The sequence below is a fragment of the Podarcis vaucheri genome (assembly GCF_965113315.1).
Source record: "Podarcis vaucheri genome assembly, chromosome: 7".
In the NCBI taxonomy this organism is placed as follows: Eukaryota; Metazoa; Chordata; class Lepidosauria; order Squamata; family Lacertidae; genus Podarcis; species Podarcis vaucheri.
The window spans coordinates 9,156,778-9,216,307 of NC_138765.1; the positions used below are offsets into that span (position 1 = coordinate 9,156,778).

The window sequence follows — 59,530 nt, forward strand, 5'->3', positions numbered from 1 at the left end:
GTGTTAAAGGAGGACTGGACAAAGCTATGGAGGTGCTGTTCTTACTACATTTTTATCACACTGTGTTGCTTTACTGTTATTATAGTGATATACTTAATATTAATATATATTAATTGTTGTTGTTTAGTTGTTTCCGACTCTTCGTGACCCCCTGGACCAGAGCACGCCAGGCACTCCTGTCTTGCACTGCCTCCCGCAGTTTGGTCAAACTCATGTTCGTAGCTTTGAGAACCCTGTCCCACCATCTCATCCTCTGTCATCCCCTTCTCCTTGTGCCCTCCATCTTTCCCAACATCAGGGTCTTTTCCAGGGAGTCTTCTCTTCTCATGAAGTGGCCAAAGTCTTGGAGCCTCAGCTTCAGGATCTGTCCTTCCAGTGAGCACTCAGGGCTGATTTCCCTAAGAATGGAGAGGTTTGATCTTCTTGCAGTCCATGGGATTCTCAAGAGTCTCCTCCAGCACCAGAATTAAAAAGCATCAATTTTTCGGCGATCAGCCTTTTTTTACGGTCCAGCTCTCACTTCCATACATCACTACTGAGAAAAATATCTATATATTATATAGATGTCTATATAATATATAGATATCGATATCGAATATATTAATTGATATATGCCTAATAAATATTAATATATAGTATTAAAAATGATCTGAATATATTGATATAACAATAAAGCAACACAATACATATTTTGTACGCTGCTCTGGATTCCTTTAGGACGAAGGTTTTCTTCAATAAAAAAAGCGTCCGATTCATGATTTAGATTCCCTCGCATGCATCAGCATCGCTGCGCAGGATCTCCCTCTGTGCACTGATCCTCCCCCTCCGCCGTTTTCCAACGCAAGTGACGCGCTCAGAGGACGACAGGCCGTCCCCTGCCAGCTGCAAATAGGCACGGGCCAATGACATTCCACCTCGCTCTCGAAGCCGGCCTATCCTAACAAAGCAACCAATCGTGGCTCTCCGGGCACCGCCGCGGCTAATCGCGTAACGCCTCCTTCTAAGGCTGACGGCCTATCATGGCGCTGGCTCCGCCTCCATTCGCCCTGGAGGACGCTCTAGGCCGGTGTCTGAGGCAGGAATCCCCTCCGCTCCCCTCTCTGTGGTCGGGCCCCGCCTCCTCGGCGCGAGAGAAGGGAAACCACCAGGATTCCTCCCAGCTTCGGTTCTGCGCATGGGCGCCAAGCGGCCCCTCCTTTTCCCTCCGCACGTCAGTCAAGTGACGTCGCCGCCGGCTCCGCCCCCCGCTCCGCGCTCTTTTCCCGCTAGGTGCCTGTTTGCGACCGCCGCGCTTGACGGCTGGTGGGCTCTCTCTCCCCCTCCTCCTTTGCTCGCTGGTTGTCAGGGCAGCCCGCTTTACGGCCCGGCGGCGATGGCGGAGGGAGAGCGGGCGGAGAACGGCGGCGGCGGCGGGAGCTCCGGGCGGCCGCCTCAGGAGGGCGAGCCGGGGACGCTGGAGCGGGCCGAGGCCCTCAAGACGCAGGCCAACGACTTCTTCAAAGGTAGCGGCCGGCAGAGAGGAGGAGCCGGGAGGGGAAGGGGGCGGGGCACCTTGAGGGAGGAGGGGAGGAGCCGGGAGTTAAAGGGGCGGAGTCAGGATGGGAGGAGCCATGAGAAAGGGGCGGGGCTTCTCAGAGGGGAGGAGCTAATAAGGGCCATCTGAGTGAAGAGGTGGCCAGTGGGAGGGCTGGGCTGCTTGTGGGGAGGGGGCTTTTTGATTAGAGTTAGGGGGTCCCATTGTGGGGAAAGAGATGGGGGGTGGAGGGAGGGAGGGGCCTCCTGTGCCACCCATGGGGGGTTGTTGTGTGAGAGAGGGCTAATGAGGGGGAGCATTAATAATAATTTATTTATTTATTTATTTATTGCATTAATTTCCTGCCTTCTCCAAAGAGCTCAAAGTAATCTGCATGGCTCCTCCCCTTCACCCTCCCACACTTTCCGTTGAACCCCCACAACAACAACAACTCTGTGGTGTAGGTTAGGCTGAGAGGCTGCGGCTGGCCCCCAAGGTCATACCCGGTGAGCTTCCGGACCGAATGGGGATTTGAACCCTGGTCCTAGTCCAGAGCTCATAATCTGAGTGCCTCCGCTCTGAAGGAGCGTCTCCACCCCCATCGTTCTACCCGGACACTGAGGTCCAGCGCCGAGGGCCTTCTGGTGGTTCCCTCACTGCGAGAAACCAAGTTACAGGGAACCAGGCAAAGGGCCTTCTCGGTGGTGGCACCCGCCCTGTGGAATGCCCTCCCTTCAGATGTCAGAGAGAATAGCAGACTTTTAGAAGACATCTGAAGGCAGCCCTGTTTCGGGAAGCTTTTAATGTTTGATGTATTGCAGTATTTTAATACATTGTTGGAAGCCGCCCAGAGTGGCTGGGGAAGCCCAGCCAGATGGGTGGGGTATAAATAATAAATTATTTGGCTGCAACAGCATCCCCTGATAGGAGGCCAGATGGCTCCTGCCTTAGAAACTTGCAGTAAAAGGGAGTCTATCACCTTCTGAAGCAGTGGCGTAGCGTGGGTTGTCAGCACCCGGGACAAGGCAAGTAATTTGCACCCCCTAACCCGTGGATTTGCGCCCCCTAACCCTAACCCCCAGATGTTGCGCCCGGTGCAGCCGGCCCCCCCTGCACCCCCCACGCTACGCCACTGCTCTGAAGTACATTATTCTGCTGTGGAATAAGCTCCTGCTGCCAAAAGTCTCTTTCCAGCCTTCAATTGGAGTCAACCATGTTTGTAAATGGAACCCATTGGACTTTGCAGCAAAGCGAAGGACTTAATTTTGGCTTGGAAGGAAGAAGAGTCCTCTTGGGGCAGAGCGACTTATGGGAACACAGGTCTGCCTACAGTGGCTTCCTTGGAAGGTTTTTTTAAGGGATGTTGGTGGCTTATCTGGTTCCTTGGGGGAGAAGAAGGGTAGTTAAAGGGACCATGTCATCTTGGAGAAACACGTGCAGAGGTATGTGCTTCACATGGGGAGTTAAAGGTGAGATGTGTTGGGCAGCCAGGCAGCCACCACTTCCCTTCCTTCCTGTAAGGGAACAAATAACTTTCTGTGACTTGAACGTGTGAAATTAGCCATACTTGGGTTCTTGATTTCTCCTAGGTAGGAAAAACGCCGGGCAAATTACAGGTTAATGGTCTTCCTTCCTCCCTGTTACATTAAACCTGTTAATTGCAAGCAAGTAGACTTTCTACTTTCCATCCCATGACACACGGTCTGTCCACTAGAATGATCTATTCATGGGTGGGAAGCATTGTGGTCAATTTGCAGGATTAGCATTCAAAGGGATCCTAATCTCTGGAGGTGGCAGCAGATTTGCAGAGTTTTGCAGGCATTGCTGAGCGGCAGGCCAGTGAGGAAGTAGATGGCCTTGTTGAAGAGGTTTTCTCCCCAATAACTTTCTTAGGAGGGTTGAATCTAAGATGAATGGGGAAATTCTGGCTGAGTAAGTGGTGGAGGTGTGTTGTTTAGGAGAGTGTAAAGGAGTGAACCAGATTATTAGAGCAAGTGTGACAGCTCAGGTGTAGAACATTTGCTTGGCATGCAGAAAGTGACTTGGTCCATCTTCCTATTTTGGGATATGGCAGAATGGGGTTTCCTTCAAGTAGGTCTCTATGAGCTCTTGTTCTTAAGCCTCCCACACCTTCCTTGACACCAGGCTCTTAAAGATGGATTTGGGAGGCTTTTCTGCCTTCCCGCAGCCATGATGCTTAACCTCTCGTTGTGCCCTCGGGTCACATGATGACCAACTCTGTAATTAAACAATCCAGGCCTCTTGGACTCTGTTGCATTTGGTAGAACCTCTGCCAACTTTCAGAATATGGTTCACTTTTAATCCCCTGTGATGTTGGCTCATGCCCTGAAACAAGATGTTTTTAGAGCCTCATAATTCTGGCGTCTACGGATCCATGGAAACAAGTGAGGGCAGCTTCACATATATGGAAATGTGCACATTTCTCTTTATTTTCTGGAGTAACTCTGTCTCTTTATATTTTGTCAAATAAGCTGCGGGAACTTGCCCCACATTCACATGTTTGGCTATTTCAGTTCAGCAAAGCCGTAATGTACTCTTGGTTTCTGTCCTCAATGGTACTGCATACATAAAACGCATAACTTGTAATTTGTTGGGGGAAATTTGATTGTGTCGTCCGTCTAGCGTTATTTCCACCCTAGTTCTAACTTTAAATCCTTAAGGCAAATCAGAATCTTTGCTTCTTGCCGAAATATCTTTTAAAGATTCAGCCCTTCCATTTTGTCACTCTTTATCACCCTGACTCTGGGTACAGAAAGTTGTTTAATGGCACAGTCCTGTCTACTCAGAAGTAAGCCCCATTAGCAGTGCTAGAAATTAGCTGGGCTCTAGGTGCTCCAGTGTGGTGTAGTGGTTAAGAGCAGTAGACTCATAATCTGGGGAACCGGGTTCGCTTCCCCGCTCCTCCACATATAGCTGCTGGGTGACCTTAGGCTAGTCACACTTCTTTGAAGTCTCTCAGCCTCACCTCACAGAGTGTTTAAGGGACGCGGGTGGCGCTGTGGGTTAAACCACAGAGTCTAGGGCTTGCTGATCAGAAGGTCGGCGGTTCGAATCCCCGCGACGGGCTGAGCTCCCATTGCCAACCTAGTAGTTCTAAAGCATGTCAAAGTGCAAGTAGATAAATAGGTACCGCTCTGGTGGGAAGGTAAACGGCTTTTCAGTGCGCTGCTCTGGATTGCCAGAAGTGGCTTAGTCATGCTAGCCACATGACCTGGAAGCTGTACGCCGGCTCCCTTGGCCAGTAAAGCGAGATGAGCGCCACAACTCCACAGTCGGCCACGACTGGACCTAACGGTCAGGGGTCCCTTTACCTTTACCTAGGTGCATTTTGTGGCTTGCCTGGGTCTATTTGTGACCACATGGACATTTCTGGACGGCATCTTGGCTACTGATATCTCCATCTGGCTGGTCTCTCCAGCGTCCTTAAGCAAGTTAGCAGAAGAGCTTATTTAAAGAAGGATGTTTGTCATTGAGAATGTCCCCTCCTAGCTGCCCCAAGAGATAGGAGTCATTTCCTTCCATAATTTCATTGGGCCTCCAAGGTCTGTTTAACAGCTCGTTCGTATGCATGCACCCAGTGGGACTTGCTCCTAGGTATGCATGTGTGTGGTTAAAAATGATTTTAAAGGAAAAACAAGCTCTGGGGACAGGAGTGGGTCTTGGTTGCCTTTGCTGTGGAGAGAGCAATAGCAAATGCTGTCCCAACCTACGTTTGAGGAAGGGGAACCTTTCCAGGCTGTAGGTGGAAAAGCAAAGCAAGGAGCTGCTTTTAACTAGTGCATTTTGGGCGCAGGAAGTTGGTACGCTGCTTGTTATGTTGTCCAAAGCACTGCATCCGTTGGCGTTTTACAGCTCACCAGGTTTGTAGCTTAGAGGTGGTGGATCAGTCTCATCCACCTTTCTGTCTGGAGGGGGCCTGAGGACGGTTGTTCAGCCTTAGAGGGCGCTGATGACCTGGATCCATTGCAGTCTGGCTTCAGGCCCAGTTATGAGACAGAAGAAGGCTTACTTTGCCAGCGGATGACTTTACACCTGCGAGTGGGCCAGGAGGATGGAGTGAGGAGTGCTGCTCTGTTAGTTTTCCTGAACCTCAACTCCTTTTGATACCACTGCCGTTGGTATCGCCTGGATTGGGGCTAGACTTCGGAGGCTCTTTGGTGCTTTTGCTTCTTCCTGGACGGGCATGCCCAGATGATGGTGAGGGAGAGCTCTTGCTTTTTGCCCTTTAGCTTACGGGGTTCCAGGGGTCTTTATTGTCCCCCGCACTCTAACATCTACATAGAACCACAGAGGGGAGTCATCCAAAGGTTTGGGCTTCCATTTCACCAGCATGCTGGTAACATGCAGCTGTGCCTTTCTTGTCCATCTCTGATCGGGTTGTGGGAACCCTAAAATCATGTCTGGGGGCTGCTTTGAGATGGGCGAGGGCAAAGAAACTGAGGTTATATTCCTGCAAGGGGGGGGGCCTGCAGCTGTGGAGGTTTATAGTGAAGCTGGACGGGGGAATGCTCCCCCAAAAGACCCACCCACCTCTGCAGTTTGGGAGTAGCCAACAGTCCCAACTTACCAGCATTGCAGTGTGGGGAGGGAAAGTCTGCGGGGTGGACATAATAGGAACAGCGGAAACACATGATGACTGGAGCACCTGTGGATTTGCATTTGTGTTTCTGATTCTTAGGCAATAAGGAACAGGGTGGTTGTTGTTGTTCACAGATGCCTCGGGGCTTGGGTAGCAAAGGAAGCGGCTGCACAGACATGTGTCTGCTTACCATACAGCAATCGTCTTGGTCTAAACCAGCTTCCACCAACCTGATACTCCCATCTGGAGGCCAGCAGCTTGGGGGAAGCTGGTCTAAGCTATTAATGTATCATCTAGAGGTGACCTTGGGTCATGTTCAGGCCAAGGTCAGTGTCTTTCACTGGCCAAGAAGGCAACACCAGAAGGGAGCTGAAATGCGGATTCTTTTTAAAAAAAGAATCATGGAATTGCAGAGTTGGAAGGGACCGTGAGGATCATCTAGTCCAACCCCCTGCAATGCAAAAATCTTTTGCCCAATGTGGGGCTTCAACCCACGGCCCTGAGATTAAGAGTCTCTGGCTCTACCAACTGGGCTATATGCACTGTGTGCCTTTCTGCTTGAACATTTAGGTGACTTGCGCCAGAGTTAGGTCCCCCTTCCCAGGGAGCCTCTTCCTGTCACGGAGGAATGTTGCTTCCTCTTGACAGAAGAGAGGAGAACTCTGGGATATCCCGACCTGCTTTTCCCCAGACTCTTTGTCCTCTTCATGCCAACTCTGATGACTTTCAAAGCAGTTTAGACATACAGTGGTGCCCCGCAAGACGAATGCCTCGCAAGACGGAAAACTCGCTAGACGAAAGAGTTTTCCGTTTTGGAGGTGCTTCGCAAAACGAATCTCCTATGGGCTTGCTTCGCAAGACGACAATGTCTTACGAGTTCCTGCTGGTTTCCCCCCCTTTTTCTAAGCCGCTAAGCCGCTTATCAGCTGATCCGATCAGCAGATAAGCCGCTAATAGCGCTAAGCCGCTTATCAGCTGATCCGATCAGCAGATAAGCTGCTAAAAGCCTCTAAAAGCCGCTAATAGCGCTAAGCCGCTTATCAGCTGATTCGATCAGCAGATAAGCCGCTAAAAGCCTCTAAAAGCCGCTAATAGCGCTAAGCCGCTTATCAGCTGATTCGATCAGCAGATAAGCCGCTAAAAGCCGCTAATAGCGCTAATCCGCTAATCCTTCAATGGGCTTGCTTCGCAAGACGAAAAAAACCGCTAGACGAAGAGAATCACAGAACGGATTCTTTTCGTCTTGCGAGGCACCACTGTACTCATGCGAAGCTAAGCAGTTTGAGATCCCTGCATTGCAGGGGACTGGACTAGTTGACCCTCGAGGTCCCTTTCAGCTCTCTGATTCTGTGCATAGCCCACTCCTGTGTGTAAACGGCACAGGTGAGCTTTCCACGGATTAGCTTCTCGCACCTCGCCTTTCTTCTCTTCCTTGTGTGAATAACAGTTTTGTTGGTTGCTTTGTTGTGCATTTTTGTGCTTTTATATTTTAAGCCGCCCTGTCACCCTCGGATGAAGGGCAGTATTGGAAATTTAACGAAATAATAAAAGCTTGGCATCTGTTTAGTTGCACCTCTGGGCTCCGTTGCCAAAGGGGTGCTTCTGGCAACATGTATTGGCTCCCTGATAACAGCCGTTTCCTGCCTGTCCTCCCCTCTTCTCCCAGCAAAGGACTATGAGAACGCCGTGAAGTATTACACCCAGGCCATTGAACTGAACCCCACCAACGCCATCTACTATGGCAACCGGAGCCTGGCCTACTTGCGGACGGAATGCTACGGCTACGCCCTGGCCGACGCCACCAAGTCCATCGAGCTGGACAAGAAGTACATCAAAGGCTATTACAGGCGGGCCACCAGCAACATGGCCCTGGGCAAGTTCAAGGCAGCCTTGCGGGACTATGAGACGGTAAGCAGGGAGGCAGCTTTCTCCTCTTGAGCATCTAGGGTTGGCGCAATGGCGGGGGGGGGTGTTGCTTCACATGGGGCTAAGCTTGCGAAACCAGTGTCAGCTTTGAATAATTCCTCAGGAGTCCACAAATCTTGGCTTGGCTTTCTAGCCAGCCGTTATTTGTGGACAATGCCAGACCACCACCACCACGACCCTCTTCCTGTCCCCAATCCCGCTACTCAGACAGAAGACTTGTGGGAGGAGTGTGGCCTTCTCTCGTTCGCGCCAGAGTGTGGCAAAGGTAGGAGGCAGCAAAGGAACCTCTTTTGAGCAGTGTAGCAGATTCCTGATGTTCCATGTTCTCCAAGCTCCAGGACAGAGTGAGAGAAGACACATGTCCACACACACACACACACACATCTTCATTTCACTAAGAATTGTGCAGATGGCATTATTGTTCTGGGCAAGATGGGGAAGGATCCTTGTGACTGGCCACCCAGCAATTGGCTTTATGGAGCCCTGACAATAAAAGGTAAAAGACCCCTGGACAGGTAAGTCCATTCAAAGGCGACTATGGTGTTGTGGCGCTCATCTCACTTTAGGCCGAGGGAGCCAGCGTTTGTCCACAAATAGCTTTCTAGGTCATGTGGCCAGCAGGACTAAACCGCTTCTGGTGCAACGGAACACTGTGATGGAAACTAGAGCGCATGGAAACACCGTTTACCTTCCCGCTGCAGCAGTACCTATTTATCTACTTGCATTGGCATGCTTTCGAACTGCTAGGTTGGCAGGAGCTGGGACAGAGCAATGGGAGCTCATCCCATCATGGGGATTCAAACCACGACCTTCTGATCAGCAAGTCCAAGAGGTTCCGTGGTTTAGACCACAGTGCCACCCGCGTCCCCAGCCTTGACAATGGTCAGAGATGAAAAGAGTATCAAGTTCAGGACAGAATATGCAGGGTTTTTGGGGTGGGGAATGCTCTGTCAATTTATTCCCTCAGAGGTGCTAAGAGTGGGGAGAGGCAAAACCCTGAGGTAAATGTAGATGGCCTCCAGTTTCAGCAGAGTGATATAAGCCCACCCTATCCAGTAGCTCGGGGGACGTGGGTGGCTCTGTGCCTAGGACTTGCCGATCAGAGGGTTGGCGGTTCAAATCCCCGCGACGGGGTGAGCTCCCGTTGCTCGGTCCCTGCTCCTGCCAACCTAGCAGTTCGAAAGCACGTCAAAGTGCAAGTAGATAAATAGGTACTGCTCCGGCGGGAAGGTAAACGGCGTTTCCGTGTGCTGCTATGGTTCTCCAGAAGCGGCTTAGTCATGCTGGCCGCATGACCCGGAAGCTGTACGCCGGCTCCCTCGGCCAATAAAGCGAGATGAGCACTGCAACCCTAGAGTCGTCCACGACTGGACCTAATGGTCAGGGGTCCCTTTACCTTTATCTTTATCCAGTAGCTCAGCGGCTCAGGAATGTTCATAAGCATTCTATTTGCTCAGACGTTTTTAAGAGTGTGTGGCAGACAAGGCCTGTGGACAAGGGGAGCTGCGTGTTGTTGGTTGGAAAGGTTTCGGCAAGAAATGGAGCAGATGCGGCAAAAAATGGATACAGCTCCATGTGCCAACATCGTGCGTGTGAGGACATTGTAGGTTTTTTGTGATGGAGAGCAAAAGGAGGAGGGAAACATGCCAAAGTAGCTTGTTTATAACCTGACTTCATAGGCCACATTTCAGGACGGTTTACAATATCTTGTAAATACACAGTAATAATTGTAATACAGTGTAATAAAATTGTTATCCGCTTAAACCCGCATTTTGCGAAGTTGGTGTTGCACACAAAGGCTCAGTCGTGAATTTACGAGATTCCCAACTTGCAGATGATGAATATATATAAATTCCCTCCTCTGCCCTCAGGTTGTCAAGGTGAAGCCAAACGACAAGGATGCTAAGATGAAGTATCAGGAGTGCAATAAGATTGTGAAGCAGAAGGCTTTCGAGAGAGCCATCGCCAGTGACGAGCACAAGCGGTCTGTGGTTGACTCCCTGGACATAGAGAACATGAGTGAGTTCTTTGTGGAGGCTGTGGCAGGGGGAAGCTGTTACAGTGGATACTGGGGGGGTTGACTGCGACCTGACTGGGGCAAGGTGCTCAAAGTGCAGCTGAAACACAGAGGGGAGCTTCCAAGCTTCTTGCTAATCCACATGAGACATCTTCAGCGAGGCTCTAATCAGTACCCCATTGCTTAAAGTTTCAGGCATCAGCCATTCTGACTGGTGTTTTAACATGCTCTGTGCAGAGACCAAACCCTCATAGTAATGTTCACAGGCAAAGAGGGGGCCGGGAGAGGCAGGAACAAGCCCTCTGATGGCCTGAAAGATGTGCCACAGAGCCCAGTTACCCAGCATGCTTTGTGTAGTCTCTGATTTGGGGCACGGCTCATGATCATATGTATCGTCTCCTGTGCTCACTGCTCTTAATTGCTTGTCTCCAGTTTCTTCCCAAGGCTGTGTGCTAGAGTAGATCTTTTAACTGCTGGACTCGAGCCCAGGGGTTCTCAAACTTCCTGTTCTCAGGAGTCTCTGCATATCTGCTGTGGAACTCTTGCATATTGCAGAGGATTCTGGGACATGCTTCAAGGGGCTCACGCAGGACTCTAGCATTGCCCTGCGTCAGGGCTGGAGTCAGATGAAGGTCAGCAGGAAGACGCAGAATCGGTTGTCAGTGAACTCAACTCTTTATTCAAGGAAATGGTGCACCTTCTCAGCAGGTCTTGCCCCCATAGAGCAGTTGCCAGGACTGAAGGTTCCTGCCTTCCACCCACTCTAAGGCTCCTCTGGTCTCTGTTCTGCCCTCCTCATTATTCTGTGCATTCTTGTCGCAGCAGGAGGGGGAGACTCCCTGAATTCTCCAGCAGCCTCTTGACCCCCCCTCTCCTCTGTTTCAGCCTCAGAGTCTGAACTGCTCCCTGTCACGGGTTCCTCCTGCTCACTAAACCCTGTTGTTTCTTCAGTATCCCAAGGCTCTGAACCATCCTCCTCTGGGATTTCCCTTGGGGGTTTTCCGGCTGGTGCCTCCAACCGCTCCTCCTTGTCCACTCAGTCCCTGACACCTCGAGTGAATAGTGGATGTGCTTGAGAAGAGGCCCACTGCCTTCACCCCTGGCAGAAACTGCAGGAGAAAAAATAGGTTACGGCAGGCCAAATATAACAACAACAACAACAACAACAACAACAACTTATTATTTATACCCCGTCCATCTGGCTGTTCCCTGAACAGGGTCACCTTCAGATGTCTTCTGAATGTCAAGTAGTTGTTTATCTCTTTGACATCTGGTGGGAGGGCGTTTCACAGGGTGAGCACCACTACCGAGAAGGCCCTCTGCCTGGTTCCCTGTAACTTGGCTTTTTGTAGCGAGGGAACCGCCAGAAGGCCCTTGGCGCTGGACCTCAGTGTCCAGGCAGAATGATGGAGGTGGAGACGCTCCTTCAGGTATACAGGACCGAGGCCGTTTAGGGCTTTAAAGGTCAGCACCCACACTTTGAACTGTGCTCGGAAACGTGCTGGCCAAAGTATCTGCCATTACTGATCTTTTCCCTAGGAAATCCTGGGGATTCTCTAGAACTCTGTCTGAAAGAGGTTTCCAGAGAGGCTTGAGATAAGGACTAGAAGGAAAGAGATCAGGCTTGTTAGAAGTCAAAAAAGCAAAGGCAACGAGGAGGTCTCTGACTTGGCGCAAGGCTAAGGTTCCTGCTTGCAGCCACTTCAAGCTTCTGTTGGATGGAACCCCTTTTTAGCTTGTTGGATGGAACCCCTTTTTAGCTTGTTAAGGGAGCTGGGCATGTTTAGCCTGGAGAAGAGGAGGTTAAGGGGTGATATGATAGCCAAGGATGTCACATAGAGGAGGGAGAAAGGTTGTTTTCTGCTGCTCCAGAGAAGCGGACACGGAGCAATGGATCCAAACTACAAGAAAGAAGATTCCACCTAAACATGAGGAAGAACTTCCTGACAGTAAGAGCTGTTGGACAGTGGAATTTGCTGCCAAGGAGTGTGGTGGAGTCTCCTCCTTTGGAGGTCTTTAAGCAGAGGCTTGACAACCATATGTCAGGAGTGCTCTGATGGTGTTTCCTGCTTGGCAGGGGGTTGGACTCGATGGCCCTTGTGGTCTCTTCCAACTCTAGGATTCTATGATTCTGTGACCCCTGCTTGTTGTGGTCTGGATTGGGGGCCGCTGCCATCGCCGGCCAGCACCCCCTCCTCATCCCAGCACCCCTCCTTTCCGAGGGAGCCCTGCCATCCTCACGCTGGTGACTAATGCCATTTCGCACGGGAGGCTGCGCCAAGGTTTCTCTGCCAGCGCCCGAAATAGATCAAGATCTCTGATCATAAATAGATCCCTGGCGTGGAGAGGCTTAATCAGGAAAAACAAATAGACTGGTCTTCTCCTCTGCGGCACGAGCTGCGTCCCTTAATCTCACTGTCTGGTCTAAGCCACTGCACTCTTTCATCCTGGACGTCTGCGGATTCTGCATTCAAAGCTTGTTTCTGCAAGCAGGGGCCTTCCTCACGCCGCATTTGGAGGAGCCGGAGGGGAAATTGCTGTCCCTCGAGTTTGGCAGTTCAGCCCAATAAGCGGAAAGGCAGTGGCAATTACAGGAAGGGAGCCCTGGCAAGACGCTTTGGTTTTGCAGAAACGGTACTGTTGTGAGGTGAACAGGCAGACACTTGCCCGCCTCCACCTTGGGCAAACAGTTGGTAGAGCATGATCTCAGGGTTGTGGGTTTGATGCCCACTTTTGTCCTAAGATTCCTGCATTGCATGGAGTTGGACTAGATAATCCTCACGGTCCCCTCCAACTCAACATTTCTGTGATTGTTTCTGGGGATCAGGTATCCTGCCCACACTCTGGAAAAGTGAAAATAAAAAAATTCCTTCCAGTAGCACCTTAAAGACCAACTAAGTTAGTTCTTGGTATGAGCTTTTGTGTGCATGCACACTTCTTCAGATACATCTGAAGAAGTGTATCTGAAGAAGTGTGCATGCACACGAAAGCTCATACCAAGAACTAACTTAGTTGGTCTTTAAGGTGCTACTGGAAGGAATTTCTTTATTTTGACTATGGCACACCAACACGGCTACCTATCTGTATCTGGAAAAGTGGTAAAGCAATACAGTGGTGCCTCGCAAGACGAAAAGAATCCGTTCTGTGATTCTCTTCGTCTAGCGGTTTTTTCGTCTTGCGAAGCAAGCCCATTGAAGGATTAGCGGATTAGCGCTATTAGTGGCTTTTAGCGGCTTATCAGCTTATCAGATCAGCTGATAAGCGGCTTAGCGGCTTAGAAAAAGGGGGGAGGGGAAAAAACCAGCAGGAACTCGCAAGACATTGTCGTCTTGCAAAGCAAGCCCATAGGAAATTCGTTTTGCGAAGCACCTCCAAAACGGAAAACTCTTTCGTCTAGCGAGTTTTCCGTCTTGCGAGGCATTCGTCTTGCGGGGCACCACTGTATGTACTGAGGGAGGGCAATATGGTGCCCAGTTTTGTCTACTTGGAACTGTTAAACTATCTTCTGCCAGAAGGAGAAAGGCTCCCGGGGCAGCTTGTGATGGAGCCATTAGTGAAAGGCAAGGGCCAGTGAGGTCTTGAACCTGCAGTTGCTTACCTGTAACGCAGTGGGTGTTACCTGGGTGGTCGCTTGGGCTGCCAAGGGGCAGGCGGACTCCTCCCCCTCCCAGCCATAGCTGTCAACTTACAGATTTGAAAATAAGGGACCAGCAGCCTCGAAAATAAGGGATCAGCAGCCAAAATAAGGGATCAACAATTACTTTGATAAAATACATACTTTGTTGCGTGCAAATGGCTTTAGATACCTATTAGGTCCATAAATTACCATATAGCATATATTCAACACACAAAAACAGCAACAATTTGTTCTTGACAAAGGACAGCTGGACACAGAAAGGGCCCCATTACCTTCAGTAGCTTATTTAAGGGACGTCATCAATAAGGGACAGCAGCGGGACATGGCGCTGGGATAAGGGACTGTCCCGCCAAATAAGGGACGCTTGACAGCTATGCCCCCCGCGTGATGCTAGGCTGGCCTTGTGTTTGCGTTCTGCCTCTCCACCCATTTCCATCTTCCTGCTTCCCCAGCCATTGAGGACGAGTACAGTGGCCCGAAGCTGGACAACGGGAAGGTGACGCTTGCGTTCATGAAGGAATTAATGCAGTGGTACAAGGATCAAAAGAAGCTCCACAGGAAATGTGCCTATCAGGTAACTCCTCCTCCTCCTCTTCTTCCTCCCTTGAGAGCCGCCCCCCCCCCAGGGCTGCAGAAACGCTGGGTTCTCTGTGCTATGGCATGGAGCTGCAAGAGGTTTAAAGGGTTGCTCTAAGGCAGGGATGTCCAACCAGTAGATCGCGATCTACTGGTAGATCCCCAGCTGATCCTGGTAGATCTCTTGGGAGTGGGACATGCCTGCTCTAAGGGGATCATTGCAACCTGCCTGTAATTGAAGGCATATCTCATGCACAGTACATACCACAGCAGGCCATTGGCACTTGTGGGCCACAGCCACGTGATGTTTCCGGCGGGTACATGTTTACAGTGGTACCTCGGGTTACATACGCTTCAGGTTACAGACGCTTCAGGTTACAGACTCCGCTAACCCAGAAATAGTACCTCGGGTTAAGAACTTTGCTTCAGGATGAGAACAGAAATCGTGCTCTGGCAGCAGGAGGCCCCATTAGCTAAAGTGGTGCTTCAGGTTAAGAACAGTTTCAGGTTAAGAACGGACCTCTGGAACGAATTAAGTACTTAACCCGAGGTACCACTGTATTTAAATGCCTCCCCTGCTCTTCCAAAGGAGGCCAGGACGGCAGACAGCAGAACAGGCTTTTCAAATCATTAAGGACATTTAAAAACAGTCACATATATACTCCCAGCTAATAATTTCAGGGTTAGGAATGGTATCTTTCAGCCCACAAATGCCTGAGTGAACAGGAATGTTTTTCGATTCCTCCTGGATGACATCAATGAGGGAGACAGGCGCACCTTACTAGGGAGGGCGTTCCACCAACAGGGAGCAGCTACTGAGAAGGCCCTGTTCCAGATCAGCTCTCAGCAGTGCTGGCCGGGGCTGATGGGAGTTGTAGTCCAAAACCTCTGGAGGGCAAGAGAATGGCGAAGGTTGATCTAAGCTAATCCAAGCCATACCCACTGGAAGCCTTGACTCTTCTTCCTCGTCCTGTCACCCCTTGGTGTCGTGGTTAGAATAGTGGTTGTCAAAGGGTGTGGAAGGTGAGGATGGTGGGAGGATTCAAGGACAATCAAAGGAACATTTAAACATTTCAGTGTAGTATAGGATAGTACAATGTTTTAATTTTTTTGCAGAATATGGATAGACATATTTTCAGAACTAAGCACTGCTAGGAGTTGTTTCTTCTTGTTCTCCAATGTATTTCTTATCAATTAAAAATGTAATAATAATAATAATACAGTGGTACCTCAGGTTACATACGCTTCAGGTTACAGACTCCGCTAACCCAGAAATAGTGCTTCAGGTTAAGAACTTTGCTTCAGGATGAGAACAGAAATTGTGCTCCGGCGGGGCGGCGGCAGCGGGAGGCCACATTAACTAAAGTGGTGCTTCAGGTTAAGAACAGTTACAGGTTAAGAACGGACCTCTGGAATGAATTAAGTACTTAACCCCAGGTACCACTGTAATAATAATAAAAACTATTTATACTCCGCCCTCCCTGGCCAGAGCCGGGCTCAGGGTGGCTAACGCTAGTAAAATTACAATTAAAAAAAACACTGATTTAAAATACAGGTTAAAATGCAATTTAAAATACATCCTCATTTTAAAAGTAGCCCATAGATCAAGACCATAAGGGGAGGGAAACATAAGGGTCGGACTGAGTCCAAACCAAAGGCCAGGCGGAACAGCTCCATCTTGCAGGCCCTGCGGAAAGCTGTCAAGTCCCGCAGGGCCCTAGTCTCTTGGGACAGAGCGTTCCACCAAGTCGGGGCCAGTACTGAAAAGGCCCTGGCCCTAGTTGAGACCAATCTAACCACCTTGCGACTTGGGACCTCCAAGGTGTTGTCATTTGTGGACTTTAACGTCCTCTGCAGGGCATACCAGAAGAGGGGGTCCCGTGGGTACGTGGGTCCCAGGCCCCAAGCAAGTGTGGCGCAAGCAAACTTTTATTATGTAATAGTAGTAGTAGTAGTAGTACCCTGCCCATCTGGCTGAGTTGCCCCAGCCATTCTGGCCCAGAGGAAAAACATTTGAGAACCACTGGGTTAGACTGCTTGTGAGACCAGGGTTCAGATCCCCCTCTTGGCCCTGAAGCTCCCTGGGTGACTCTGGGTCAGTCGCTGCCTCTCAGCCTAGCCACCCACACAGGACTGTAGTTTGGATAAAACGTGGAAGAGGGAGAATCATGTACGCCACATGACTGAGCTCCTTGGAAGAAAGGTGGTATATAAATGTAAATAATAATTTGCATTCATCTTTCACTGGCCACAGTGATCCATGCGACGGTCACCTCCAGGCTTGACTACTGTAATTCGCTCTACGCGGGGCCGTCCTTGAAGCTGTCCCAGAAACTCCAGCGGGTGCAGAATGCTGCAGCGAGGCTCCTCACGGGGTCTCTGCCATGGGAGCATATTCATCCAGTGCTTTACCAGCTGCACTGGCTCCCGGTGGAGTACAGGGTCAGATTTAAGGTGCTGGTTTTGACCTTTAAAGCCCTTCACGGCCTAGGACCCTCGTACCTACGGGACCGCCTCTCCCGGTATGCCCCACGGAGAGCCTCAAGGTCCATAAATAGCAACACCCTAGTGGTCCCTGACCCTAAGGAAGTTAGATTAGCCTCAACCAGAGCCAGGGCCTTTTCAACACTGGCCCCAGCCTGGCGGAACGCTCTGCCTCATGAGACCAGGGCCCTGCGGGATCTGATTTCTTTCCGCAGGGTCTGTAAGACAGAGTTGTTCTGCCTGGCCTCTCTCTCTTTCTTTTTTCTTTTCCTTCTCCTGCTGCGAGGAAGCTACATTTTAATATTTTAATGTTTCATTATTTTAATGTTGTATTTTTATTTTGTTTTTAAGTTGTAATCATTCAACTTGGTTTTATTATTGCTTGTAAGCCACTCTGAGACCGGCCTTGGCTGGGGAGGGCGGGGTATAAATAAATTATTATTATTATTATTATTATTATTATTATTATTATTACTATTATTATTATTTCTTCTCTGCCACCGTGCCTGTATGTGTGCTCTCTCTCGCTCTCTCTCTCTCGCTCCCTCCCTCCCTCTGTCTGTCTCTCTCTCTGACTGACTTCTCTCTTCTTGCAGATCTTGGTGCAGGTGAAAGAGGTGCTATCAAAACTCCCCACCCTAGTAGAAACGACGTTAAAAGAGGTGCGTGTCTCTCTGTGCTCCCACAACATTTAAATTGAAAGCTGCAGGTCTGTTGCCTCCCTCCTTGACAATTTTTTTCTTCTCAGAACTCCCCATTTGGGGGAAAAGTTAATACATTTATTGATTTTTAAATAACATAAAAAATTCAAACCAGGAGGAAAAAGGAAACATACAAAGAATAATAATCGTCATACCTCGGGTTACAGATGCTTCAGGTTGTGCGTTTTCGGGTTGTGCACTGTGCCGAACCTGGAAGTACCGGAATGGATTACTTCCAGGTTTCGGCGCTCGCACATGCACAGAAATGCTAAATTGCGCTTTGCACATGTGCAGAAGCGCCGGATTGTGACCTGCACGTGCACAGGCGCTGCGGGTTGCGAACATGCCTCCCGCACTGATCACATTCGCAACCTGAGTGTCCACCGTATCTCCAAAGAAGTTCCTCAGCATCCCTGGATTACAAAAAGACAGGGAGCTGTCAGAAAAAATTCCACTCCAGAATACTGCTCTGTAGACGCGCAGGGGAGTAACCTTGCCTTCTTCAGTCATTACGTAAGACTTGAAATCAGTCAAAATAATCTGAAAATCACCTGCAGTCTTAACTATTTTTCCTTCCGGCCTGCAGTTCATGAGTTACATTCTTCCATCAAGGCCTGGGAGATGCATTTTGCAAATCGATCTCCAGGTTTTCAGAACTCCTTGAACAGTCGTTCTTTCAAAAGTGTCCGTGCTGCACGCCATCCTTAAGAACTCTTGAGAGTATGGTGAATCCCTGGCCATAGGATGCCAGGATTCTGAGAGTGATCACGGCTCCCCAAGTGATCTCTCTCTCTCTCTCTCTCGCTACACACGCACACACGCACACACACACACACACACAGAGTGCAGCCATCCCTTGTTTCGTGACTGCTGTCCCCATGAGCCACCACGGCAGCACAAAAGTTTATCCACATTACAGGCTCAGGCCGCTTATTTCTGTCGCCTCTGCTGTTCCTTCCGAGGAAATACTGGGAATATTCATGAGAGCCTAGGGCTCTTTTGGGGGTTTGCCAGCAGTTTTGCAGCGCTGTCATTCTGCAAAGGAGGCCAGAACAGTTAAAGGAGTCTGGGTTGGCGTACACCGCCTGCAAATTCTGCGGGCAACCCATGCCTTTAAAGCAGGAGTGGGGAGTCTCCTGGGCTTTCCAGGCACTGTTGGATTCCCAGCTCTCCTCAGCCCCGGCCAGCATGGCCAATGGTCAGAGTCCAGCAACCTCTGGAGCAGGGCACCTCTGCACAGGTTCACCACGCCAGCCCTATAGTGCCCTGCGTAGATTCCTTCTTGCAGGATAGACCGTGATGTCTTGTGTGGGGAAATCCGAAGAGTGGGAGGAGGAGAAGCATCCAAAAATAGTTGGTTATAAATAAGCATTATCTGGCTGCGCTTCACGCCTCTTCCCTCTGTTGTCTTATTCTGCCTCCCCACCACCACCACCCCACTTCTTTTTTGTTCCAGACAGAGAAAATAACTGTTTGCGGAGACACCCACGGACAGTATTATGACCTCCTGAATATATTTGAATTGAACGGGCTGCCGTCGGAAACGAATCCATATGTATCCTTTCTTGCCGCTCCTCTAGGGCCACTGTAGGCCTTGTTCATCTGTTTCGCCTCCTCCTTGGGTGGAAAGGGAACTGCGCTGGTGGGTTCCTGGCAGGGGACAGATGGACGGACTTCGGAAAGGGAGAAACGGCAGGAGACATGGGGAGCAAGGACTTCCCGCAAGTCCCCCTTCTCCGCACACCCAGATGTGAGGGAACCGGTCTGCTGGGGGCAAGCGCTTCCTTCCACCCAGGAAAATTGTAGGCCAGTTTGTAGAACTTCTGTGTGCACCTCAATTTATCTGGGAAAAAGATCTTGGAGGCTGCCACCTTCCCTGCAGACCTTTCTCAGGTGCTAAGATCAGCAGAGGGAGCCATCTTGGTAACTTTCAGAAACCTCCAAAATTTCAAGGGGTGCGCGTGTGTGTGGTGGCCCAGGTGAGGGCCTTCTCTGTGGCAGCCCCTAAGTTGTGTGACTTCCACCCACCCATCCACCCTGGAAGTGCATCTGGCATCTTCACTATACAGCTTTTGGCAGATGCTGAAGACACACCTCTTAGACTCCTCAGATGTGTTTTTTCAGGGTCCGCCCGATTCCGGTGGCTGTTACCGTATTTTTCACTCTATAGGACGCACCCGACCATATGATGCACCTAGAGAACAAGAAAAAAAAATTCTCTCCCTCTCTGCTCCGCGCCCCTTCAGCGAAGCGGCAGGAGAAACGGAGCCCCTTCCATTTCTCCTCCCGCTTCGCTGAAGGGGCGCTGCACAGAGAGGGAAAGCTGCGCAGCACCTCTCCAGCGAAGCCTCTCCGGGGGCTTCAGGCAGCTATCCCTGAAGCCTGGAGAGCAAGAGGGGTTGGTGCGCACCGACCCCTCTGGCTCTCCAGGCTTCAGCAAAAGCAACGCAAAGCCTCCGGAGCGCGGTGCTCCCGCTGGGCCTTGGAGGCTTCGCATTGCTTTTGCTGAAGCCATGGAGCCTGCATTCGCTCCATAAGACGGACACCCATTTCCCCTTAATTTTAGGAGGGGGAAAAGTGCGTCTTATAGAGTGAAAAATACAGTGCTTGCTTTTGTTGGCTTTTTGCAGTATAGTGACGCTGCAGAGAGCTTGCTGGGGAGATCATGCATTAAAAAGAAGGGACTCAAAAATAACTTAAAGAAGGTTTTAATAAGTAAAACAAAAACTCCATTTACACTAAATATATTAACAAACAAACATGACCCAACCACCAACCCATCCCCCAGGGTAATGGGAGAGCTAGGTGCTGCTCCTTATATACGCTACCCAATTGCTGACATAGTTTAATCAGTACAACTCAGCAGCACCTGCTATGTTTCACAGCTGTAAAGCTGGGTCTCGTTAGTTTGCTCTGGCCCTTGCTCCGGCCCCTTAAAGACACACACATCGAGTGGAACAATGATGAATCTTTACATTTAAAGAAAACATTCAACAGCTTTAAGCCACTTTTAGTACTGAATTTTAAATGATTGACTCCCATCCTGGGACCTGCTGATTAGGGGCAGGTAAAAAAATGTGTGGCTGCTGCTTAATTAATTTGTTATGAATTAAGAAGTAACGCTCATTCCTGCCAATCCTCTAATTTTTGGTGTAGGCAGTGTGAAGACTTTCTGAGCTAGAAATCTGACTTGGAGATGCCCTCTGGCCAATGGCCACTGCCACATATTTTGTCCATGCATGCTCAGATTTTTCTCTCCAAATGTGAGGGATAGAAACTTTTCCCTTCCTTCCCCTCCCCTTTTGCTCTCCCCACCCCCTGTTGTTGCTAATGAACGTTGAGGCTCCCAATAATTCTGTACAGGCTCCTGGGATCCACATTCAGTCTGCAATCCTAGATGCCCTTACTACAGAACAAGCCCCCCTTGAGCTCATGGGACTTCCGTGTAAACATGCCTAGGGTCATGCTTTCAGAGCTTGTTTTCAGAGCCTCCGTAGAACCACGGGAGCTGGAATGTTCTGGAGGTTCATCCAGGTAAACCTCTCTCATCCCTCCCTTTCATTTTGTCTTTTTGCTCTGAGGGCAGGATCCTTGCATAGTGACGTTTACCTGCTACTGTCATTGCTCCCTGAGCTCTTCCGAAGTCACGTTTGGCACCTGCTTTTATTGTCACCCTCGGCCCCATCACGGCAACCTATCCTTGAGTTTGTGTTTACCTGTCTTGCTTGCCCTCCCAAGAGCTCTAGACAAGGCATGGCATTTCTTGGGGAAGAGATGTATCAGATGACAAGAAGGAAGCTGGGGCGGGCAAGTGTGGAATCCACATGGACCTGCCATGCAAAGGCCGCATTTTACGGTTTTTTCCCTTGAGCACAGCCGCTTCCCAACCACAGATATTCAACGGGGACTTTGTTGATCGTGGCTCCTTCTCCGTGGAGGTGATCCTGACGCTCTTCGGTTTTAAGCTGCTATATCCAGATCATTTCCACCTACTTCGAGGTAAGAACATCAGAAGAGCCCTGCCAGATCAGGCCATTGGCCCATCTAGTCCAACGTCTGCCCAGCCAGATACCTGTCGGATGGCTGCAAGCAGGATTTGAGTCAGTGTGGTGTAGTGGTTAAGAGTGGTAGACTCGTAATCTGGTGAACCGGGTTCGCGTCTCCGATCCTCCACATGCAGCTGCTGGGTGACCTTGGGCTAGTCACACTTCTCTGAAGTCTCTCAGCCCTACTCACCTCACAGAGTGTTTGTTGTGGGGGAGGAAGGGAAAGGAGAATGTTAGCTGCTTTGAGACTCCTTCGGGTAGTGATAAAGCGGGATATCAAATCCTCTTCTTCTCCTCTGCTGTGGTTTCCAGCATCTGGTATTCAGAAGTCAGAATCTCGTTTCTTGTGATTTGAATCCTCCTCCTGCCTTTATCAAATGCTTTTAGAAACCTCTTGCCACTCGCCCTGCCCCACGTATATGGCTTCAAAAGCCTGGCACTCCTCCCATGCCACCCTATGGTTTCCGTGACGAGCTTTTAGTGTAACGAGCCCGCATTCCTGAGCTGCTTGCTGAGTGCATCCCTGCCGCTTTCCTCTTGAGATTGTGCGTCTCTCCGGGCCAAGGGGGTGGCTCTAGCTTCCCAGCTTTGTTTTGTTCTTGGGGGACCTTGCTGGGTGTGCTCCCTCTTCCCTCTTGAAGGCAGCATGCCCCTGAATGCCATCTGTGGGGAAGAAGAAGAAGAAGAGTTTGGATTTGATATCCCGCCTTTCACTCCCTTTAAGGAGTCTCAAAGCGGCTAACAATCTCCTTTCCCTTCCTCCCCCACAACAAACACTCTGTGAGGCGAGTGGGGCTGAGAGACTTCAGAGAAGTGTGACTGGCCCAAGGTCACCCAGCGGCTGCAGGTGGAGGAGCGGGGAAGCGAACCCGGTTCCCCAGATTATGAGACTACCGCTCTTAACCACTACACCACACTGGGGAAACACGGGTATGGTGGAGAGGACAATGGCCGTCATTCAACCTGCTTGCAAGCTTCCCACATGCATCGGTGGGGCCACTGCGAAAGCAGAATGTGAGAGCAGGTGGGTCTTCGGTTTGCCACGTTCTGCTGCACTACACATTCCCAAAAAACACCAGGCTCCATCTTCTGAGATGTTGCAGAGGAGTCACTTTGTACCAACTCTCTTTGCTCCCTGGCGCTCTAGACAGCTGTGACTTCCCCCAAAGACTCCTGGGAGCTGTCATTTGTTGTGGGTGCTGAGAGTTGTTAGGAGACCTCCCCCCCCTCCCAGAGCTGCGGTTCCCAGAGTTCCCTGGGAAGAGGGATTGATGGTTAACCACTCTGGGAATGTTAGTTCTGGGAGGGGAATCAGGGGTTCTCCAAACTGTTAGGATATACCGTGTTTTTCGCTCTATAAGACACACTTTTCCCCTCCTAAAAAGTAAGGGGAAATGTGTGTGCGTCTTACGGAGCGAATGCAGGCTGCGCAGCTATCCCAGAAGACAGAACAGCGAGAGGGATCGCTGTGCAGCGCTCCCTATCGCTGTTCTAGCTTCTGGCTTAGCCACGCGCAGCCTCTTCAGGGAGGCGGGGAGCCTTCATCCCGCTGCCCTGAAGAGGCTGCGCAGCTATCTCAGAAGCCAGAAGAGCATGAGTGATTGGTGCGCACCGATCTCTCTTTCTCTTCTAGCTTCGGGGATAGCCACGCAAAGCCTCTTGAGTGCAGCGGGATCACTCCTGCCTCTTTGCTTAAGAGGCTTTGCATTGCTTTCTTGTTTTCCTCCTCTAAAAACTAGGTGCGTCTTATGGAGCGAAAAATACAGTAGTTCCGTTCCACCTTAAAAGGGAACAGGCATGACTGTTGTGTGTCACATGCCTGTTTACTTCCAGCACAGTCTGCTGGCAACTTCCATTTTGTATATTGCTTTTGCTAGTATTTCTATTTGCTGGACACGAAGGGAAGCAGACATTTTTTTCCTTTGTTTCTGAACTATGCTGAATAAATGCTGTAAATATGCTTACACATTTCTCTGTCCGCCACTCCCGTTGTGAGAAGATTTATTTACTCTGCTGATAAGAGCGTGCCGAGTCTCTAAACGTATCTGAGGCTCGTGTCGCTATTTGATGCTGTTCCAAGGGAGACCGGTTGCCGGCCGGTGGCTGGAGCCAGCTGGGGACTTACCTGATGCCCCAGTCTCCCCGGCAGTATCCCAACACAAACAACTCTCAGCATCCTTAGATTTTATTTTCTAATACAGTGGTGCCTCGCAAGACGAAAAGAATCCGTTCTGTGATTCTCTTCGTCTAGCGGTTTTTTCGTCTTGCGAAGCAAGCCCATTGAAGGATTAGCGGATTAGCGCTATTAGCGGCTTTTAGAGGCTTATCTGCTGATCGGATCAGCTGATAAGCGGCTTAGCGGCTTAGCAAAAGGGGGGGAAGGAAAAAAAACCAGCAGGAACTCGCAAGACATTGTCGTCTTGCGAAGCAAGCCCATAGGAGATTCGTTTTGCAAAGCACCTCCAAAACGGAAAACTCTTTCGTCTAGCAAGTTTTCCGTCTTGCGAGGCATTCGTCTTGCGGGGCACCACTGTATTTTGTTGGAAGCTGCTCAGAGTGGCTTTTGCAACCCTGTCAGATGAGTGGCATGATGATGATGATGATGATACAGTCGTACCTTGGTTTTCAAACAGCTTAGTTCTCAAATGTTTTGGCTCCGAACGTGCAAACCCGGAAGTGACTGTTCTGGTTTGCAAACTATTTTTGGAAGCCAAACGTCCGACGGGGCTTCCGCGGCTTCCAATTGGCTGCAGGAGCTTCCTGTACCCAATCAGAAGCCGTGCTTCGGTTTCCGAAAGTTTTAGAATTCAAATGGACTTCTGGAACGGATTCCGTTCGACTTCCGAGGTACGACTGTAATATCATCAGCCCTGAAGTTTAGGGATGGGAGGTAGGGTGAAGCCCTTTCCTGCAAACTCAAACCAAAATCCCCCTTCATTTTGGCCTTTTAACTCCTGCTGCTCTTTAGGGAACCACGAAACGGACAATATGAACCAGATCTATGGGTTTGAGGGAGAGGTCAAAGCCAAATACACAGCCCAGATGTTTGAGCTCTTCAGCGAAGTCTTTGAGTGGCTACCTCTGGCGCAGTGCATCAACGGCAAAGTCTTGGTGAGCAGCCGGCCGCTTGGGTGGGTGGGGGACCGCAGCTCAGCTGAGCACTCTTTGTGACCCTTGCTGTTCCTTCTCCTCTTCTCTCCCCCTGGGTAGATAATGCACGGTGGCCTCTTCAGTGAAGACGGCATAACGTTAGACGATATCAGGAAGATCGAGAGGAATCGGCAACCTCCAGATTCGGGTGAGCGGTGGCGGGGACTGGGGTGGAATGATTTGTCTGCTGGGGATTGGGTAGCCTTGTGTACCCATAGGAGCAAAGCAAGTCGCCTTACAATGAGCCAGACGATTGGTCCAGCTAGCTCCATATTGTTCGCACTGACTGGCAGCAGCTGCTTTCCTACCTGGAGGTGCTGAAGCTGGGACCTTCCTGGTGCTCTGCCCCAGAAGGTATGGCTATCAATGCTATGAGCAAGGGAATAGTCACGAAAGGAAATATTTGTTGATTCATTGCATCAGGTTTTGGTCGACCACGCCAGGGTTTCCCAAACTTGGGCCTCCAGCTGTTTTGGGACTACAACTCCCATCATCCCTAGCTAGCAGGACCAGGGGTCAGGGATGATGGCAACTGTTGTCCAAAAAACAGCCAGAGATCCACCGCGTTTAGGAAACTCTGGGCTATGCGATTTAAATGGGCATAAATTTGCACAAGAGAGGGGAAACTGTTCTTTTTAAAAAAGAACAAAACTTTTTTATTCAAAATTAAAACAAAACAAAACATATTATTAAGAGCCATACAATTAAGAGCCATTCTTCCGCCCAGTGACCTTAGGGTTGCCCAGAACAGTAGTCTTCAGCCACCACGTGCCTGGGTGCAAACAGGAATGTTTTCAAATACCTCCTGAAAGTTAACAGTGATGGAGAGTCTGGCGCGCCTCACTAGGGAGGTCGTTCCACAACTGGAGGGCCGCCACAGGAAAGGCCCTGTTACGACTCAGTGCCAGCCAGGCATCCCCCAGTGGTGGCACCACCAGCAAGGCCTCACCTGGCAATCGCAGAGTCCGAGGTGGTTGATCGGCAGTCAGCTGGCAGCCATCATTGGTTTCCACCAGCCACAGGCCTCACTTTCTGTGCCTGCGTTCCTCCCCGCTCATGTATTGAACTCGCCTCCTTCTCATTTGCAGGTCCCATGTGCGACTTGCTCTGGTCAGACCCTCAACCCCAGGTAGGTCTTGCTTTGGTGAGACTCATGAGCTGTGTGCCCATTGCTCCATGACTACAACGTCTCCTCTTTCGGATGCTTCCTTGATGTCATTCTTCATCTCGAGATCTCCATGGGCATTTTGACCGGGTGGGGAGGGACGGTAGCATTTCTCCAGGACTAAATTACTCTTGGGGCCTGGTATCCCCTCCCACAATGATTCTGTGGAGGAGTCTGCCCCTTTGCTGGGCTGAGTGCTGCCTTCGATATACATAGCGGCACCACCTCTAGTACGGCCTTCTCTATCCAGTGAGAGAGAGCCAGTGTGGTGTAGTGGTTAAGAGCGGTAGTCTCGTAATCTGGGGAACCGGGTTCGCTTCCCCGCTCCTCCACATGCAGCTGCTGGGTGACCTTGGGCCAGTCACACTTCTCTGAAGTCTCTCAGCCCCACTCACCTCACAGAGCGTTTGTTGTGGGGGAGGAAGGGAAAGGAGAATGTTAGCCGCTTTGAGACTCCTGAAGGGGAGTGAAAGGCGGGATATCAAATCCAAACAACTCCTCCTCCTCCTCCTCTTCTTCTTCTTCTTCTTCTTCTCCTCCTCCTCCTCCTCCTCCTCCTCCTCCTCCTCCTCCTCCTGCCTTATAGAGCAGGGTTCTCCAAACTTGGGTCCAGCTGCTTTTGGACTACAGTTCCCATCATCCCTGACCACTGGTCCTGTTAGCTAGGGATGATGGGACTTGTAGTTCAACAACAGCAAGAGACCCAAGCTTGGGGAATTCTGCTGTAGAGCTCTTTTCCTTTTTGCCCGATTCTGTCTCCTGAGACAGATGAATACCAGTGGATTTCTTGGTGTCGCCTGCATACTGGGCACCCAACCCCCCAACCCCCATCTCATGTTTATAAGGCTGCTGTTGCATCCAAGGGTGTCTTTCTCTCCTCCTCCCAGAACGGCCGGTCCATCAGCAAGCGTGGCGTGAGCTGCCAGTTCGGGCCTGACGTCACCAAAAGCTTCCTTGAACGCAACCACCTAGATTACATCATCCGCAGCCACGAAGTCAAGCCGGAAGGGTATGAGATGGCTCATGATGGCAAGTGCGTCACTGTCTTCTCTGCCCCCAACTACTGGTGAGTGAGTGAAGGGGCATGCTGCCGTGGTAGTGCTCTACTTCCTATTTTTTTATATATAAACAATTTTTTATTAGTTTTCAGTTACAAAAATCCAAAATAGTAAAGGTAAAGGGACCCCTGACCATTAGGTCCAGTCGTGGCTGACTCTGGGGTTGCGGCGCTCATCTCGCTTTACTGGCCGAGGGAGCCGGCGTACAGCTTCCGGGTCATGTGGCCAGCATGACTAAGCCGCTTCTGGCGAACCAGAGCAGCGCACGGAAACGCCGTTTACCTTCCTTCCAGAGTGGTACCTATTTATCTACTTGCACTTTGACGTGCTTTCGAACTGCTAGGTTGGCAGGAGCAGGGACTGAGCAACGGGAGCTCACCCTGTCGCGGGGATTTGAACTGCTGACCTTCTGATCGGCAAGTCCTAGGCTCTGTGGTTTAACCCACAGTGCCACCCGCGTCCCTAAAAATCCAAAATACACCTTGTTATATCCATATCAAATCACAATACCAAATCAAATACAGTGGTACCTCTGGTTGCAAACGGGATCCGTTCCGGAGCCCTGTCCGCAACCTGAGCAGAACACAACCCATGTGCGCAGGTCACGATACGCCGCTTCTGCGCATGCGCGTGATGTCCTTTTGAGCGTCTGCGCATATGCAAGTGGCGAAACCCGGAAGTAACCCATCCGGTACTTCGGGTCACTGCGGGACACAACCTTTAAGGATTTAACCTGAAGCGTCTTTAACCCGAGGTATGACTGTATCAATTAATCAAATATCCAATTGTATAATTTTGGTGGCTCCCCATGTGCTAGAATTACAGGTTTAATATTTTTTTAAAAAAATTCTGCTTCCAAAATCTTACTTAATCTAGTTGTATTCCAATCATAATAATAGCCCCATATTCAACAAACACAATATTTATGAGTTCTATTCGTATTAACGCATCCAACAATTTATTAGTCCACAAGTGAAGATCTACAGTCATACCTCATGTTACGTTTGCTTCATGTTACGTTCTTTCAGGTTATGTCCCGCGGCGAACCGGAAGTACCGGAAAGGTTTACTTCTGGGTTTTGCTGCTCGCGCATGTGCACAAGCGCAAAATGATGACATGCGCATGCGCAGAAGTGACGAATCGCAACCCACGTGTGCGCAGATGCGCCGCTGCGGGTTGCGCTCTTTTCTTTTTTTATATAATGATATTTATTGAAACAAACAATTTTTAAAATTACACAGAAAAAAGACAAAATTACAAAAAAACAAAAACAGAAAAAGAAAAAAGAAAACCATCACTTTCAAATTCTCCATTTTCATTACCTTCTTTCCATGACCTCCTCCTCCTCCCATCTCTTGTATCTTGATTAATAGTTGTCACAACAAATCCTTTCCATAATTCATAATATTCTGTCATTACGTTACCTTACTCTATTATCATCTTGTCTTATAAAAACAACCTTAAAGCTTAAAACTTAAATCTTATTTTTACTAACTTCTCATAACCATTACCTTTTTACCTAGTTCTTAGTTAAACATTTTTACAAGAGCCAAGTAATTTCATTTTTCCAACGTTCATAAAACATTTCTGGTAATAAAAAGAAATACAATAGAATAAAAACAATCCAATCTTCTTCCAGTGTCCCCTCCCCCCGGTCCCGGGATTGTCAGTCTTTTTTGTCCCATTTGTCTGGCACATTAACCTGGTGCTCTTATATCTAAAGCCTTCAAATCACTTCCATGTCCCTTTCACAGCTCTTCTTCATATTTTCCTTTCACTCGCGGGAACTCCACCTTAGTAGTGTTTTTGACCCTTTTCAACAAATCAGCCCCTTTCTCATAGTCCAGACTAAGCTCCATGTGATGTTTTAAAACATATTTCAGATTCCCTCCAAAATTGGAAGTCCCAACAGCTCCAAGCCTCTGACAGCCCATTACCAGACTCGGAAAGTCCAAACATCCCTGCATAGGGGGGTCAGTCCAACACCCCATTTCCAGTTCAATCCAAACTTTATCTTTCCAAGTCTTGTTTTTTTCCAAGTTCGTTTGTCAAATCCAAAGGCTCATTTTCCTGCTGGGCCAAAAGTCCCTCCATCCCTGGCGTCCCAGATTCAGCAAGATCCTCTTCTTTCTGTTGTTCTGTTGTGGCACACTCCTGTTTTAGTTCCTGAGTGGGCTCCATATAATTTTCCACTACCTGATCAAAGGCTCTGGCAGCATTAGTCATAAAATCCATCTTCTGACTTAACTGATCCAATAGGGCATATATTTTACAGAAAGCACCCAACAGTGTTTCTGAAGGCATTGTCCTGCAAGGTCTTTTCATGTTGCGAACGGGCCTCCGGAACGGATCCCGTTCACAACCAGAGGTACCACTGTATATCCTTACTGCTACGTGTAATAATTATTTGTCCGTATTTTTTTCTTCTTTCTTTACCTAATATTAATCCATTATTCCAAAAAGTCCCATATCGCTCCAGCCATTCTATCTCCTTCAGCTGTAGTTGCAATATAAATACATCAGCCTAGGGAAAGAGTTAACTGGCAGGTGGTGCTCTAATTCCCGCTTGGACGGCTGGGGCAGGAGGAGAGCCTGGCGGCTGGGTCCAGTCTGGCCTGTCTAGTCCAGGATCCTGTTCTCACAGCGGCCGACCAGAAGATGCAAGCATGGCCTGAACACAATAGCCAGTCTCTGCTGTGGTTTCTGGCAACCAGCATTCAGAAGCATTTCCTGCCTCCGACAGTGAAGGTGGAACTTAGCCAACAGAGGGTGATGGCAGCCATTGACCGGAAAGCAGAGAGTGCTGCTCGGAGGGCAGACTGGTTGAATGCAGAGGAATAGGGGCAGGAACCAGCTGGGGAACCCCCAAGGAAAGAAGGGTCCTAGCCTGGGGAGCGGTGGTGGGACGACGTCAAGGGGTCACAAGGGAGAAGGCTGGGAGGAGAAAGTGTTGGCAGCTAGAGGGTTAACAGAAGCTGAAGCAGGAGGCCAAGAGGCAGAGAGGAGTCAGAATGGCGAAGGAGCCAGGGGGTCTTTCCCCCTCCTGCTGTTGAAGGAGTGGGTTTCCCAAACCCAAAACTGACTGTGCAGGCAGTTTGAAACGGGCGCCAAAATCCCTATTTTTCCTTAGCTAAAATCCATTAACTTGAGCTCTGAGTCAATGTATAAACAACAACCCGGCTGTATAAACAAGTGCTCAGAGCCCTCTCCTTTATCAGTTCATGATGGCAATGATGACCTTGGCTGTTCCAGCGGAGTAGGGATGACATGTCTAGATCTTATCTTACGTCCTGACGCACAGACCTAGTCCGGGAACAGCACCAGAGTGTGTTCTTGGAGTTGGTGACCTCTTGCTCCAAGATAAGAGTAGGAACAGGAATACCTTTTTATGGTCAGAAGTACAGGAAGGAATACCCGTTTATGGTTAAGAATACTGGAACAGGAACATCTGTGATGTCAACCTGCGTGTATAGGCTGACGTGCTTGGGTTCCTGGGGAAGGAAGGAGAGGGTGCCTGGAGGATATATATACTGCATGAAACTTGTCATTTCTTTGGACTTGCTGTGGACACACCATGCAGGTCCCTTCTGCTATCCGGAGAGCAGAAATAAAGAACTCTTTCTCTGAACCAACCCTCGGTGTCATTTGACTTCCTTCCTCCTGTCCGGGAGCAACGCAGACCCAATCGGTGAACTCCAATAAGGCTACACTGTGACAAACTCTCCTCCCCCACCCTTGTTTCCCAGGACCAGGAGAGGCATGAAGAGAGTGGAGGAGAAGTTAGCTTCACGCAGGTGTAGTCTCAGATCGGTTGGGAAGGCCCTGGAGAGGATAGGACTTAGGCAGATGCGGGAGGCAGGGACCTTCCGCCTCAGCAACTGCTTCATGGGGGCAAGAACTGCCAGAGATGTAGGCCTGACCCTCCTGTGCAGGTCAATTATGTGTCCAGGGCAGCTGTTTACCAGCTCCATCTGGTACGCAGGCTGAGACCCTACCTGCCCGAAGACTGTCTCGCCAGAGTGGTGCATGCTCAAGTTATCTCCCGCTTGGACTACTGCAATGGGCTCTACGTGGGGCTACCTTTGAAGGTGACCTAGAAACTACAACTAATCCAGAATGTGGCAGCTAGACTGGTGACTGGGAGCGGCCGCTGAGACCACATAACACCGGTCTTGAAAGACCTACACTGGCTCCCAGTACATTTCTGAGTACAATTCAAAGTGTTGGTGCTGACCTTTAAAGCCCTAAACGGCCTCAAAGGCCCAGTAGACCTGAAGGTGCATCTCCACCTCCATCGTTCTGCCCGGACACTGAGGTCCAGCGCCGAGGGCCTTCTGGCGGTTCCCTCGCTGTGAGAAGCCAAGTTATAGGGAACCAGGCAGAGGGCCTTCTCAGTGGTGGCACCCGGCCTGTGGAACGCCCTCCCACCAGATGTCAAGGAGAACAACAACTACCGGACTTTTAGAAGACATCTGAAGGCAGCCCTGTTTAGGGAAGCTTTTAATGTTTTATAGGTTATTGTATTTTAGTGTTTTGGATGCCGCCCAGAGTGGCTGGGGAAACCCAGCCAGATGGGCGGGGTATAAATAATGAATTATCATCATCATCATCATCATCATCATCATCCTGTTTGTGCTGATAAAAAGTTAACTCCAGCTTGTGGTTTTCTGCTGGCTTGCTTCTGTCAGGCAGAGAGGTTGGGAGGTCTTCTTTAACAAAGGCTGCCTCCCTCGGAGAGGGACCCTGGAAGCCGCCTTAGGTCGGTGGGACACTTAGCCAGCTGCTGGCCTTAACTTGAGAGCCTTTAAATCAAGGATAGAGATCCCTTCTCAGCCAAAGGGCCATGTTCCTTTCTGGGCAACCTCTCAGGAACCACATGCCTTAACCCTAACCATACTTGTAAGCTTGGCAGTGCCCCAAATTTTGATCCACCGTTCCTCTGCTTTGGGTCTTCCTGTCGTGCCTTTTATCAGCCTGTTAGCCCCCATAATGTGCAAAAACCGTTCATGCCCTCCTTTGATGGCGCTCCCCGCCTTTTTCTGGGGGACGGGCAGGGGATTCTGAAAACCCTGAGAAAATGCTGCCCTAACCCTCTTCTATCCCCCCACCTTCTCTTTCCCAGTGACCAGATGGGCAATAAGGGTTCCTACATCCACTTGCAAGGCTCAGACTTGCGGCCGGAATTCCACCAGTTCACAGCAGTGGTGAGTCACAGCACTGGAACGATGCGCTTAGTGGTCGCACGCAGCTCTCAAGTGCGCCTGCACCGATACCCCAACTCCCACTCGGCCCCCTTCCTGGGATCTTGCTACGCAAACAGGCCTTTAATCTCAGGGCTGCGGGTTCAAGTCCCACATTGGGCAAAAGATTTCTGCACTGCAGAAAGTTTGACTGGATGTTGCATTTGGCCAAGTCTGTTTGTATTCACAATCCTGAGTTGGCAGAAGTCACAAGGTAGCCATATTGGCTGTTGATTTTCCTATGAATTACTGTATTTTTTGCTCCATAAGGCGCACCGGACCATAAAGTGCACCTAGTTTTTAGAGGGGGAAATCAAGAAAAAATATATTATCCCCCCCCCAGCCCCAAAGAGAGCTTCTTGGGGCTGCCAGGGGAAGCCCGGGTTCCCCTCCCCCCCAGCCCCAAAGAGCAAAGAAGCCAAAACAGCGAGCGGGATCCATCCCTCTCGCTGTCTTGGCTTCTTTAGCCTTGCACAGCCTCTCCGGCAATTCCCCCACCTCCTACAAAAGCCCACAGGAGCCGCACACCCTTTAAGGAGCGCGCGGCTCCTGCGGGCTTTTCTACGAGGAGGGAGAAGGAACTGACTGGCCGCATCACGCCCTTCTCCCTCCTGGGGAAAAGCCGGCAAGAGCCGTGCAGAGCTTTTGTGTGGCTCTTGGGGGCTTTTCCTGCCTGCCTCCCCCCTGCATTCACTCCATAAGACGCACACACATTTCCCCTTACTTTTTAGGAGGGGAAAAGTGCGTCTTACGGAGCGAAAAATATGGTACTTACTGAACACCTGTGGTAGGTGAAGATGTGTGCATGTTCAGGAAGCCGTCATGTAAAAACATTTTATGCTATCAATTTCCTTCTCCCTTCTTTTTGTCAGAAGGTGTAAAAATATTTTTCACGCAGGTGGCACTGGATCAATCGTGTCGGTTTTGCTGAATCAGTTAAACCAAAAAGCTTTAACTGGAACAATTTGCTACAATTCTGAGTGGTGCTTTTGATGGGACAGGGGGCACCGGGGAGTTTATGGAACCAAGGGGACGGGGACCTGATTTGAGGACCCCTGCTCTAGAAGGGGGTGCACCTTTGCTAACCAAACCTCTCTTCCTCCTTCCCCAGCCTCATCCGAACGTCAAGCCAATGATGTATGCCAATTCGCTGCTGCAAATGGGGATGATGTAAGCTGCCCTCCAGCTCTGCCAGCTCGCACCCCCCCACACCTTCTTGCCAGGAGACCCCTGCGCTAGGCAAACAACAAATCCCCCTTCCTTCCTTCCTTCCTTCCTTCCTTCCTTCCTTCCTTCCTTCCTTCCTTTTTTTTGGTTACATTTCCTTCCGACATCAGCCTTCACTACAAAGCAAGGGATATTTTGGCAGGTGGGGTGATGATTAAGCCTGAGCATCTCCGGCAGGGTGTGTGTGTGCTGAGGACTGCGTCTGTAATACCCCCCCACCCACCCCCAGAAGGCAGTTACTGTCCCAGGGCGACCCTCGCCTTTGCTAGCGTTGTGTAATGCGCACAGGCAACACAAGAAAACGGCAGCCAGAACGTTAGATAACAATTTTTTTTTAATATATTGGAAGACTGTATTTATTCCTTACCTACTCTGATTTTTTCCCCCTGCCCTCCCACCAGTTCTCCTTCATCTTTTCCCAGCTTGAAAGCACTCACGATTCTGCAAGCCACCAGCCTGGAGGAGTGGGGCAGAAGTTGAGGGCTGCCTTTGCCAGCCTCTCCCCTCTTCCCCTCCTCCAGTCCCGGAAGATCAGAGCTCAACTCCATTAGGTGTGTGCAAACACACCCGACCCCTTCCACCTTTCCCGTGGGTTCTGCGTCGCTGCAGAGAAACTGTTCGGTTTGCCCAGGCGCTCGGAGCTCAAGGGGAAGAGCTGTTCCGTTACCTCTGCCTCTTTCTTGCGCCACCTTGTCATAGTGACAAGGGGGTCTTCCATCTCTGGGCGAAGATGGCTTCTCAGCATAGCTGCCCGCCAGCTCTAATCTCTTCCCGGGTACTTTGTTGGTCCTGTCATCATGTTCCCAGCTAGCCCAAGCCGAAAACCCCAGGAGAACGTGTAGCCTGTTTGCATGTTTGTGTGTGTGATTTTTTCCATCCTGATGCCAACTGTGGATTAGCCTCAGATGGACTATTACTGGCCACCGTCCCCAGCGCAGTGCGGAGCAGGGGAGGGGGGCTTCTGGTAATTTTGGGGTGGAGACAGGAAGGGGATTGGGGAAGGGGATTCGGGAATTGTGTAGGGCTGACCCTTGGCTTTCGGGCCCCCTTCATTCCAGCCTCGCAGGGATTGTTACGCGTTCCGGGGAGGGGGAAATTCATCAGGGCATTTTGACGACTCTCCCGTCTTGAGATCTGCAGGCTTTGGGGATCCGTTTGTCCAGGGGCTGGGAAGACTTAACACCGCTTCCGGGGCTTTGATCCTCTCGAGATCCTTCTCGACCTCTTCCCTGTGACTGATTTGGAGGGATCACTCTTTTAGTCCAGGATATGCTGCTGGTGGGATCTTGGGAAGGTCAGGGTCCTCTCTCCAGGGTGGGGGGCTTCCAATTCTGATATTGCACAAGCTTGGTTGAGAGAGAGAGAGAGAGAGAGAGAGAGAGAGAGAGAGAGACCTCAATCTCAGCGGAGATGTGCAGAATCTGCCTTGTGGCTCCTGGTTCCCTCCTGGATGGTTTTATTTCTTTCCCCTAGCTTGTGTGTTTTACGTTTTCGTTGCCAGAGGATAAAACTGCCTGGGGGTGGGGGAATCAGGCCTGAGGGGACCAGCTTTGCCAAAGGGCTGAAGAACTGGGAAATGGAGAAATTTGGTGGTTTGTTTGTTTTTTTGTTGCTCCTATTCCCCGCCCCCCCCAAAACACTCACACCTTCTTGGGACCTCCCCTTTTTGCTCCCGCTCTGGCAAGGCATCGTCATTTCGGCTTTTCCAAACTGAAACGAGGCTGCTTTCTTCCCCTATCGTGGCCGAAAAGAGAAACCAGCGAATATTCCAGAAGCACTTTGGATGTTCTTATTTCCATGCTGACCATGGAGGGTTTTTATACATCCAGGATTTCCTCTCCACTCGCCCTCCTACCTATTTGAGCTATTTTACTGTCTGTAATTAAACAAAAGATGTTAAAATAAAGTAACTATTGAAAGACCTGCCAGGTTGGGTACAGCCTCAGTTTTTTCCTTCCCAAACGCTTCATTCTTAAAACCCCAATCAACTCGGACCCCAAATATCTGGAAGATGGCCTCCTTCCCCACAGGCGTGCTCTGGTGTGTTAAGATCACAGAGGAGGGTTCCTCCTCTCTCTGAAGCTCAGGGGGGCAGGTTGGGAGAGGGCCTTCTCTGTGGCAGCCCCTCTCAAACTTTGGTCCCCAGCTGTTGTTGGACTACAACTCCCATCATCCCTAGCAAGCAGGACCAGGGGTGAGGGGTGATGGGAGTTGTAGTCAAACAAGAACCAGGGACCCATAGCTGTTGTTGTTTTTAAAAACACATTTATTTACATACAGACATAAACACACAAACGCTACATACCAAGAAAAAATAATAGAAACACTGAACAGCCACTTAAACATACAAAAAGTTAAAATTACCTATACCCATGTGACTTCCCTCCACCAGTGCTCGTCTTCACTTAGCCTGTAATTTTTTTATTCACATTGCAATTTTTATCTCTGATCCTTAAACCTCTTGTTTTACTCTTGTTTTTTCTAAATCAACTTTACAAACTTAATCTAAACAGATCAATGTGTTGTTTTTGGAACAGTGTTTGCTCATATAGTGTTCAAACCATTTCCATTGTTGCCTTAAATTCTGGTTTGTTTGATATCTTATTGCTGCAGTTAGTGTTGCCATTTCAATGAATTCTGTTAATTTGTTTAGCCAATCTTCTTTTGTGGGGATGTGATTTCCTTTCCAGTTCTTTGCTACCAGCAGGAGCCTTGCTGTGGCAGTACAGTGGTACCTTGGGTTACATATGCTTCAGGTTACAGACTCCACAAACCCAGAAATAGTGCTTCAGGTTAAGAACTTTGCTTCAGGATGAGAACAGAAATCGTGCTCCGGCAGCAGCGCAGTGGCAGCAGGAGGCCCCATTAGCTAAAGTAGTGCTTCAGGTTAAGAACAGTTTCAGGTTAAGAACGGACCTCCGGAACGAATTAAGTACTTAACCCAAGGTACCACTGTAGCGTATAAAAATAGTGTTTTCCTGTCTTGTGGTATATCCTTGCCCAGTGTACTCAATAAATAAGCCTCTGGGTTTTTTCCTGTAGAGATTTTGAGCATCTTTTTAAATTCCTCGTTAATGCAACTCCCCAAATTTTTAACTCTTCCACAGCCCCACCATGAGTGCATCACAGTACCCTCCACCTCCACCTCCTTACATTTCCAACAAAGACTGGATTTTGACTTGCCTATTTTGGCAAGCTTTGTGAAATTTATTTCCTTCACCACACGGTCCGAGGGGAGGTTACAACAATATAAAAATGCAACCTTGAAATAAGTTAGGACAATTTACAGCCGCAAGAATAGGGTGGGCCTTAAAATAGGTAGTGTCAGAACTGCCCTAGGTCCCAGCTCACAAAGGACCAGCGCCACTTCGTTGTTATATACAAAAGTCTTTATTGAAGTTCAGTTTGTCTTTCACATCAGTAGTGTGCAGCTCTACGTCTGAAACTCTAGACCGCTGAAGCTCCGTCTGAGTCTCTGCCCCCCATACACCAGTTTAAGACTCTGGCCTTGCTCCACCTCTTCCTCTGCTCTTTCCTCCTCTGGTTCCACCTGTCAGCTGGAGTCTCCCCCTTTCTAGACTCTTCTGACGCTGAGTCCCCTGAGTCTTCCCCCTGCCTCCGGCGGGCTTTAGGACCTGGTTCCCCATCCGGGCTTTCTGCTGTCCCGCGCGCCTGTACATTTGAACTTGGCGCGCGTGCCCAGCCGCCAACCTTCCTCCTGACCGTTTCACTGCTCCTGTCACTGCTCCCCCCTTCAGGGAGGCTAGCTGAACCTGACCTCCCCTCCGACAGAGGCGTGGCCAGTTCCGACTCATCTTCTCTTCCTGCTGGAGGGGATGCTGCCCCTGACACCTGAGACTCTTCCCCCCCACTATGCTCTGGTGGGGAAGCTGGTCCTGATTTCCAGCTGCTGCTTTGGGAGTCCCTGCTGGCCCCCCGTTCTTGGTGTGTCCTCCCTGGGACCCCCCTTGCCCTGACCATCGGCGCCTCCTTCTGGGAATCTTCTGATTCGCTTGAGAAGCTCATGGAATCTCTCGGGTTACTGCCATACTCCCCTACGCTGCCCTCAGATCCTTCCCCTTCGCTCTCCATCTCCTCTCTCCCCTGTGCCTCTGCTCCTGAGCCCCTGACAGGTAGCATGTGGTTCCTCCAGCCTATCAGGAGAGGGGCGTTCACCTGCAAAGAGTGACGCCCGCTATGGAGACCCTCTCTTGAAGGTAGAGGGCTTCTTGCTCTGGCTGCCCTGCTAGCAGTGAGGGCATAAAGGAGCTATGGCCTCGGCCCAGTATATCTGAAGGAGCATCTCCAGCCCCATTGTTCTGCCCGAGGTCAAGCTCCGAGGACCTTCTGGCGGTTCCCTCACTGCGAGAAGCCAAGTTACAGAGAACCAGGCAGAGGGCCTTCTTGGTGGTGGCACCCGCCCTGTGGAACGCCCTCCCACCAGATGTCAAAGAGAACCACAACTACCAAACTTTTAGAAGACATCTGAAGGCAGCCCTGTCCAGGGAAGCTTTTAATGTTTGATGGTATTACTGTATTTTAATACAGCGGTACCTCGGGTTACATACGCTTCAGGTTACAGACTCCACTAACCCAGAAAGAGTGCTACAGGTTAAGAACTTTGCTTCAGGATGAGAACAGAAATCGTCCTCCGGCGGCACGGCGGCAGCAGGAGGCCCTATTAGCTAAAGTGGTGCTTCAGGTTAAGAACAGTTTCAGGTTAAGTACAGACCTCCAGAACGCATTAAGTACTTAACCCGAGGTACCACTGTATTTGGTTGGAAGCCACCCAGAGTGGCTGGGGAAGCCCAGCCAGATGGGCAGGGTATAAATAATAAATTATTATTATTATTATTATTATTAGGGATTGCCAGGGGTGGAAGGCAAAAGCCTTTGGTTCCCCCAGTATGCACAGAAAGCCTTGGAACTGGGGTGGTTGTTTTGCTTCCCTTTGAAAGTAATGGGACTTCTTGGTGAGATAGCCCACTCCTTTCTGTCCTTTCGCACCCAGGGGGGAAAGGATTTAAAAGGGGGTGGAGTGGGGGGGGGGCTCTGAGCAAATTGACATTTCAACCAATGAAGGCAGAGGAAGAGAAACCAGTGGAGTGCTGCCCCCAAATCTATGAGGGAATCGGTGGAGTTGGAAAAAGCACACAGTGACTGGATACTGAGTCTATGCAGCTAACTGAAGATGGATACAAAACGCCTGCCCAAGTCATCATCTCCCATGGACCAGGTGAGTGTGACGGTGGGGAAATGGCCAACGTTAAGCAGACTGCTGGGGAGGTTTACTTTGACCAACAAATTGGAGGATCCCCGTTTGGTTGCCTGGGATTTGCAGCCGTTTGTGCCACAACGCCTGGGTTCGGGTGTCCCTGGAGACGCCAGTGAATTCAAACGCGATGCTTCAGAAGCAAAGCAGTTATGGCAGTTGAGACGAAGCAGCTTCAGGAGAACTAGGATGATGATAAGGTAAAGTAAAGGGACCCCTGACCATTAGGTCCAGTCGTGGACGACTCTGGGGTTGCGGCACTCATCTCGCTTTATTGGCCGATGGAGCCGGCGTACAGCTTCCGGGTCATGTGGCCAGCATGACTAAGCCGCTTCTGGCGAATCGGAGCAGCGCACAGAAACGCCGTTTACCTTCCCGCTGGAGCGGTACCTATTTATCTACTTGCACTTTGACGTGCTTTCGAACTGCTAGGTTGGCAGGAGCAGGGACCGAGCAACGGGAGCTCACCCCGTCGCAGGGATTTGAACCGCTGACCTTCTGATCGGCAAGCCCTAGGCTCTGTGGTTTAACCCACAGCGCCACCCGCGTCCCTAGGATGATGGTATGCCTCATAAATACATCACCCCAGAATTAGCATTTGAGGAAGGGCTTGTCCATCTCTCCCTGCCTTTATCTTTTTATCTCCTGATCCTTCTCCTCAGGTCCCTTCCGCTCCTTTATCTCCACAAACTCACAAACCTGGTAGCACATAGCATCCTTAGGCAGCTACTAGGGTCCCCACTTGTGACAAGGCCTCACTGATGTGCCATTATCTTGCTCCTCAGTCCTGGAGTGTTGGGGAGCCATCGTTTTTAACTTTCCACACTCCCTCTGGGGCGTGCTGATAAATTGGTCCCCCAGCAGGGCTAGGAAGCCCATAGTCCTTTTTGTCAGTGACATCCCAGCGGGTATATCATCTAGGGTTGCCGTACTTCAAGAAGTAAAAATCAGGACACAAAAGTTGTTGCACTTTTCTGGGGAAAGTTTCAAAGAAGACCCCGGACATCTTACTGCTTTCTCAAAATTCCCCATGGATGCTAATTCTGTCACTGGGATCCTGGACATGTCTGGGGAAATCCGGAACGTATCAATCAATGTATGGCAATGTAGCGTATGGCAACCATACACAGGAAGCAGACATAGGCAAAGTTAGGATCCAGGCATGCTTCTAGCTCCAGAGATTTTAGCCACAGAAATGCTCAAAAGGTGTGTGTTTTTTTCTTTGTTCCTTCTACTCTACACAGGAAATTGCACCAAGGAGCGAAGTGCGTGGCTGGGACCTGTCAGCACCCTCTTTCTCCAGGCTCCGCTTATACCTATCCCCAAAATCCAAAACATCCCTCCATGATCCCCCAAACCACCTGCCCGCCCCATCTCTCGGGTTCCTGTCCCCCACATCCCAAAAATATTCCTTCCCACCTGGCAAAACCCCATAATTCATACCCCACAAGTTTCCACCCTCCGCACTTCTCAAGAACCCCCCTGCCCCCCCCGACGACCACCCCTTATAATTAAGCCCTCTCTCCCACTTAAACCCACTATTACCCTTCTGATCCCACCCCAAAACCTGCCTTCTTCCTCTTTGTCCCCTTCTCCCTTGATCCACACTGTATCCCCCTCCCTTCTGGTCTCCCCCGAAAATATCCCCCTCCCCCATGAGTCCCCCTCAGAAATTGTCCCACTCTTCTGCTCCCTCTCCCTTCAGCCCCCTCTGGAATATGCCCCTGTTATGTACTGAGTAGTATATTTCAGCCCCCTGCCCCCTGAAACCCTCCCTAAATATGCCCCTTCCCCCCTGAAACTTTCCCAAAATATGCCCCCTTGCCCCTGATACCCTCCCAGAATATGTCCCCTCCACCTCTGAAACTCTCCCTAAATATGCCCCCTTAATCTCTCCCTGAATATGCCCCCTCCCTCCCTGAAAGGTTCCCATCATATGCCCCCTGAGCCCTCCCTGTAAGAGACCCTTTTTTGCCCCCATCCCAGCTCTGCCCTTGCCATCTTTAACTTATACCCCGGAATACTGGGCTGAATATGATGATTAAAAACCCTTCTCCCCCCCCCCCCGAATATGCCCCCTTCCATTCTTTGCGCCCCCCCCCCCGTCGTAAGACAGCCAGGGTCAGAGGGGTGGGGGGGGGGAGGAAAATAACCCTACCAATAAAATATCAAATTATAGTATTCTGCCTGAGAACCCTACAAGAATGTAAATTGTGCCTTGGAGAATGCATCATTTGTGAATGTATTATTTTCGCAGTATCTAATGTGTCGTTTTGCTGTGCCTTTCTTAGTGACTTTAAAATTGCACTTCTGAATATATCCTCACTGAAATGTATTTTTCCATGAATGTATCTGTATTTCTGAATGTATCCTTATTGAATGGATCCAATTGTAGCTGCCAAAACACTCTCCATTCTGCCATCTACTGGGCCGGGGACCCGTAGTTGAGAAACACTCTCCAAATGTTGGAACCCACGGAGGTGAGTCTGGCATCTTCGTAGTACAGCTTTCGACAAATGCTGAAGGCCCACTCCTCTAACCTAGCCTTTGACACTTGGGTTGAGAACGCCAGCCAGGAATACCAGAGCAAAACAGCAGCCAGTAGGATTGGTCTTGATTGAAGACTGTCGCAACAGGACTCCCACCTGCCACAAGGTGGAACAAGATGGAAGCCCCAAACAAAAGAGAACCCAAACTTTTATTAGTTGCTCATCCCCATGTTACACCCCCTCAAACTACATCACTCATACATCACGGTTACATCATGAAAGGAGAGGTCTGGTGGCAGTAATCTGAGCATCCTGGACCCTGCCCCATGGTTCCCCTTGCCCTCCACCAAACACCCATCAAGGGAAGCAAAAGAGATATTTACATTTCCCTGTTTCCCAGCCAAATTAATCACACCCTTTGGTCTTCATCTGGGTTTGCTATTTCTGGAATGGCTACCTGTCTGGCACTCAGGTATCAGGATGCCAGGGATTATCACTCAGGCAGAGGGCCTGCTGAGCAGCTGAGCTCACAGGTCTATATGAATTTCTGAAGTTTTCCCAGTGAGCAAGTACATAGATGCATTTATCAGTGAATTGTTACATTTGGTATCGTGCAGCAAAGGCCCTTTGAATAGATAGGAAGAAACTGTGATGGGGTCTTTTGTGGGGACAAATCACAAAAGTCACAAAAGCGATTGTGCTGGTTTTGGTAGTGGGCTGCATGGGCATGATATCTGCTGGAGGGGCAACCCCCCAAAAAACCTATACATAAATTCCTGCAACAACATTTTTAGGACCTACCTCCATCTGGTTGTTGTTTCAGTTTTTAACACTGTGCTTTAACTGTGTGGCCTTAGGGCGAAGGGATTATTATTAATTGTTGAGTCACTTTGAGTGAATTCCACCCTTGTTTCCAGTCCAGGCTTCCCCAAACTTGGGCCTTTGGCTGTTTTTGGACTACAACTCCCATCATCCCTAGCTAGCAGGACCAGTGGTCAGGGATGATGGGGACTGTTGTCCAAAAAACAGCTGGGGACCTAAGTTTGAGAAACACAGCTTTAGTCAAAGCCCATTGGGACTGTTGCACCCAGGTCAGAGCAGTTTTGCTTGAGACATTCACTGATGGTTTACAGGTAATCGCTTTTCTACATAAAAAGGCAACCATAATTTTAAGTGACAGACATTGTTGTTGTTGTTTAGTCGTGTCCGACTCTTCGTGACCCCCTGGACCAGAGCATGCCAGGCACTCCTGCCTTCCACTGCCTCCCGCAGTTTGGTCAAACTCATGCTGGTAGCTTTGAGAACTCTGTCCCACCATCTCGTCCTCTGTCGTCCCCTTCTCCCTGTGCCCTCCATCTTTCCCAACATCAGGGTCTTTTCCAGGGAGTCTTCTCTTCTCATGAGGTGACCGAAGTCTTGGAGCCTCAGCTTCACGATCTGTCCTTCCAGTGAGCGCTCAGGGCTGATTTCCCTAAGAATGGAGAGGTTTGATCTTCTTGCAGTCCATGGGACTCTCAAGAGTCTCCTCCAGCACCAGAATTAAAAAGCATCAATTCTTTGGCGATCAGCCTTCTTTATGGTCCAGCTCTCACTTCCATACATCACTACTGGGAAAACCATAGCTTTGACTATACGGACCTTTGTTGGCAAGGTGATGCCTCTGCTTTTTAAGATGCTGTCTAGGTTTGCCTTCACCTTTCTCCCAAGGAGCAGGCGTCTTTTAATTTCGTGACTGCTGTCACCATCTGCAGTGATCATGTAGCCCAAGAAAGTAAAATCTCTCACTGCCTCCATTTCTTCCCCTTCTATTTGCCAGGAGGTGATGGGACCAGTGGCCATGATCTTCGTTTTTTTGATGTTGCGCTTCAGACCACATTTTGCGCTCTCCCCTTTCACCCTCATTAAAAGGTTCTTTAATTCCTCCTCACTTTCTGCCATCAAGGTTGTGTCATCTGCATATCTGAGGTTGTTGATATTTCTTCCGGCAATCTTAATTCCAGCTAGGGATTCATCCAGCCCCGCCTTTCGCATGATGAATTCTGCATATACCGGTAAGTTAAATAAGCAGGGAGACAATATACAGCCTTGTCGTATTCCATTCCCAGTTTTGAACCAATTAGGCTAGAAGAAAAAGATTGAAACAAACTTCACCTCTATTAAGAGTGCATGCAGAGAATATAGCTCACATTTGTACCAATCAGGCTGCTTGGAATTATCAAAGGTTTTTGTTTCTGGCAATGATCTATTTGTCTAAAAAAAGTACTTCTAACCAGTGCTTTTCTTCTAGGAAACAAAAAAGGTGCCAGTACTGAGCACCCCCCCCCAAGAAAAAAACAATTGGCTGGAGCTGTCCCTTTATAGTTTTGCTCTGTAAAATGTGTGTATAATCAACTAGAAATAATTAGAAATGATTGCCAAATACTTGCAGTTATCCATTAATATTTAGCATTGACATTTTCAGATTCATTGGGTTTCTGAAAGCAGTTCATGCACTTTCCCCATGAAATGTAGACTTACCAAGCTAAATGTTGTCAAATCACAAAAAGGAGCAGTTTTTAATTCCTTGCACCCAATATTTTCAAGACCCTTCAATGAAGAAGCTTGCAAACTTAAGTTTCGCCCCCTTGAATGACATGCCCTAATTATGCATTTAAAACCATGATGGAGTGTTCTAGAAAACCACCGATCTTGGAGCCAAAGTGGGTTGCAAGGAATTCTGGGTAAAGTGGTACCCATGATTATCAACCGTTCCCCATAAGGCTCAGTTTCCAGACCTATTATAATCTTGGGTACCACTCTACCCAGAATCCCTTGCAACCCACTTTGGTTCCAAGGTTGGTGGTTTTCTGGGTTAAGAGCGGACAGTGTGGAAAATGTTCTTTGTTCAGCAGGAGGAAGGTTGGGAAATGCTGCAGGACTTTCTCTCATTTGCCTACTTGAAAGACAGGCTATAAAGGGAGAGGAAGGAAGCATTGAAACACTTAAAAGAAATGAGGGCAAGAAGGAACAGGTTCAAGACAGAGGAAATGTCAGGCCAAGAGCTGGTAGATGGAGGAGCCTGTCTAGGCAAACACTGGGAGAAGAATATCAAACCGCGCTTGGATAAGGAGCTATTTGTTGTTGTTGTTGTTGTTTAGTCGTTCAGTCGTGTCCGACTCTTCGTGACCCCATGGAGCAGAACACGCCAGGCCCTCCTGTCTTGCATTGCCTCCCGCAGTTTGGTCAAACTCATGCTGGTAGCTTCCAGAACACTGTCCAACCATCTCGTCCTCTGTCGTCCCCTTCTCCTTGTGCCCTCCATCTTTCCCAACATCAGGGTCTTTTCCAGGGAGTCTTCTCTTCTCATGAGGTGGCCAAAGTCTTGGAGCCTCAGCTTCAGGATCTGTCCTTCCAGTGAGCACTCAGGGCTGGTTTCCTTCAGAATGGAGAGGTTTGATCTTCTTGCAATCCATGGGACTCTCAAGAGTCTCCTCCAGCACCAGAATTCAAAAGCACCAATTCTATTGGCTATGGCCGAAACCAGCAAAACATCCCCTGCGAAGAGGGCCAGGGAGGGTTGGGTCCTACTGGCAAATGCCAGTTGCAGCCCTGCTCTTCCATAACAGGGGGCAGCTGCTTCCCTCTGCAATCCTGCAACCGTGTCAAGAAGGCGGGTTCGGATCGGTCTCTGTGTTCAAAAGGAATGCTTTTCATTTTGGGGTGTTTGGGGGCAGGGTTCTGGGGCATAGCCAGGATTTGGGGTGGGGGCCACGGAGGGTGTTTTTTTTCCTTTTTTTAAGGAAATCAAAGTTGTTGATCTTTCTTTAGGGTGGGGGCAGGTTCTGCTGTGGGGGCAGCACCTCAGATAATTGAGTAATAAGCGGGGCTGCCCTTGAAGCTGACCCAGAAACTCCAGCGGGTGCAGAATGCCGCGGTGAGGCTCTCTAGGGGGTTCTCGCCGCGGGATCACATTCATCCAGTGTTTTACCAACTGCACTGGCTCCCGGTGGAGTACAGGGTCAGGTTTAAGGTGCTGGTTTTGACCTTTAAAGCCCTATGTGGCCTAGGACCCATGTACCTACGGGACCGCCTCTCCTGGTATGCCCCACAGAGGACCTTAAGGTCCACAGATGACAACACTTTGGAGGTCCCGAGCTGCAAGGTGGTTAGACTGGTCTCAACTAGGGCCAGGGCCTTTTCAGTGCTGGCCCCGACTTGGCAGAACGCTCTGTCACAAGAGACCAGGGCCCTGCGGGACTTGACATCTTTCCGCAGGGCCTGCAAGACAGAGCTGTTCTGCCTGGCCTTTGGTTTGGACTCAGTCTGACCCTTATGTTTCCCTCCCCTTGTGGTTTTGATCTATGGGCTACTTTTAAAATGAGGCTGCATTTTAAATTGCATTATAACCTGTATTTTAAATTGGGTTTCCCCCCCATTATGTTATTACTGTACATTTACTGGTGTTAGCCACCCTGAGCCCGGCTTTGGCCGGGGAGGGTGGGGTAAAAATAAATTATTATTATTATTATTATTATTAATAATAATAATAATTATTATTATTGCTTTCAATGCTTTTCAATGATATTTGTGGATCTAGGGGGACAACTGATTCTAGGGGGAGATGAGTTCATTTCTTTCCTTCATTGCTGTCTTCTTACGACACATGCACCCTCGCCCTTAAGGTTCAGGTCTTTTTTGAATTTCTTAAGAACAGAAGAGTCCTGCTGGATTACGCCATGCCCCATCTAGCATCCTTTTGCCACAGTGGGAAACCCCGTAAACAGGACCCGAGTTCAAGAGCTGTCTCCCTTCCTGTTGTTTCCAGCAACTGGGATTCAGAAGCAATTCTGCCTTGGACCATGGAGAGCAGAGCAAAGCGATTGTGACTGGCAGCTATGGACAGACTTTATCTTCCATGAATTTGCCCAATCCTCTTTTAAAGCCACCCGAGTTGCTGGCCATCTCTGATTCCTGTGGAAGGGAGTTCCGTAGGTTTTGTTTTTTTAAAATACATCTTTATTAATTTAAAATACAACCATACAATAAAGGTAAGTACAAACAACAAAATTAAGCACAAAAAAGAAGAGAAAAAAAGAAAAGAAAAAGAAGGAAAAAAATAGGACAAAAAAGAGTTTAACAGTAACAAGAAAAGAAAAAGAAAATTACAATTCAAAGAACCAAATGTTTATACATTATTTCCATTCTCTGTATACTTTTTGATTTAAAGCTCCCCTGACTTTTCCCCTGACTTCAGCTTTGCTAATTGGAAATGCTCTATCATGAGTGTTTGCCAATCTGTTATTGTTGGTGTTGTTTCACATTTTCAACTTCTGGCTACAAGTAGGTTAATCTTTATCTTCTTGGTTGATTTATATCCTGCCTTATATGCCCCAGAACTGGGACTTAGTGTTAGGACTCATCCCTGGGGTATGCTACCCCCCCCTTAAAAAATGTAGCGGTATAAGAAATAAAACGAATCATCATCGCCATCATCATCAGGGCTTTAGAAAACGAGGGACATGATCGTGGTGAGTTCCAGCACCTCTTTTTTCCAGAAAAATAGCGATAATAATAATAATAATAATAATAATAATAATAATAATAATAATAATATATTTCCTTCCTCAGCTGTAAACCAGTTTCCCCCAAGGCAGAGATCCTGCTGGAGAAGAGGTTGCGTCATGCCAGCTCAGCGGGTGGTTCAGAGCAACTGCATCGCGGGGGCTGGACTAGATGACCCCTGGTGGTCCTTCTCAATTCTACAATTGTCTGCCGGGTGCATTTCTCTGACCAATGCTTTCTTGTAATCACACACACACCCTGCAAACCCTCCCCCCAAAAAAACCCCCACCCCAAACACCTCTAGGCTTAGAGCACAGAGTGAAGGAGAGGGTTGTTTTCTGGAATTCACTGTGCTGCTGTTTTAAGGCAATGGAAACCCTGCAGAGCTGTCAAGCGTCCCTTATTAGGCGGGACAGTCCCTTATCCCAGCGCCATGTCCTGCTGCTGTCCCTTATTGATGATGTCTCTTAAATAAGCTACTGAAGGTAATGGGGCCCTTTCTATGTCCAGCTGTCCTTTGTCAACAACATTGTTGTTCTTTTGTGTGTGTTGAATATATGCTACATGGTAATTTATGGACCTAATAGGTATCTAAAGCCATTTGCACGCAACAAAATACGTATTTTATCAAAGTAATTGTTGATCCCTTATTTTGGCTGCTGGTCCCTTATTTTCAAATCTGTAAGTTGACAGCTATGAAGCCCTGCGTGCTGGTGAGCTGAGGGTTAATTCCTTTTTTTGGGCGGGGGGGGGGGGGGAGGCTTGAGAAAGGCCTGACCCTTGGCTGCAGCCAGTGGGGGCTTTTCTTTTTTCCCAGCGTTAAAGCCCATGGACTCCTTTCTGCCGGCTGCCCCCCTCCTTCTCCAAGAGAACAAAAGAGGTTTTGTGGGATTTCTGGAGAGATTTTCCAGTGAGTGGCTTCTGCTAATGCCTTAAACAAACAGAAAAGGGGGCAGAATGTCCATTTTGGAGGGGGGGAAAGCTGAGTAGGGTCGGGGCTTCTCTTCCTCTCTTGGCTCATTTGCTACCCCACTCTTTTTTTTGGGGGGGTTAGGGTTGACGGTGGAGCAGAGTTTCATTCTCCTAGCTCAGCTCAAAGGACAAGAAGGATGGGGAAACAAAGGACATGTGATAGATTCTTCCATCATTTCCTAACTGAGGTGTCTGGGGAGCCCCCCCCCAAAAACACTGGAAGCTCTCCCTCACTTCCCTAAGCAGGCGTTTCTGTCAGAAGCCAAAGGCATTCTGTACATGCCCAGAGACAATTTTCCCACAGTTTCTCTGAAGTTTTTATAATTATTTTTCCCTGGGGAGAAGGCCGCTCTGTATTGGCTTAAATATCCCTTTCCTCTAGCTTGTGTGTGAGAGAGAGGGACAGAGAGATAGATGTTGCTTTCCCTTGGGAGAAAGGCACTCTGTGTATGCCCAGGGGACCTTAGGCATAGTTTTGCAGTATTTTGATGCAGAAGCTGAGGACCTGTGTTCAGCTTACGGGATCTGGACTTCAGCCCAGAAGAGATCCCTGCAGTGCCAACTGGCTGGGAACTGAGAACCCTGGCCTGATTCCCCCCCCCCCCTTTTCATTCTTGGATCACATGAAGATCTAAGAAGCTCTTTCAGAGAGCTAGAGATGGTTTTTATCCTGGGAAGCGAAGGCTGGAGGCTTTTCATCAACTCCTTTTTCTCTATGAGTGATCCAATAGGCATGTTTCTACATGACACTAGAAGCACATTTTAAAGAACTTTTTTATGTCCAGGGAACTTTTTTTTAAAAAAAAAGCACCTTTGACCTCCTCTGAGCATCTGGCGTCCAAGAAACGTACCCCATCTTGCATCCAGGTTCTCATGAGCAGCTTCCTTAAACCTCCTCTTTCATATTTAAAATCCCAGAGGCCATGTTGGTGTAGCAACTTCTAAGACGTGATTTACCTCCCCTTGCCGTAAGATCCCAGAACAGGTTACAACAACGTTAAAAAAATATCTAGATTAAGATCAGGTAAAACAATTTCCAACCAGAAAAATAGGGTGGGTCCTATAGTTTTTATTATTATGATTGCTCTAATAACTTTTGTGGTAGGAAATGCTCAAGCAGGGATGCTGATGTCGAATAGAATGTCCCTATTTTTGGAGGAAAGTTGGAGGGTGTGTATATGGAGAGCCAGTGTGGTGTAGTGGTTAAGAGCGGTAGTCTCATAATCTGGGGAACCGGGTTCGCGTCTCTGCTCCTCCACATGCAGCTGCTGGGTGACCTTGGACCAGTCACACTTCTCTGAAGTCTCTCAGCCCCACTCACCTCACAGAGTGTTTGTTGTGGGGGAGGAAGGGAAAGGAGAATGTTAGCCGCTTTGAGACTCCTTAAAGGGAGTGAAAGGCGGGATATCAAATCCAAACTCCTCTTCTTCTTCTATTTGGGGGAAGCCAATCTTACAGACCCTCTACGTATCCCTGCTTTCCAAGTACGTTCCCACCTTTACAGTAGCCATCCCAGTTTCTGATCTGATCCCAGAATGTCCCATTTTTTTCTTCAGGATGTCCTTAAGTTCATCGGAGAAATGTTGGAGTAGAAGACATCTGAAGGCAGCCCTGTGTAGGGAAGTTTTTTTTTAAAGTTTTAGTGTTTTATTGTGTTTTTGAGGTTGAATCCTGACAAGACAGAAGTACTGTTCTTGGGGGGACAGGGGGTGGGCTGGTGTGGGGGACTCCCTGGTCCTGAATGGGGTAACTGTGCACCTGAAGGACCAGGTGCGCAGCCTGGGAGTCATTCTGGACTCACAGTTGTCCATGGAGGCACAGGTCAATTCTGTGTCCAGGGCAGCTGTCTACCAGCTCCATCTGGTACGCAGGCTGAGACCCTACCTGCCCGCAGACTGTCTCGCCAGAGGGGTGCATGCTCTAGTTATCTCCCGCTTGGACTCTACCTTTGAAGGTGATCCAGAAACTGCAATTAATCCAGAATGTGGCAGCTAGACGGGTGACTGGGAGTGGCCACTGGGACTGTATACCACCAGTCCTGAGAGATCTGCATTGGCTCACAATACATTTCCGAGCACAATTCAAAGTGTTGGTGTTGACCTTTAAAGTCCTCAGTGGCCTCAAAGGCCCAGTATACCTGAAGGAGCGTCTCCACCCCCATCGTCCAGCCCAGACACTGAGGTCCAGCTCTTTGGGCCTTCTGGCGGTTCCCTCCCTGCAAGAAGTGAGGTTACAGAGAACCAGGCAGAGGGCCTTCTTGGTGGTGGCGCCCGCCCTGTGGAACGCCCTTCCGTCAGATGTCAAGGAAATAAACAACTATCTGACTTTCAGAAGACATCTGAAGGCAGCCCTGTTTGGGGGCCCCTCTGCCCATCTTGAATGCCTGAGAGGGTCTGCAGGGAATGAGGCAGTCTTTCAGACATTTGGGACCTAAGTCATTTGAGGCTTTTGACACCAATGCTTCTCTGCTGCAAAACAAACACCAACATCTCGTTCCACTAACCAATTTATTTGAGGCATACAAAATGCCGCAGTACACCTGTAACAGGAAAACCGGATGCCTTCATTTGCCCTGCCTGTAACGAAACATGTCTCTCCTGCATTGGTCTCTACAGCCACAACAGGCGCTGCGACTCTCCAACCATTTGACTTCACAACCCGGTGGCACAGTCCTCTGTTGTCTCCCGAGGCAGACCAGTGGCGTAGCGTGGGGGGTGCAGGGGGGCCCGGCCGCACCGGGCGCAACATCTGGGGGTTAGGGTTAGGGCGCGCAAATCCACGGGTTAGGGGGCGCAAATCCACGGGTTAGGGGGCGCAAATTACTTGCCTTGCCCCGGGTGCTGACAACCCACGCTACGCCAGTGAGGCAGACAGATGCCAACAAAAGACTTAGTGGACTAGGGAGCACTTCATGAGACGTACGAAAAGTTTCTGCCACAACCGATCTCTTAGCCTTTAAGGTGCTGCTAGACTCAGTTGCCTTTCCATTCAGAAGGCAAGCACAGTGCAGGAACCGATATAAAGTTCTTGCTGAGCTGGAAACAATTCCCAGTTTCCCCCGCAATAGGTGGGTGTCTTTACAGTAGCTAAGCAGAAGGGGGAGACTGCATCCTGTTTCTGACTTAAATAGTTAGCTGAGGGAAATTTGCAGTGACAGGGCCGTCTTTACCCAGGGTGCAAGGGGTGCGGGGCACCCGAATGCCAAATTCTGGGGGGGGGGGTGCCAGGCACCCGCCGCTGAACCCGCCTAAGCTCTTAACTATCTACCTGTTATGAAATAATAAATAATTTTGATCAAGCTAGAGAAACAGAATACATATACAGTGGTACATCAGGTTAAGTACTTAATTCGTTCTGGAGGTCCATTCTTAACCTGAAACTGTTCTTAACCTGAAGCACCACTTTAGCTAATGGGGCCTCCTGCTGCTGCCGCGCCGCCGGAGCACAATTTCTGTTCTCATCCTGAAGCAAAGTTCTTAACCTGAAGCACTATTTCTGGGTTAGCGGAGTCTGTAACCTGAAGCGTATGTAACCTGAAGCGTATGTAACCTGAGGGACCACTGTATACCTTTTGTTGTTGTTGTTTAGTCGTTTAGTCGTTTAGTTGTGTCTGACTCTTCGTGACCCCCTGGACCAGAGCACGCCAGGCACTCCTGTCTTCCACTGCCTCCCGCAGTTTGGTCAAACTCATGCTGGTAGCTTCGAGAACACTGTCCCACCATCTCGTCCTCTGTCGTCCCCTTCTCCTTGTGCTTCTTGCAGTCCATGGGACTCTCAAGAGTCTCCTCCAGCACCATAATTCAAAAGCATGAATTCTTCGGCGATCAGCCTTCTTTATGGTCCAGCTCTCACTCCCATACAGTTATACATATATACCTGTATACATATATATGTGTTTATATACCTATATACATATACATATATACTTCCATACATATATACCTAGGCATTACCAAAATGTATGCCTACTGTTTCACTAAAGGACTTTTGATTTTGTGCGCTCATTTACCAAAGATGATCCGTGCCAGCAGTGGCGCTTGTCAGACTCAATGACGGCGCTTGTCAATCTCAACGGCACCATGCATGCGAAATTTGGGGGCGCTGGGCGGATCTTTGCACCCGGGTGGCGCATATGCTAAAGACGACCCTGTGCAGTGATGCTCATGCGCATGGGATGGGGTACCTGTGGGCAGTATGTCAAAGATCAGTAAAGAATGAGCAGAGATACAGGAGTGCACTTTACTGAGGTCACAGATCACTGCCAATGAAGTGTGCAAGGTTGTGAGAAGCACAGAGCTCTTCATCAAGAGGAATTAAACGGGAGGCACCAGGAGTTTCATTTTAAAGAAGCAGTGTGGTGCGGTGGTTAGAGTGTCAGACTAGGACCTGGGAGAAAACAGGGTTCAAATCCCCACTTGGCCACTGGGTGTGACTTTGGATGGATGGCGGCCAACAGATTGAGGTTGAATCCTGACAAGACAGAAGTACTTTTTTGGGGGGACAAGAGGGGTGTGTGTGTGTGTGTGTGTGTGTAGGACTCTCAGGTCCTGAATGGGGTAGCTGTGCCCCTGAAGGACCAGGTGTGCAGCCTGGGAGTCATTCTGGAGTCGCAGCTGTCCATGGAGGCGCAGGTCAATTCTGTGTCCAGGGCAGCTGTTTACCAGCTCCATCGGGTACGCAGACTGAGACCCTATCTGCCAGCAGACTGTCTCACCAGAGTGGTGCATGCTCTAGTTATCTCCCACTTAGACTACAATGCACTCTACGTGGGGGTACCTTTGAAGGTAACCCAGGAACTGCAATTAATCCAGAATGTGGCAGCTAGACTGGTGACTGGGAGTGGCTGCCAGGACCACATAACACCGGTCCTGAGAGATCTGCATTGGCTCCCAGTCCGTTTCCGAGCACAACTCAAAGTGTTATTGCTGACCTTTAAAGCCCTAAACAGCCTCTGCCCTGTATACCTGAAGGAGCGTCTCCACCCCCATCGTTCAGCCCTCTGAGATCCAGCACTGAGGGCCTTCTGGCGGTTCCCTCTTTACGAGAAGTGAGGTTACAGGGAACCAGACAGAGGGCCTTCTCGGTAGTGGCGCCTGCTCTGTGGAACGCCCTCCCTTCAGATGTGAACGAAATAAGTAGCTACCTTATCTTTAAAAGACATCCGAAGGCAGCCCTGTTTAGAAAAGTTTTTAATATTTAATGCTGTATTGTTTTTAACCCTCTATCGGAAGCTGCCCAGAGTGGCTGGGGAAACTCAGCCAGATGGGCGGGGTATGAATAATAAATTATTATTATTATTATTATTATTATTATTATTATTATTATTAGGGGCCAGTCACTGCCTTTCAGCTTAACCTGCCTTGAAGGATTGTTGTGCTGGGCTTAAATGAAGAGTTGGGAGAAACTTGTACGTCACTTTGAGCTCTTCGGAGAAGAAGGTGAGCTATTAATGGAAATAAATGGGACGTAAGGTTCAAAAGTGGATTAAAAGAAAAGTGATACCCGTGACTGGCGTGAATTAGGTGAGATGCAGAAACAGCATTTCACAACCAGGATACGAAAAGCCGGCTTCTCCTTGCCCTTTGTGTTCTCCCACGCTTCCAACAATCAAAATTGCAAAGGTCTTTTGGCTTGTATAGCTTTGTGAAGCGGCTGATGCATTCACGGCAACATATAAATAAGAAAGGCGCAGAGAAACAACCGCCGTGCTCTCTCTGTGTGCGCAGATTCATACACGGATAGATAAGGAGATCAGTCAGCCCAAGATTTATTGCTTAATGAATTAGCCTATGCCAAGACTTTGTCATTCCCGCAAGCAGATAAAATCGGGAATTAAACTGCACCCAAAGTAAAACAAAAACAAAACACGCCAGCAAACAGGGTTCAGGTTGGCAGTCCATATATTTAAAGGTATATCTTAATGTGTGCTGCCTGACAGTTGATGGCATTTGCTGCCATGAATGATATTTTCAGTGTCTGTGTGGCCAAAGCAAATTTCATAGCTCTCACTGATTTTTCCCCATTGGACAGAAGGCAAAGTTCTTGGAATTGTCCAAGCGATCCGGCAACGGCTGGATTAATTTCTTCCTGGATGTGCTGGAGGTATATCGGATAAACGGAGTCCAAGATGATCCTATACCCATATTCCTGTTACCAGGACCAATTAAACATAGCAGTACTTCTTAGTAACATGCAAAATGCTGTGGGATGGGGAGAGAAAGGGTTCAGTTTTAAATAGGGTTGAAAATTTTCCTTTTTTATATATATATATAAATTTTATTAGTTTTTTAACATATCATTTTCAACAATAATTAAACATACTTTTATATCTTATACAATTTTTTTGACTTCCATCAATCACATGTGAAAACTTTCCAATCTCTTCACTTAATTTACATTTCTTACTTCCACTATTACATTTAAGTCTCATAACTAATATCTCTATTCTTTCTCTACTTTGTAGTGTTTCATATATTTCTCCTTACAAAATTTATTGTAGTCCTACCAGCGTAATTTGTTGATTACAGTTGCTCTTCAAATAATTTGTATACTTTTCCCAATCTTCTGTGAATCTCTGGTCCCGCAGGTTTCGAATCCTTCCTATCATTTTATCTAATTCTGCGTAGTCCATTAATTTTGTCTGCCATTTTTCTTTCGTCGGAATTTCTTCTTGCTTCTATTTCTGGGCTAACAATACTCTTGCCGCTGTAGTTGCATATAAAAACAATTTAACATCTTGCCTATTAATATCACCTATAATACCAAGTAAAAATGCTGCTGGCTTTTTTAAAAAATGTATATTTCAACATCTTTTTCATCTCATTATATATCATTTCCCGGAGGTTTTTTTTTTACTTTCTTACATTCCCAAGGGTTGCCATTTTTCCAACCAGCACAAGTGGCTGTGCCTTTTATGGCAGCATATGCATCTGAATAAATAAGGGAGCTAATGAAGATCTTTCAGGACGGTGTTATATGGTCCAGGCGGCCGCTCCCAGTCACCAGTCTAGCTGCCACATTCTGGATTAATTGCAGTTTCCGGGTCACCTTCAAAGGTAGCCCCACGTAGAGCACATTGCAGCAGTCCAAGCGAGAGATAACCAGAGCATGCACCACTCTGGCGAGACAGTCCCCAGGCAGGTAGGGTCTCAGCCTGCATACCAGATGGAGCTGGCAGACAGCTGCCCTGGACACAGATTTGACCTGTGCCTCCATGGACAGCTGTGAGTCCAGAACTGGTCCTTCAGGGGCACAGTTACCCCATTCAGGACCAGGGAGTCCTCCACACCCGCCCGCTCCCTGTCCCCCCAAAACAGTACTTCTGTCTTGTCAGGATTTAACCTCAATCTGTTAGCTGCCATCCATCCTCCAGCTGTTGCCAGATTGTTCTGTCTCTCCACTGGAAACCACAGAAGGGGAGTGGGTTCGAATCCTGCATACAGGTTTCCCATTCAGGGCAGCCAGTTGGCCACTGTGAGAAGAGGATGCTGTTCCTCAGAATAAGCAAGCCACACCTTGAGTCTTCTCAGCAGGCGGCTGCCACACCAACTGCTTGAAGACCCCCAACCAGGGAGACCACCGTGCACTACCACTTTCTAGGTTAAAAGCAAAGTGTTTCTCCCTTTAATTGTACGCCATTTAAAAAAGAGGAGAGTGGCCAGTTTTGTGGCTTCGTCATATTCATATATATATATAAAGGTAAAGGTAAAGGGACCCCTGACCATTAGGTCCAGTCGTGACTGACTCTGGGGTTGCGGCGCTCATCTCGCTTTATTGGCCGAGGGAGCTGGCGTACAGCTTCCGGGTCATGTGGCCAGCATGACTAAGCCGCTTCTGGCGAACCAGAGCAGTGCACAGAAACGCCGTTTACGTTCCCGCCGGAGTGGTACCTATTTATCTACTTGCACTTTGACGTGCTTTCGAACTGCTAGGTTGGCAGGAGCAGGGACCAAGCAACAGGAGCTCACCCCATCACAGGATTCGAACCGCCAACCTTCCGATCAGCAAGCCCTGGGCTCAGTGGTTTAGACCACAGCACCACCCGCATCCATACACACACACACACACACACACACACAGTGGTACCTCAGGTTAAGTGCTTACGGGAATTTGTTCCGCAGATCCGTTCTTAACCTGAAACTGTTCTTAACCTGAAGCACTACTTTAGCTAATGGGGCCTCCTGCTGCTGCTGCACCGCTGGAGCCCAATTTCTGTTCTTATCGTGAAGCAAAGTTCTTAACCTGAAGCACTATTTCTGGGTTAGCAGAGTGTGTAACCTGAAGCGTCTGTAACCTGAAGTGTATGTAACCTGAGGTACCACTGTGTGTGTGTGTGTGAATTATATATATATATGCAGGTTTTGGTGTCTTCGGGTGTCTTCCCGTGTAAGAGTCGGGGTGTCTGTGCGACGTTTCGACGAGGTCTCACTCGTCATCTTCAGGCTGGTGCTTTCGGCTTCTTGTTACTGGAACAGAGCAGAATCTGGTGTTTGAGTTCCTATAAATACTGTTGAGGGGTGTGGTGTATAGCCTCCAACGTTCTGGGCAGAGAGGAAGTTCCTCTTCTTCTTTTGTTCCTTAATTACTTGAGGGATATCTTGAGTGATTTCATGAGTGATATTCTGAATATCACTGGGTGGGTCATTAAGTGTAGATTAGTTGCTAAAGCTTTCGTGTCTTGACCTCTTGAGCTTGTGAAGAGTTTTTCTGAGAAGATGGCTGTGCTGCATTTAATTGTGCTCTGGCTTGGCTTCGTGTATAGGGGCGAGCTGTGGTTTTGTGCCTTGTGCCAGCCAGATCTGTGTAGGGATTGCAGGGGGGTGCAGCATCCGGAGGTGCCAATATAGTTTGGCTACTGGATGGAGTCTGTAATATGTCTGTGGAGAGGGTCTGGGTTTGGGTCTGGTGTGGTTGATTGGTGACGGCGTTCTGTGTGCCTCTGGTTCTGGTGTCGGTTTTTGTGGGGAGGGCTAATTTCCAGATGTCTGGCAGGCGGGACGTGTCGTCACGCTTGTTCATGTTGTGAGGGTGTTTCTCTATCTCGATGGCTTCCATGATTATTCTCTTGTGGTGATGTTCCATGTTAAAGAGCAATTTGGAATCTGCAAAATTAATTTCGTGTCCTGTTTCTTTCATGTGTTGGAAAAGAGAGGAAGTTTTTTCTTCTTTTTTGACGGCATTCTTGTGTTCTGCGATACGTGCATTTATTCGTCTGTTTGTTTGTCCAATGTACGTGGCTGGGCAGACTTTGCAGGGTATTTCATAGACCCCTTGGTTTTCCAGCTGGATTTTGTCTTTTGGGTTTCTGAGGATATTGGCTATTTTTTGGTTGGTGCAGAAGGCTGTTTTGATATTGTGTTTATGGAGGATTTTGCTGATTTTGTCTGTAGTGCCCTTGATATAAGGAAGGAGGGCCATGCCATTGTTTTCTTCTGTGTCTTGGTTTTTGGGGGGTGTTTCTTTTTGGATTAGCTTCGTAACCCTGTTTTTCTGGTATCCATTGGCGATTAACACATTTGAGAGATTCTGTAACTCAGTTGTCAAGTGGTCTTTGTCAGCCAGGCGTTTGGTTCTGGAGATGAGAGTCTTGGCTACGGAGTTTATTTGTGCAGGGTGGTGGTGTGATTGTGCATGTAAGTAGCGGTTGGTGTGTGTTTTTTTCTGGTAGATAGTGTGTCCTAGGGAGCCATCAGGTTTTTTGTAGATTAGGACGTCAAGAAAGGGGAGTTGGTTGTTGTCTTCTATTTCCATAGTGAATTGTATTTTGGGGTGTAGGCTGTTGAGATGTGTGAGGAAGCTATCTAGTTTTTCTTTCCCGTGTGGCCAAATTACAAAGGTGTCGTCAACATATCTGAGCCAAAGTTTGGGTTTGTGTTCTGACTTGTCTAAAGCATTGGTTTCAAAGTGTTCCATGTACAAATTTGCGATGACCGGTGAGAGGGGTGATCCCATAGGTGCTCCTTCTATCTGTTTGTATCTTTGTCCATTGTGGATGAAGTACGTGTTGGTTAGGCAGTGGTTGGTCAGGTCCAGGATGTATTTGGGGGGGTTGTATTTGTTTTGAATGGCTGTCAAGGCTTCATTAATGGGCACTTGAGTGAAGAGAGATACAACATCGAAGCTCACAAGTAGGTCATCGGGATGTAGGTATTGCTTCTTTATTGTTTCTATGAACTGGAAGGAGTTAGTAACGTGTGAAGCGATGGATTCTGCATAGGGCTGAAGTTGCTTAGCGAGAAATTTAGCGAGATTTTGTAGAGGTGAGCCTATGGAGCTGACTATTGGTCTGAGTGGTGTTCCTTCTTTGTGTATCTTGGGGAGACCGTAGAGTTTGGGGCATCTGGAAGATTTTTCTCTGGGGATGATTCTTAGCTGGATTTCTTCACTGATAGGAGAGGCTTTTATTTTGGATTTGGTGGTTTTTTCCAGATAGGTGGTGGGATCTGTTTTTATAGGTTGGTAGGTAGGGTCTTGGAGTAGATTTGATAGTTTTGCTTGGTAGTCCGATGTGTTCATCACAACAGTGGCGTTGCCTTTGTCTGCTGGGAGAATGATTATGTTGTTGTCTTTCCTCAGGTTGGTGAGTGCTTTCTGTTCTTCTTTGTGTAAATTGCTTCTGGGTGGTTTGCTGGAGCAAAGGATGTTGGTGACTTCAAGTCTGATTTTATTGGCTTCATCTGGGTCGATTTTGGTCAGGCTAGCTTCGACTCCGCATATGATGTTTTCCGTGGGGATGCGTCTGGGGGCGACTGCAAAGTTGAAACCTTTGGAGAGTACTTTGGTTTCAGTTGGGGTGGGGATCCTGTCTGATATGTTATGTACTGTTTGTTTCATGGGTTGTTGTGGAGGGTGGCTGGGTTTCTGGCGTTTCTCTAGTTTGTAGAGTTTGTTGGTGTGTCTGTCTGTCTTATGTGAGGTCTCAGTTTCAGCTCTCCAGACGGCTAGTTGTTTGCATTTGTCCCAGAGTGCAGGGTGGATTTTGTTACATAGTTTGAGGTGAAGAGTGAGCAGATCTTTGTTGGTTTGGTTTAGTAGGTATCTTTTCTTATGTATTTCGTTTCTGATTAGGGATAGTTCAGTTCGTTTCAGGATCCTTTCGGTAGCTGGGGTTTTAGAGTGGAATTTAAGTTGGAAGCATGTGGGAGTTAAGTTGTTGTCTCGGCAGTTGCGTAGGAACAGGAGATCACATAAGATGGTGGCTCTTCGGATTTCTAGTTTCTCGTAGGTTCTTGTCAGCTGGAAGGTTTCCTCCCCGTAGAGGTGAGATATTTGCTTTCGTAGATTTTCACGGGTACAGGAATGCAGGTTTTGGTGTCTTCGGGTGTCTTCCCGTGTAAGAGTCGGGGTGTCTGTGCGACGTTTCGACGAGGTCTCACTCGTCATCTTCAGGCTGGTGCTTTCGGCTTCTTGTTACTGGAACAGAGCAGAATCTGGTGTTTGAGTTCCTATAAATACTGTTGAGGGGTGTGGTGTATAGCCTCCAACGTTCTGGGCAGAGAGGAAGTTCCTCTTCTTCTTTTGTTCCTTAATTACTTGAGGGATATCTTGAGTGATTTCATGAGTGATATTCTGAATACCACTGGGTGGGTCATTAAGTGTAGATTAGTTGCTAAAGCTTTTGTGTCTTGACCTCTTGAGCTTGTGAAGAGTTTTTCTGAGAAGATGGCTGTGCTGCATTTAGTTGTGCTCTGGCTTGGCTTCGTGTATAGGGGCGAGCTGTGGTTTTGTGCCTTGTGCCCTTTCTTGACGTCCTAATCTACAAAAAACCTGATGGCTCCCTAGGACACACTATCTACCAGAAAAAAACACACACCAACCGCTACTTACATGCACAATCACACCACCACCCTGCACAAATAAACTCCGTAGCCAAGACTCTCATCTCCAGAACCAAACGCCTGGCTGACAAAGACCACT

The 59,530-nt window shown here is 48.8% G+C and overlaps 1 protein-coding gene and 2 long non-coding RNA genes across 3 annotated transcripts; 2 read left to right on the forward strand and 1 right to left on the reverse strand.

Annotated features, from left to right (window-relative positions):
- Nucleotides 1-1,159: 1,159 nt before the first annotated feature.
- Nucleotides 1,160-35,266, forward strand: PPP5C (protein phosphatase 5 catalytic subunit). The gene is made up of 13 exons (XM_082231158.1): nt 1,160-1,502; nt 7,780-8,021; nt 9,911-10,058; nt 14,146-14,267; nt 17,350-17,415; nt 18,911-19,009; nt 21,348-21,453; nt 24,469-24,611; nt 24,711-24,798; nt 25,739-25,779; nt 26,703-26,881; nt 31,996-32,077; nt 33,225-35,266. Exons 1-13 carry the CDS (start codon nt 1,175-1,177, stop codon nt 33,285-33,287), a joined length of 1,707 nt encoding a protein of 568 aa, XP_082087284.1. The 5' UTR covers nt 1,160-1,174; the 3' UTR covers nt 33,288-35,266.
- Nucleotides 33,668-36,025, reverse strand: LOC309537020. Its single transcript, XR_014221758.1, has 2 exons — nt 34,226-36,025; nt 33,668-34,013 (listed from the first exon to the last, which is right to left on the reverse strand). It is a non-coding gene; the product is annotated as an uncharacterized lncRNA (long non-coding RNA).
- Nucleotides 36,026-40,988: 4,963 nt separating this feature from the next.
- Nucleotides 40,989-44,504, forward strand: LOC309537031. The gene is made up of 3 exons (XR_014221773.1): nt 40,989-41,092; nt 43,044-43,152; nt 43,993-44,504. It is a non-coding gene; the product is annotated as an uncharacterized lncRNA (long non-coding RNA).
- Nucleotides 44,505-59,530: the final 15,026 nt, after the last annotated feature.

Excerpts from the sequence above, each read along its gene's own strand:
- PPP5C (XM_082231158.1), top strand. The coding sequence starts at position 1,175 with ATGGGCGCCAAGCGGCCCCTCCTTTTCCCTCCGCACGTCAGTCAAGTG. Across the intron at positions 14,268-17,349 it reads ACAGGAAATGTGCCTATCAG|ATCTTGGTGCAGGTGAAAGA; the intron begins GTAACTCCTCCT and ends CTCTTCTTGCAG. Across the intron at positions 17,416-18,910 it reads TAGAAACGACGTTAAAAGAG|ACAGAGAAAATAACTGTTTG; the intron begins GTGCGTGTCTCT and ends TTTTTGTTCCAG.